General features: G+C 37.6%; 3 protein-coding genes, 3 long non-coding RNA genes and 1 pseudogene across 9 annotated transcripts; 3 read left to right on the plus strand and 4 right to left on the minus strand.

Annotated features, from left to right (window-relative positions):
* Nucleotides 1–10,617: 10,617 nt before the first annotated feature.
* On the minus strand, nucleotides 10,618–11,399 carry LOC147496469 (uncharacterized). The gene is made up of 2 exons (XR_015196591.1): nucleotides 11,350–11,399; nucleotides 10,618–11,067 (listed from the first exon to the last, which is right to left on the minus strand). It is a non-coding gene; the product is annotated as an uncharacterized LOC147496469 (long non-coding RNA).
* A 12,299-nt stretch (nucleotides 11,400–23,698) lies between these two features.
* LOC147496470 (uncharacterized) lies at nucleotides 23,699–25,949 on the minus strand. 2 transcript variants are annotated; one of them, XR_015196593.1, is made up of 3 exons: nucleotides 25,649–25,949; nucleotides 24,963–25,043; nucleotides 23,699–24,629 (listed from the first exon to the last, which is right to left on the minus strand). It is a non-coding gene; the product is annotated as an uncharacterized LOC147496470 (long non-coding RNA). The 2 variants fall into 2 exon arrangements; XR_015196592.1 differs by having other exon boundaries at nucleotides 23,699–25,043.
* Nucleotides 25,950–30,539: 4,590 nt separating this feature from the next.
* LOC147496471 (protein FAR1-RELATED SEQUENCE 5-like) lies at nucleotides 30,540–31,232 on the plus strand. Its single transcript, XM_086562585.1, has 2 exons — nucleotides 30,540–31,005; nucleotides 31,174–31,232. The coding sequence occupies exons 1-2, from the start codon at nucleotides 30,540–30,542 to the stop codon at nucleotides 31,230–31,232; spliced, it is 525 nt and encodes a 174-aa protein (XP_086418711.1).
* Nucleotides 31,233–33,007: 1,775 nt separating this feature from the next.
* LOC147496472 (uncharacterized) lies at nucleotides 33,008–39,431 on the minus strand. Of its 3 annotated transcripts, none has more exons than XR_015194793.1 (3): nucleotides 38,363–39,431; nucleotides 38,180–38,253; nucleotides 33,008–33,048 (listed from the first exon to the last, which is right to left on the minus strand). It is a non-coding gene; the product is annotated as an uncharacterized LOC147496472 (long non-coding RNA). The 3 variants fall into 3 exon arrangements; XR_015194794.1 differs by having other exon boundaries at nucleotides 33,014–33,095; XR_015194795.1 differs by lacking the exon at nucleotides 33,008–33,048 and adding an exon at nucleotides 37,637–37,887.
* A 1,710-nt stretch (nucleotides 39,432–41,141) lies between these two features.
* LOC147496473 (low affinity inorganic phosphate transporter 1 pseudogene) lies at nucleotides 41,142–42,674 on the plus strand (annotated as a pseudogene).
* Nucleotides 42,675–43,663: 989 nt separating this feature from the next.
* LOC147496474 (uncharacterized) lies at nucleotides 43,664–44,841 on the minus strand. Its single transcript, XM_086562462.1, has 3 exons — nucleotides 44,380–44,841; nucleotides 44,171–44,303; nucleotides 43,664–44,085 (listed from the first exon to the last, which is right to left on the minus strand). The coding sequence occupies exons 1-3, from the start codon at nucleotides 44,800–44,802 to the stop codon at nucleotides 44,027–44,029; spliced, it is 615 nt and encodes a 204-aa protein (XP_086418588.1). The 5' UTR covers nucleotides 44,803–44,841; the 3' UTR covers nucleotides 43,664–44,026.
* A 25,520-nt stretch (nucleotides 44,842–70,361) lies between these two features.
* LOC147496475 (uncharacterized) lies at nucleotides 70,362–71,428 on the plus strand. The gene is made up of 2 exons (XM_086562463.1): nucleotides 70,362–70,624; nucleotides 70,716–71,428. The coding sequence occupies exons 1-2, from the start codon at nucleotides 70,367–70,369 to the stop codon at nucleotides 71,064–71,066; spliced, it is 609 nt and encodes a 202-aa protein (XP_086418589.1). The 5' UTR covers nucleotides 70,362–70,366; the 3' UTR covers nucleotides 71,067–71,428.
* Nucleotides 71,429–72,089: the final 661 nt, after the last annotated feature.

Here is a 72,089-nt window from a genome sequence, read left to right on the forward strand (position 1 = left end):
TTTCAAACAAGGGTTGGATGAAAACAATGCCTTATTTGGATCTCTCTCCAGGAAACCACCCCGCAATTTAGAGGAACTCCTTGACAGGGTTGAAACTCATGCAGGGTGCATTGTCACCAAGTTCGGCATTTTTTTGAAAAAAATGAGTTTAAAACCCAAGATATTGGCAAGGCGTTTGGTTCCAGTTTAAAACCCGGGTTTTTTAAAAAAAAAACCCCGTTTTAAACTTAAAAAACGTTTAAAACCTGAGATTTTGAAAATCTCCCGTTTAAATTTTTTTTTTTAATCTAAAAGAAAACACGAAGAAGAAAAAGGGATTTTGGAGTTTACCTTTTTGAAGAGTGGGCGTTAGATTGACTTATTGAGACAGTTTTATTTTGTTTTGGACTATTAATAATTAATTATAAATTTTAAAGTTATTAACTTATTTGTAGAACTTGATTATGCCATTATGGTTGGTAATTAATAGTATCTTATTTAGAGTCGGTTTTGGTAATGAATCTAAAACTTCTAGTATTTGGATGAGTAATGATAATTTGATACTTTCATGTATTTGAATTTTCTTTCATTTGTATTATTTTTATTTTTATTTTATGTGTCAATTCTTTTTCCACTCTTATAAAAAAATCAAATTATTTATCTATTATATTCTTTTATCATCGGTTTTACCGCTTTTTTACGATTGTATTATGCGATTATCGCTTTTAAACCCGCTTTTACCGCTTTTAAACCCGCTTTTTATGCCCCACATTTTTTTACGATTTTTTTCCCGAGACGTTCCGTTTAAAACACGAACTAAGTTTTTTTCAAATACACCGTTTTAAACCCGTACCGTACTTGGTGACAATGGCAGGGTGGGAAGAAGATGTCCTGAACAAACGTCAAGAAGCAAAGAAGATAAGTCAGGCAGCTCCTGGGCTTCCTCGAGAAGGGAATGAAAATTCTTCCCCTCAAAAATCAAAGAGAGACCATAATCATAATCGCCAAAGGGCCAAATCTCCATCAAAAGGACGAATGCCTAGAGGGCAATACCAAAATGTAGCCAGTAGTGCCGATGGGAAGCCACAGAAGAAGCCACGTGTGGAAGGAGCTGAAGAAGCTCTTCCCTCGATGGACAGGAACTTTGCCCCTCTGAACAAAATGCCAGATGAGGTTTTGGACTCGATAAAAATCAGAGCTACATCAAATGGCCAGCTCTGCTAAAACCAGGCTCCTTGGGTACCAGAGACCAAAAGGCCTACTGCAAGTTCCATAAGAGTAAGGGTCACAACACCAGAGCCTGCAGGACCCTGAAAATGAACCACAAGATCTGATTGAAAAGGGGTATCTGAAGCAGTTTGTGGCACACGAATAGGCAAATGCAATACAACCTGAGGAGATCAGCACGTCATTTCAAGATCCTCCAGGTGCTGGACCGCTTAATGGTCGACTCTAGATAAATATGATTTTCGGAAAAGCAAGTAAACGGAATAGATCACTGAAAAGGGTGTGCGATATCAAATGCGGATCGCCAAACAGATGAGGATCATGAACAGTGAGCTAACTACAGAAGCTCAGGATAACGCGGTACCCCACAAGGATCCGCTTATCCTCTTCACCGAGGCTGGCTGTTGCAGCATCCAGACCCCCCCCATAAGGATGCGCTTGTTTTGACACTTCCTTTTGGGGATTATGATTTGCATCGCATATTGGTTGATCTAGGCAGCTCAGCAAATGTGCTATACTACGCCGCATTCAAAAAGCTACAAATTCTCGACTCTGAAATGGTCGCCACCAACTCCAACCTGTATGGATTCAGTAGGGACAAAGCTCTGACAGTTGGAGAGATCTAACTACCCGTAGCTACTGGTCCGGTAACTCTCATTATAAACTTTGTCGTAGTAAAAGCTAACACACCCTATCATATGATCTTGGAAAGGACCTGGCTACACAGACTCTGAGCTGTTCCCAGCACCTATCACCAATGTTTGAAGTTCCTGCATAATGGGACAATAGAGACGATCAGAGGAGATTATATTGCTACCAAGGCATGCTATGTGCTGGCGACAAGACAGTCCCCACTCCCTTTTGAACCAATGGAGGTGGGGCGACCTGCCAAATAGCAATTACAGTTGGATCCACCTCTCTCGGACTTGGTTCCACGAGAGAGGGAGGACCCCCCCCCCCCCTCACTGGAGCCGTTAGAGGAAGTGGAAATTGTAGGTGGTAACTCGCCAAAAACCACTTTCATCGGCACCTTGATGAGTTTTGAAGAGCGCCAAGCTTTAATACATTTCCTCCGAGAGCACAGAGATGTGTTTGCTTGGTCATTTGAAGAAATACCAGGAATTGACCATCATGTGGCATGCCACCAGCTCAATGTCCGCAGTGATGCAGTAGTAGTCAAGCAGAAACCGAGAAGGATAGGTGATGACAGATCCAAGGCGGTAAAAGCTGAAGTTGAAAAACTAAAGGCATCTAATTTTGTCAAGGAAATCAATTTCTCCACCTGGATTTCTAATATTGTCCCAGTAAGAAAGAAGAATAAGTCGTGGAGAATCTGTATCGACTTCACGGATTTGAACCGTGCATGTCCGAAGGACAACTACACCTTCTGCCATGAATTGACAAGTTGGTGGATGCGACGGCCGAACATGAACTGTTATCCTTCACAGATGGGTTGTCAGGCTACAACCAAATCCCTTTACATGAAGAGGACCACAAGCATGCCAGTTTCACAATCGAGGATGGCCTGTACTGCTATTAGGTCATGTCGTTCGGATTGAAAAATACAGGAGCCACATACCAGTGTTTGGTAAACAAGATGTTCGAAGGATTAATAGGAGACATTGTGGAGGTGTATGTGGACGATCTCCTGATCAAGAGTTTGAAACTAGGAGATCATCTCTCCTACTTGAAACGTGCATTTCATGTTCTTCGAAAGTATCGCATGAAGCTCAACCCTGCGAAATGTGCTTTCGCTGTATCATCAGGAAAGTTTTTAGGGTATCTGGTTACTAAGAGAGGGATTGAGGCGAACCCAGATCAGATCCGAGCGCTCATAGAGATGCCCTCACCTAAAAGTATGAAAAAGGTTCAAAAAGTTACAGGCAGGTTAGCAGGTTCATCTCCAAGAGTTCAGATAAGTGCAAACCCCTCTTTTAATTACTGCAAAAGAACACCTCCTTCGCATGGACGGAATAGTGCCAAAAGGTGTTTAATCAACTCAAAACATACCTGGGGGCACCACCGATCCTTTTGAAGCCTGTTGAGGGAGAAGTCCTAGGTCTCTATCTCTGTTCCTCTTACTACGACATCGCCCTTACGTACTAATACGCCGCGGGATGAAAAGAAGGTTGAGAAGCCTGTCTATTTCTTGAGCCGGACACTCCTACTAGCAGAAATAAGGTACCCTAAACTCGAAAGAGTCGCTTTAGCACTTGTTTTTACCGCAGAGAAATTACGATCATACTTCCAGTCCCACACCATCAGAGTGATCACAGAGTACCAACTGCAATCAATTCTGGAATGACCGAACATGTCAGGAAGGCTAGCTAAATGGTTTGTGCAACTGTCAGAATATGATATTATTTATGTTCCCAGGATCTCAAAGAAAGGTCAGGCACTAGCATAATTCTTGGGAGATTTCCCAATGACCTACACAGGGTACGATTCAATAACCCCCAGTTCTGATGATGGCATCCTACCTAAATCTCCAAACTCCCATCCATACCCATGGGAGTCGAGCTCCGGATGGCGGCTGTTTGTGGATGGATCTTCAAATGACAGAGGTGCAGGAGTTAGAGCTGTGTTAGTTACTCCAGACAATATACGACTAGAGAAATCTATCCGACTAGGTTAGAACGCCTCTAACAATGAGGCAGAGTATGAGGCGACACTTGCTGGCCTCACAATGGCCCTCGACCTGGGCCTAACACAACTTACAGTTTTTAGTGACTCACAACTGGTTGTGTTTCAAGTTGATGGAGGGTATGAGGCCAGGGACGAATGAATGACCAAATACCTAGAATTGGTAAGGGGTCTTCAAGAAAAGTTTGAGAAGATTCAGTTCTATCAGCTACCTCGATCCGAAAATTCACACGCAGACGCTTTAGCATATGTTGCTTCGATGTTGGGCAACAGCGAGTCACGTTTCATCCCTATAGATTTCCAGAAGAAATCTAGCATTCAGATCCCAGTTACAACAGTTTGTGTTGTTCCATCCATTACTTCAAGTTGGATGGATCCATATAAGTCTTATCTCAAAGATGTAAAACTCGTTGAGGATAAGAATGTAGCAAGGCGTCTGCTTGTAAAGATACAAAGATTCACCCTCGTAGGAGACGATTTGTACAACAAGTCCTTTCTGGGACCTCATCTCAGATGTCTCTCCCCACATCTCGTTGAATAGCTTATGCGAGAAGTACATGAAGGAATTTGTGGAAACCATGCTGGGGGCAGAACACTAGCTCTCAAGATCCTAAGACAAGGATACTTTTGGCCTTATATGCAAAAAGATGCACAGGTTTTTGCCCGTAAATGTGAAAAATGTCAACGGTATGCTCCTCTAATCCATGTTCCAGCAACATAATTACACCCATTGGCCAGTCAATGGCCATTTGCACAGTGGGGAACTAATATCATAGGACCCCTACCACCTGCTCCAGGCAATGTCCGATTCCTACTAGTTGCGACAGATTACTTCACCAAGTGGATAGAAGCAGTCCCCTTTGTCTTCATTCGGGAACATGATGTCAGAAAGTTCATTTGGAACAACATAGTCTGCAGGTTTGGCATACCCAAAGTTATCATCTCAGATAATAGGCAATAGTTTGCTGGTGGATTGGTTGCTGAACTCTGTGAAGAATTTCATGTTACCCATCTGTTCTCTACTCCAAGATACCCACAAGGCAATGGCCAGGTTAAAGCGTTTAACAAGGTCATCTTGGATAACATGAAGCATAAATTAGACGACGCGAAAGGTTTATAGGTTGAGGAACTACCTAGGGTCCTATGGGCATATCGAACTATACCCAGACGGTCAATTGGTGAATCCCTATTTTCACTAACCTATAGAACTGAGGCTGTCATACCTCTAGAATTGGTAGCTCCCACTCAGAAGTCAGATGTTGTACACACTCTGGACAATGAAGAGTTGTTATGTTGAGAAATGGATCTCCTAGATGAAAAGCGAGAAGGTGCCGCGACTTCGCTTTAGCTACTAACCGCCAGATTCTCAAGAGATCATACGACAAGATGGTCGCATCCGATCTTTCAAATCTGAGATCTAGTTTTATCGCGAGATCCTAGAGCCCAAACCGAAGGACCATACATCATCAACAAGGTTGGTCGAACTAGTTTTTATTATCTATGCATTTGTTGAAGGGACGCGTTCTTGTGAAACCATGGAACGCCAGCGCACCTTCATAAAGTATTATCGAAATTATTATTCTATGCTTTTTAATGAATTGTTCACTCCTCTCCAATTCATCAATAAAGTGTTTCACATTGTCATCAAATTTATTCCTTGCGTTTGTTCTTTATTTATGATCCACAATGGACTAAGCCTTTAGGGAACTATTTTCTCACTATCTGTTCAAGAATATTGCATGCCAATTTGCTTTAGAACCAATGATATTGAGCATGGGAAAGTTAAACTGTATGCCAGCTCCTTTATTACGCAACTGGAACTGTATGCCAGTTCCTTCAAAATGCAATTATCCTCGATGGGTTAAACCTTTAGGAAATTCGACCACACTAATCGCTCAAGAAAGCAGTATGCCGGTTTGACGGGAACAAGAGATAGTGTTCTCGAGCCCTGAATCAGTGCCGCCTCCTCGTGCTCTCAAAATATCAATATAGGAGTTGCTAGGAAGATCCGGGTTGGATCTAGATCCTAGCACGCAAATCACGAGCCTGGAATAGTATCGGCATGATAAGCGCTGAGGAAAACTCCACCACTGCTGTTCTGGCGATAACCTATTTATTTTTTAAAAATAAATAGAACTTATCGTTATTAAACACAGTGTTGTGCTCATGGCACCTAGTTCCTTTGGCAAAGACATAAATTCTATTGTGATCGAACTTCTACTTACAGTTAACTTGAATGGCTCCCATGATATCCTAATCAGATTCTAGTTATGCCTAATTTTAATCTGTTTAGTCTACTAGGGTTACCTATTGTTGTTCCGAACGAACTTTGGGGGCATTAGGGGTAGAGTATGTATAGTAACACATGTCATATAACATAAAGTGAAGATAGTGTATACATAAACTAGAAGAGCTGCAGAACTTCGATAAATAGTAAATGATGCATAAAAAAATAGAAGAGTCAGAGCTCGATAAGTAAATTGTATGTGAGCTACATAGCTCAATATTACAGATCTATAGAGTAATTATTGAAAATAATTGTTTATGAGAATGATCAACTGAAAAACTTATGAAGCATAGAATCAAACTTTGGTTCACTATCAGTGTTTGTTGTTGCACCATCGTCAGGAACTCTGGATTCACTCTCAAGAACAAACTGTGTGGTTGGATTAGCTGGAATGGTCGAAGGCTGAACAGATCACTCACCTAAAACTGGAACTGGCAAAAAAGGAAGCTGAACGGGAGGCATGTCATCATCAGTATCTTCTTCAAAGGATGAGGAGGCATCAGGCATAAGTTCTTCCTGGATAGTTGAGATACTGGTGTCTAGATCAGGAAACAAGATGAAAGGGTTGGTCACTCGCCCCTGAGCATCCAGCTGAGAGACATACCCAGTAGCCTCAATAACTTCCTCAAACTTAACTTGTCTGGCAGCATCGAAGGACTCTCGAAAAACATCAAGTACTCTCAGAGCAAAGCGAATGAAATTTTCAGCTGACCTCTTCTTCACTTCCTTCACCACTTGAGAATAGAACTCAGAGGTCTCCACCAGGAGGTCATCAGCCTTCTTATTAGAGTGAAGACGTTTCTCTTTTAGAGCCTTCTCATAGCCTGACATGACCTCATTTGTATGGCCAATGGCTTGCCCAAGGGTCCTCATGTCGGTGTTCCTACGGTTAAGTTCCCCTTAGACTTGGTCATGTTTTTCTTGCAGGGTAGTGAAGTGGGCACGCAGTTCCAAGAACTTCACTTTCCAAGTGGCAGCATCAGCAGCTCCTTTTTGGGCTTTCTCCAGAGAGTTCTGAAGGTTGGAAATAGTGTCCCTTATATTCTTGAAGCCATTATTAGATTTCTTCTCTTTAAGCTAGAGAGCTGGTCAACTCGAGCTACAGACTTTGCAATTCTTATTATCAATCCTCCTCTTCCGTCCAGATGCTCACCAGTAGCCATGGCATCAGTGGATGAATCAGAGGAGGCTGCAAAAATGGGTTCTTTCATAGCCAAAAAATTATTCACTAACTGGAAAATAATATAGGATGTGTAAGAAGCACAATCAGAGAAATCAAACACTGGACAGAGAAGAAAGTCTTATCTTTGCAAGGTGAACAACAGATCGGCAAAAGGACAGGTCTAGGGTCCCAGCTATGTTGGCTTCCAGCTTTGTCAATCAGAAGACGCTATGACTTCTAGAACTCCAAGCGATATCAACATCCTTAACAGAGTGCTTGTTGGTAACAGGTAGTTCATCAGTTCGCCCCCAATGCCTCATCTCCACAATCATCTCCCTCTCAGGAGAATCTGGAGATCTTGGCAAAAAGGGCAGGTCGTCACCCACCTCCCTCCTATCACTGGATCGAGGAGGAGGGAGAGCGACAGTTACAGTAGTGGTTTCAGCAATACCCTTCCCCTTGTGATTATCGTGGAGGGAGGGTCAATCGATCGAAGGACATTATCACCAGGTTTGTTCAGAACCGGTAGAAGGAACTGAACCGGTGGGGTACAACTACATCCTTACAAGACTTAACAGTGGGGAATACTAGCGGAACTTTAAAAGTGTATCTTCACTAACAGAGAGAGAAGGTGAAACTTCGTTTTCTTACCAGAGGGGGCAACATCAGAAGCGGTATCAGACCACTTCAATTTTGAACGGTTGGACACAAGCACTACCCTTTTAAAATTGCTGGCCACAAGCAGTTCATGAGGCAATTTAGGGCCCCTCCCGCTAGTGATCACACAATCATCACTAACAACAGGCTCCTGAACTGAACCCGACGTCATAGCATCACTAGAAACGGCCTCCAAACTCTTCTCTTTACGGTTTCCTCTTCTTCTAGTGATCAAAAAGGATTCATCCTGAACTGGAAGAGGAAGAAGTCTGACATCCTGATCAATAGGAGGAGGAAGTGTTGTGCACCCAAAATTCACAGTATTTATCCCAAAGGGGGAATAGCTAGGAACAAGTAGCAGCAGTTCTTCAGTAGACATGTTAAAATATTCAAAAAGATGGGTGGGATCACGAACTATCACCCAAGGCATCCTCTGTTCCTTGGGGATCTTCTTGATGATATCCACTGTAGCACCATCCGTTGCAGTCAATTGATTCCAGGGAGAAAAGTCATCTAAGGAATAATAGCAAAAGATATTCAGGCAAAAGACTCCTATAACAAGTTATAAAGTACCTGAGTAGGAAGACTTACTGGTTGGAACATGGGTGTGTTTTCTGGGAACAGGAATTCCCATTGGCTCACCATCAACATCAGAGGGGCGAACATCCCACGCATCACCCAGCACACGAAGGTGGTGATCAACCCAGCCTTCGTCACTCTGCTTCCCTTCAAAAAAGACGATTGGAGAATTCTTGTCTCTGGTCATGGGGTAATAGTACAACTAGTCTCGAATATGCCGGACCTCATAAAAGTAACCGAACACCCAGCAGTTTAGAGAAAACCCATGTCTCTTGGCAAGAAGGGCATAGTGCATAACAGTTATGTAAAATAAGGGTGCTGCCTGACCAAGAATAAGATTGAAATGAATCATACACTCTCTTAGCAATGGGTGGAGGGGAAGAGTGAGTCTGGCCTTAAGTTGACCAATGATGATGAGTGCCACCTCCTTGTAGGCTAACTCATCATGTAACCTCCCCCATTCCAGGCCGATATCTTTAGGAATGTGAAATTTCTCGCGAATCAGTTCTAGGGAGAAAAGATCTCCGAAGTTTACAAGTGACCAGTTGGGATTCATGATCAAGAAAGAGGAAAAGTTTCAAGCTTTGGTTAAACCCTAACGGGAGATCAAAATGTTTAGTATGCAGGAAAAGGTAGCAAAAGAGATAACGAAAGTTCTCTCACCAGGTCCTTTATATACAAATAAGATGGATGGTTAGGATGAGCCCAAACGGTGTGTCTTTTCGGGATGGAACTGCCATCATTACCTTTTTCGGGAAACGGCGTGTCTGTTCGAGCCGTCTTTTTAGGGACTTAATTAGTTGGGTACGTCAGCAGTTCTAACATACAATTTTGGAAAAGGATTCTCACACCAAAAGCAGTGTAACTTCAAGCGCCCACGTGCTAGCTGGCACGAGCGGGGGCATCTATAGGTGGGATTTCCGGTCATTGAAAAGATGACATGTGTATGGAAAATAACCTAAGACTATAGATGTCCAGAATGAGACGAGGACTATTGGATCAATTCTGTGAATAAGTGATCTCGTGCTAAGCACGAGTGTTTAGTGGACATGTGCCAGACACATGACTGACCATCTTCAAACATAACAGTTACCCCAGTTGTTAGGAATTGATATAGAATGTTCCTGAATAGAAGGAAACTAAAAATGGCGATCTTTGATGATAAAGAAGGAATTGTGATGACATATCTTAGGAGTTACCTTTTAGATATAATATTCTCATGCACGATGGGACATTATGATCAACAAGGAAACTTACTTCTCATAAGATATGGTTTAGATTCAGACTTCCATAAGAAGAGGAATCCTAATAGGAAGGCGGAGTCCAAAGATGGAAGGGAACTCACAAGCGGTTAGGGCGTTCCCTAACCCTAGGACTCTCGTAACCCTTCCTATATAAACCATAGTGATTCGCTCTTAGGAACTACGCAAAATATAGGGTTTGATTCTCCAATAGAACCAAGGAGATACGTAGAAACAAACCATCGACGGTTCAACCCTAAACTCACTATCATCTCATCCCTTCTCTATGGAGCAAAGGATTCCGTGTCACAAGGCACGAGGGAAGATAAGGGGATATTTGGAATTTCCCCTACAATTGCTATGAGGCTTCTTAGTCAAACATGCAAAGGCATCGACTTTTGGCGAGAGGAATTGGAGTGCCTTTAGTGCCGCACAAACCAAAAAGAGAATTCACTACACCATAACAGGCTATTTGCAACGGCAAAAAAGCGTTGCTAATCATTTTTGCAACGCTTTTTAAGCGTTGCAAATATGGCGTCGATAAAGTGTTGGAAATATTTGCAACGCTTAAAAAGCGTTGCAAATAGAAATTTCCAACGCTTAAAAAGCGTTGCAAACAGAAATTCAAAGCGTTGCAAACAGAAATTTCCAACGCTTAAAAAGCGTTGCAAACAGAAATTCAAAGCGTTGCAAACAGAAATTTCCAACGCTTAAAAAGCGTTGCAAACAGAAATTTCCATAATTTAAAATTCATTTGTAACGGTTATAAACCGTTGCTGATGGGTTGCTAATAAAAAAATAATAATTTCTCATATTTTGTAGCGAGACCAGCTAAACCTACAATAACCAATGAATACAAGAATCCAATGAATACAAAAATGGTTTAGACAAATATATATATAGCTACAAATATATTTATCAGCAGTCCAGGTCCCTTACCACCAGAAATTATCTGGTCGAGTACTTCGCTAATTGCAAATATCAAGCAGCGGTTTTCAAGTACGCCAAAAAAAGAAATTCTATTTTCACTAACAACAAGCGGTCATAATGCGAAAACCAAAATTCCAAGATTATAACAAGTATAGTTAACTATAGGTCGCATACAAAACCCTTAAAGCGTATCTTTATAAACGTCAGGATCTAAAGCTACTAATTACCACCAAGGCAGCAACTATTTATATCTGTATGGACACTGTTTGAAGCAATCAAGCCTAGCTTGCAGGTTCGATATGGCTACAGGTACAATAGTCTGCAAACCCCTCTTGACAAATCAATTCTTCAGTTGTGCGTCCCTGTTGAACAAAGAATGTTTATCGGTTCAATTCTATAGTGTGAGTCGGGATGCTAATATGATTATAGCAACAACATGATATATATTGAACGTGGCATCATTAACCACACCGCGACGCTAAACTAATCTATTCTTATTACCAGTGATACATGCTAGAAAGCAATCTAAAGGCTTCTCATTTCCATATTATGTTATTGAGAGCTTTAACATACCCTTCACAACTTCCTAAAACATGCATGTGGCAAGAGAAAGTCAAACTATAATGAGATGCACGAAAACTTACAGATTCAACTAAATCATCTGCGTCCGCACCAAATCGCGAACCGGTTCCAGCCCTCAGATCCTACTACCACACCTTGAGCAGTTGCGCGATCGAGGATGAACTTCGGCGTGGGATCACCATACCGATCCACTTCCTATATATAAAAGTGAGTCGCAAAGGCCAATAAAGCAAGTATGTAATAAGATAATTTCAATTACTACTAGGTTGCCCTCGATTCAAACCGCACTTGCAAATGGGAGTAATCTTGTAGTAGAAATAGAAGCATAGCCTTGACATGAAAATTCTATTGTGTGGAATTATATGTGCAATAAACCGAAACTTAGCTATGACTTTAACCTAAACCGGTCTATAAGTTCATTCCAAGAGTCGCTAAACCCCTGAACCGCCTTTTACACAATCGAGAAGTTAGACTACTAGTTACTTATTATGTATATTAGAACTATGCATGGAGTTTTGAGGTTCATGGCACAAGCAACAATAACAAACAAAACGCTAAGTGTACACAATGATATACATGAATTCTAACAGAGTAAAGATTTGTGTCTCTTCTTCACTTAATATCATACAATGATCGAAAGCGATATTAAAATGCGACTTCAAATGCACAAATATCTTATAAACCCCAAATATGTCCAATTTTGCATGCATTGTTAAGAAAATACGACACTCCACAAGACAATACTAGCTTGCTATCACAACCATAAAGACATGACACAAAGACAACCTTCTCTTGCTAATTCACTATCCCTGTTCACCATATTAATGCACTAGCTTGTTTACATCATTGAGTAAATGCATCCAAATGAGAAAAGAAACTCGAAGGACATGTTAATTGTTCAAATAACAACAAGAATATTAGAAACACAAAAAAGTGAAGCCCACTTCATCATATGTGTAGGCACAGTTAAGTAGTTGACAATAGACAGAAAGAGAACAAAGATGCTCCGAGATTTAACTGACCAATAAGAGGGTTCATATTATGGACTTCCTAGGCTATCATCCATCGAAGAAGTGTGGATTGTGTTTGTGTGTGTGCTGCTCACAATAAGTCATAGTGACTTGTGAACAAAACAGTTTCACAAGCATGCCCCAGCACGACAGCACCTATCTCACAAGCATTACGAATGTAAGTCCCCTGCCTTCCAAATTCGACAGATGGATTTTTTTTGTACTATATATTTCTTTTTTCAATGCATTGATCCTGCTAGCATAGCCTGCTTGATAATTATGACTTAATTTATTATTACTTCAGAGCTTTTTAATCGCTTTCGAAAGATAATTTACGATGTGATCTTCTCTTACATTCTGAGAACAAGTGGAAGAGGTTTGTTTGAAGTCATTCATAATAGGTTTCTCAGTTCATGATAAGGTCATTAAATCTAAATTAAATAACAAAGAAAAATGACCAACAACACCAAGGATCAACAAAAATGAGCCATGAACACAACGACGTGGATCAATCATATGCCATATCCCAACATTTACATAACACAGCCTTTTTCATTATCTTAAAAAAAGTCAATCGAGTAAGTCATGTATAAACAGAAACTTCTCTTGTGATTAACAACAAATAACCTCTATGTATAAGATAGTACACATTAACGCAAATCAACACACATGTTATCTAAAAGTAATTCATTCATTGATTTTTCCATTAAGAACCAAGTATGAAACAGAGCATTAGATGAAATTAAATCATATACATGAACACTACCCATGAACAATAGTACTAAAAAGGCAGCTAAAAAAGAGAGAGATGGTGAGAAATACTTACAATAGCACACAAAAAATCTTACATACTGATGCATATCATCTGCAAAAAATTTAAAATAAAATACTTGACGATCAACAATATATGAACAACGGCTTTACAAACCAATATTTCTTCCATATCAAAACAAGAAAACCAAAATATTACCTTGATGTTATCAAAATGTCCTCCACGAGATTCTTAAGCCCAGATTTAGCCATTCTTTCACCAAAACAAAGTTTACGTTTTCAAAATGAAGAACAACAACTAAGAAAAAACAAGACTAATAACACAATATCTCTTCAAGTCAATAAACATTACCTTGTAGTCAATATAATCATCATCACGTCCAAGTTCTTTGCTAGTCTTCATTTTTTGTTTTTAAGGATAGAAGAAAACTATGAGGATATTGAAAACTTTAATGATATCGATGGCGAGAATTTTGAAAAAAGATTATAATGGAAAAATGGACGAACAAAATGATAAACATGAAGTTGTGAATAAAAGACGTCTCCAATTAGAAGAAAGAAGATACGGGTCATAAAGATGAACGAAAAGAAAATAAGAGATTGCCCACTACAAGATGAATAAGAGTTGATGAAGTAGAGAAACAAGAAGAAGTTAAAAAAGAAGTAGGAAGTAATGAGTATAGATACAAGGAAGATAAGAAGGTACCCAAAACGTTGATACAAGGTTAATGCGAGACCATTTTCTCATTAACCTGAAATATATATATATCAATCAATAGAAAAATGACTTAACCGAAATTCGAAAAAGAAAAAAAAAACTTAAACTTGCCTTTATCGAAATTATTTGGTACGATTCTTGTTCGAATTTTAAAGGTACCAAGTAGAAGCAATTGAGAGAGGTGAAGAAGAAGAAGAAGCCCATAGGAAATCAATGATCAATGCAAATCCAAGAAGAGCACCGGTTTTGAGGAAATGCTAATTGCTCTTCCCGGTTGTTCTAGCCATTTATATGTCTCTCGCAAATTGGCTCGTCCCTGTGTCACCGATGGCGCCGGACAACACCCAAAGAGCAAGAAAGTGGCACCCACGCAAAGACACCGGCACACACCCCACCCAAAGAAGAAACCGGCACACACACTCCACCTAGCGCAAGAATAAACCACACTCACACACACCATGCAACCACGGTATCGCATCACCGATCCACTTCATTACCAAATCACACCACCGCACACCACGTCCACCACCACACACCGCACTAACAAAGTCCCACACACCGCAAAACCACCAATCCACCACCATACACCGCAAACCCACCAGTTCACACCTTTGCACCACCACCATTCCACATAATTTTGTGGCATACGGCAAGGGCAAATCAAAGATATCATGAGCCTACCGTGTCTAACCGGCCAATAGATCGAGGAAAGCACTTTAACTATTTAATCATTAGTTAATTATAATCAAATGCTTTTAATTTGATATCAAGCTCAAGACCTCAAACGTATCTCCTCCGTTGTAGTCTCTATTGCATCATCACGGTAACCAAGAAGGGCAACTTAGATCTAACGAATTCAATACCGAGCATTCTCTCGCAGCAATCGACATGCGGTAATCACAAACCGAGCCACCAGATTTACTGGAGGAATAAAGAGAAAGAAGAGAACCAATACCAGACTCGAGACAAATACATTAGCATCCAACAAAGGCACATTCCGAAGTTGCTCACTACTTCTTTACTAAGAATGTAGAAACACTGAACTAATTTCCAACAAGTGAATTAAGCACTAAAAAAGTGATAGCATCATTAATTCATCATTCCATCACATGTACTGACTACAAAAGTTCCCCGATGCAAACATCATTTCCTGTAAGACTAGGGGAATCAATTGGGAATCTGATGTCCAATGTCAAAGGTCGTTAAAATACCATATTACCAAATAATCACATTGAACCACATCATTCTACAATACCTCTTTTCCAATAAAATTTCTTCTCTACTCTCAAGTATCAAGACTTAACAAAAGTTTTAGGCCAAATCGAGAACAATATACTACAACCCGATGAATTAACGACACTCAAAAGACTTCAAGAAGGAATTCACCTCTATGCTTCCGTTTTCATCTTCTTGTTCAAAGACTCAACCGACGAGAACATACAACACCCCTCAATACATACCACATATTCAAGCCTCAACTCATTTACAAAGAGAAATGGGCGTGAAATTCATCGAAGTGTAGTAACTCAAACAATCACTAAATTTACTTAAATATAAAATAATCTAGCTTGAAAACAGCGAAAAAGTGAAAAACTCGCCTGAACAATGCCGGTATGATCTCTGATATTAACAAATGTAACACCACCATGAATTCTATGATCTCGAAACAGTGAATTGCAAAACCCAAAATCAACTAATAAAAAAATAACCAAATGGAACGACCATTGTTTTCAATTTCGTGAGAAATTGAGAGAACCAAAGATTTAGGGATTGAGGAGTCGCGAAAATTAGGGATCGACCATTCTTCTTTCTTTGATTGAAGAGTCGCGAAAATTAGGGATCTTGAGATAATGCTTGCGGTGAGAGAGAGAGAGAGGAGAAAAAAAAATTATGTTTTATATTTCGATATTTTTGGTTCGATATTTTTGGTTTCCCTCCTCGCTTTCTTGAAAATTTTAAGTTTGTAACACTTCTCCAACGCTTTTAAGCGTTGGCAATTAATTCCGGAAATTCACCCAAATAAAGCAACGCTTTACAACATTACCAACGCTTATTTAACGTTGGAAACTTACTAACGCTAAATAAGCGTTGCAAATCAAAAAAGGTGCGTGTTGCAAATATCCTATTATGGTGTAGTGATTAGATTGGAGCCAAAAAGATTGCATGACTTGGTTTATGTTAGGATGAATCTCCATATGCAGAAGACTAGTGCTAAAAAGATGGAAGATCATCTAAAACCGATTCAACTAGATGAGATTATAGCTTTTCCAGATTACCCGACTCTTGTAGTTGGAAATGATGTAGAGAATATTGTTGATGGTAGTGATATATCTGATGATGTGGAAGATGTAGATGTCGATTATGGTGGTAATGAGGCTCATGTTGAAGCAGACGCAAATAATGGAAATGTGGATGATGAAGAATTTCATCGTTTAATTAATGTATTTGAATGAGACATCTTTATTTAGGTTTTTTTTTTTTGTTTTTTGGACTACTGATCGTTTAATGAATGTACCTTGTTTAGTTTGTGTTTTGGTACCCCTGTTTCATAGATTGAGCTAGTGCCCCAATTTGACTGGAGGACTTGAACATTTACCCCATAATATGATCCTGGGGAATGCTAAGATATATCGGAAGTGTTTTGTTAAAGTAGTAATAGAATGGCTTTGCATCATCGTGCAGTTAATATCTCCCAAGTTTCTTGTCAAAACTACTACTACTACAAATCAAGTAAAAATGAGTATGTAGAGCTTGCAACTTGTTGGACCGGATCACCGCTTTATAAAATTAGCGTTAGATTTTCACTTCTTAGTTCATTATTATACTCCAATCTTTAACATCTACCACAATGGCGGTAAATACAGAAGGTCCCTAAATCCACGATAACACAAGAAAATAATACATCAAGCAAAACCAAGGTTGATTACAATATCACGAAACCAATCTGCATTCTCTAACAAAAATTTCAAATAAACCAAGAAAAAAGTCGATACAGATTTTACAAGGATTTCAAAAATATATGTAAGGGAAAAGTCAAAATCAAATGGTAGAAGAAAATGACTAAAAGAAAAAGTTTACAAAAAACGATCAACTCCTTATTATTATTTTTTTGCTCATTCTTTTTCCAATCCTATATAAAATCAATCTCCTTATCTATAGTATTTTTTTTTTTTTATTGTTTCTTCTTACCGTTTCTTTTTAATGATTATTATCGTTTTAAACATGTTTTTATGCCTTGCATCTTTTTACATTTTTTGCCAAGATGTTCCGTTTAAAACACAAACTAAGTATTTTTCAAGTACACCATTTTAAACCCAGATCGCATTTGGTGATAGTTTTATGTAAAGCGGTGTCATGTCTCATATATATAATCCATCAACTACAATAAGCTACAAATGATATTGACATATTTGGTATGATAGACACAAGTAGATTATTTTTCATAAGATAGATATTTACCACAAGATGTGTTAACACATGTTTATTATCATAATACCCATCCTTTTCAATGAAAAATATTTCTACTAAATGCTATAACAACATAATGAGACCAACATGAGTTTTAATTCATGTATTCACCAATCATTCAATTCTATAATGCCCGAAATTCCCCTATACCATCCGAAGGTTTGGTTTAAAATATCGTTGTGGGCTACAACCATATTCAAACGTTAACATCTTGACAACCGAATATAGCGATTCTGAAATGAGATAAACAACATAATTAACTATTATATCTCTAATGACCGGTTTATATGTGTCTCAATAAGAATTTCTCTTTCTTATAAACATTCTCAATGCTAGCACTCATAAAATTAAATCATCTAAACAAAGAAAAATTAATACATATATGTCTTACTTTACCCTAAAGAAAATACACATCTTTATTAACATCGCTATTTTGATATCTACAAGACACCAATATCTTGTCGAATTTCTCATGTCATTTATAAAGCGTTTGAATAAACTCATTCAAAGATGTATATCTTAAGCTCATCACACGGCCACTACTACTTGATCTTGTAGTTCCTCAAGTTGATCAATATAATTTTTCTTCATCAAGATTACCGTTTTAGGAAAAGTTTTTTAGAAAACCATTTGATAAATAAAATTGTCTCTTGAACTAGAGTCTTTAGAATTCTAAAAAGAAATTCTAGTTACATGAGCAAAGTTCAAAAATAGTATAAATCTTTTCTGTGAGTAAAACCCATTGGCTATTTATATTAGCCTTGTATTTTGCAATACAACTATCACGTTTTAGTTTCCTCTTGAAGATTCAACTTCAACCTATATATCCCCCAAGAGATAGATTAACTACCTCCCTTTAATGATTGTGTAAATCAAGAGTTCAGTTTAGAAGAGTTGTATCCTTAAAAAAAATGACACTTCTCATAAATAGACAACATCCTTATAAGTTAATGAATCTTCCTTTAAAAAAACATGTAAACGTCATCACCAGGAATGGTGGATGTACTCACTGATAGTCTTTAAAATTTCTTGTTTAGAAATTATGGGATTCTATTTCTATAGTTCATTATAAACATTCAACCACTAAATACCAATTTCATAAAAACACAATCTCATTAAATTAGCATATAAGACATTTAATAATAGTGTGGTATCGACAAGATTGTTATCACTCATGACTGTCTTGAAAACAAACATCACTATTATGAGTTTAACTAATGAACATCTACTAGATAGTTCTATGTCTTAAAAATATTTCTTTTATTCATTCATTCAATATCCTTGGCAAGGCATCCCCACATTTTGAAGCATTTTTAGATAGACCCAAGACATTTCCATACTTTGTAGGTTGATTGTCTTTCAGTTATCTTGTGAAGTAAACTATGGTAAAAGCGATTATTCGGACATATGTAGGAACTGTTATGGTTGCATCGAATGATTTACAAACCCCTTAAAACCAATGCAAATGGAAAAAATGGTTCTCCGCGATTTGGTATAGAATTCTTACCTTAGATCGGTGCGCGATTTCTCACGAGAATCAAGATCTCTAGCAATTAGCAACCTCTTAATCTTACATTGCATTTCTATCCTTAGAATGGGCGTTGTGTGGGCAACGATCTTCCGACCCTTCTTTCTCTTTTGGTCTCTCTCACTTTTTAGTTTAGAACCGAATTTAGGAACTAACTTTTCTTGAGCAAAACACGAGTATTTGGCCGAGAAAGAGATATTTCTTTATATAGGCTACTAACAGGAACCATGAGGAGAAATTAAGGTTAGGTCTCTAGCGGGCTTGGGCTTCCCATATTAACACCGAACACCGCGACCCAGTATGTCAACAAATGACTTATTCCACTAAAAGGCCATTGTTGCACTACTTTAGTCCCCAATCCCAATTATGTTTATGGGCTCCATATTATATGCTTGTTGATCTCCCGTGTTTAAGATATCGAATGCGTTGATTAAGTCAAGTTATCGACACCCTACATTAATCGACTTCTTATGTCCTTGAGTAGTACCACTCGACCTCATTGTCATGTCGGATTAAATCCACTGCGGGGTTTACATGACAATCTTTATGAAACTCTCAGGAGACATCATCATCCGACTTCTGCGGGTCACAGTTCCTTCTATAATCAACAACACGGCTTACATACAATGTCATTACCCGATCTATCGAGGTTTGTTGATTCACAAATGAATCTCGCTCATTGATGATTTAAAGCAATGTACAATGCACATAAGTGTCGTTATTATATCCGGATTAAGAGGACAAGCATCCATAATAGGAGGTGTTTGTTCTCTTATATATAGTCAATTATAAAGAGAAACCTCATTTGGTCCCCGCTCAATACAAAGTGTACCGGTGTAATCTTGTAGTTAAGATAGACTGGTGACTTCGAGTTACATTAGTACATTTTGTGTGTATTGACGAGACCAAGCGAGGTCGCTTTCTTTATCGACTATATAAGAGAACAAACACCTCAAGTATTATGGATGCTTGTCCTTTAATCGGATATAATAACGCACTTACGCATCAGCATTGCTTTAAATCATCAATGAGTGAAATTCATTTGTGAATCAACAAACTTCGATAGATCGGGTAAATGACATTGTATGTAAGGTGTGTTGTTGATTATAGAAGGAACTCCGACCCGCAGAAGCCGGGTTGATGATGTCCCTTTGAAGAGCTCGCCAGGATTGTCATGTAAACCTTCGGATGGATTTAATCCGACATGACAACAATGAAGTTGAGTGGTACTACTTCAAGGATAAGAAGTTGATTAATGTAGTTGTTAAGAACTTGACTTAATCAACGCATTCGATATCTTAAACACCTTAGAGATCAACAAGCATATAATATGGAGCCCATAAATGTAATTTGGGATTGACGATTGACGAAGTGCAACAATGGCCTTTAGTGGAATAAGTAATTTGTTGACAGACTTGGGCCGACGATCGGGCGGCTATGGGAATCCCAAGCCCGTCGAGACCTAACCTTTAATTTCTCCTCATGGTCTGTTAGCCAGCCTATATAAAGAAATATCTCTTTCCTCGCCAAAATACTCGTGTTTTGCTCAAGAAAAGTTAGTTCCTAAATCTCGGTTCTAAACTAAGAGAGGAGAGAGGCCAAAAGAGAAAGAAGTGGGTCGAAGATCGCTGCCCAATAACGCCCATTCTAAAGATAGAATTACAAATGAAGATCAAGAGGTTGTCGATTCGTAGAGCTTGAATTCTCAAAGAAATCACACCGATCTAAGGTAAGAATTCTATACCAAATCGTGAGAACCATTTATTCCATCACTGTGATTGGTTTTTTATGGGTTTGTAAATCATTCGATGCAAACCATAATCTGCCTCCTACATATGCCTAACATTGTTTTACCATAGTTTACTTCACAAGATAACCGGAAAGACACCCACCTACAAAGTATGAAAATATCTTGGGCCTATCTAAAAATGCTTCAAATGTGGGATGCCTTGCCAAGGCTATCAGAATGAATCTAAAAGAAATATTTTAAGACATAGAACTATCTAGTAGATGTTCATTGGTTAAACTCATATTAGTGATGTTTGTTTTCGATAGTCATGAGTGATAACAATCTTACTGATACCACACTATTATTGAATGTCTTATATGCTAATTTAATTGAGATTGTGTTTTCTATGAAATTGGCATTTAGTGGTTGAATGTTTATAATGAACTACAAAAGAAATTTTAAAGACTATTAGTGAGTACATCCACCATTCATGGTGATGACGTTTACATGTTTTTTAAAGGAAGATTCATTAACTTATAAGGATGTTGTCTATTTATGAGAAGTGTCATTTTTTTTAAGGATACAACTCTTCTTAACTCAACTCTTGAATTACCGAATCATTAAAGAGAGGTAGTTCATCTACCTCTTGGGTGATATATAGGTTTGAAGTTGATCTTCAAAAGGAAACTAAAACGTGATAGTTGTATTGCAAAATACAAGGCTAATATAAATAGCCAATGGGTTTTACTCACAGAAAAGATTTATACTATTTTTGAACTTTGATCATGTAACTAGAATTTCTTATTTAGAATTCTAAAGACTCTAGTTCAAGATAGGTCTGGATCTACAATTTTATTTATCAAATGGTTTTCTAAAAAGACTTTTCCTAAAACAGTAATCTTGATGAAGAAAATTATATTGATCAACTTGAGGAACTACAATATCAAGTAGTATTGGCTAGGTGATGAGCTTAAGGTATACACTTTAGTTAAATATTTGAATGAGTTTATTCAAACACTTATAAATGACATGAGAAATTTTGACAAGATATTGGTGTCTTTGGATATCAAAATAGCGATATTAATAGAGATGTGTGTACTTTCTTTAGGGTAAAATAAGACATATATGTGTTAATTTCTCTTTGTTTAGATGATTTAATTTTATGAGTGCTAGCATTGAGAATGTTTATGAGACGAAGAAATTCTATTGAGACACATATAAACCGGCCATTAGAGATATAATAGTTAATTATGTTGTTTATCTCATTTCAGAATCGCTATATTCAAATTGTCAAGATGTTAAGGTTTGAATATGGTTGTAGCCACAACGCATTTCTTTAAACCAAACCGCCCGGATGGTATAGGAGAATTTCGGCATTATAGAATTGAATGATTGGTGAATATATGAATTAAAACTCATGTTGGGTCTCATTATGTTGTTATAAAGACTTAGTAGAAATATTTTTCATTGAAAATGATGGGTATTATGATAATAAACATCCGTTAACACATCTTGTGGTAAATATCTATTTTATGAAAAAAATAATCTACTTGTGTCTCTCATACCAAATATGTCAATATCATTTGTAGCTTATTGTAGTTGATGGATTATATATATGAGACATGACACTAACACCTTACATAAAACCTCAAACAAAGTACACGATGGGGGGACGAAGAAGCTAGGCGATGGCGGGGGGTTTAGAACCGTCCAAGTAGTTTTTTTTGTTTTTTCTTTTTTTTCTATTATGGGAAGGCAAAGTGTTCCACGGTATTTTCTTGTAGTGGAGGACGGGAGGACTCTTTTTTTTTTTTCCTTAAACCGACCTAAGTCTAAATCAACAACCTAAATTGAAACAAATAGCGCACAAATCACGAGTTTGAGACTTTTCGAGTATAGTTTTGTATTTTGGTTTAGCAGTTATTTAATATATAATATATATATATATATATATATATATATATATATATATATATATATATATATATATTTTTTTTTTTTTTTTTTTTTTTATAGTAGTTGTTTTGTTTTGTTTTCTCTTTCTTGAAAAGTAGGAATGTAAAAAAGAGTTGACCCATCATCTAGTAGGGTACCGGTTTTCACCACCCAGCCAAACCCGCACCGATCCGAAAAACAGGACCCGCTCCGCCCGATACCCGTTTTTATGCGGTCGGGCTATGAGTATAAGTTCTATGCTCAAATCCGACCCGTTAAAGCGCCCCAGACTGTTAAAAGTCGCTGACCAAGACAATTCAATACTCTAACTCTAATATTTTTGTATTCTATTTATACTTTCTTTTAATTTTTGTAGAAATTTGGGAGATATGAACACAAACTTATGAGTTCAACATCAATTTCAAATATTTAAATTTGAACATTGGGCATATATCAAAAGTTCAAATTCAACTTTTGAATTTTGGAGAAGATGAATCATTCATCCTTGTATTAATTTCTAATTCTTTTAGTTTATATTTTATTATTTTGTACCATAGATCCTCGTTCCCATCTTCATTTTATCATACTATGAAAAATAATCAATTTACAAATAGTAAATCACGATAAACAAATTTCAAATTTACAGATATAGTTTTGGATTCAAGTTCAAGTTTTTTTATTTTTGTTTATTTTTTATTGATTGATTATATTTTTTTTCTATGTTGTGAATTGAAAATATATTACTTTGCGAGAATTAGAAAGTTTTTTGGGTGAAATTGGGTTAAAATGTTAATTTCCACCCGACCCGGATGACCCGCCAAAACCCGCCCAGAATCGACCCAACAGTAGGGTGATGGTACTAAGATATAACACTTCAACCCGCCCCCCCGCTTCCATCGGGGACCACTTGGATTTGATCCCCAAGACCCAAGGCGACCCATCCATCACTATTTGACCCGCAGATTGACCCTACCCCTTATTACCCCCTACCTGAAAAGTGACACAACAAGACAAACCACTAGTGTCACTTTTGAATAATGTGACCCGAAAAATTAAAATATTTGTGTCACTTTTCCTAGAAGCAACACGTCAACCCTCGTTCCATATAAAAGTGACACATTAAACTTCTGGGTGTCACTTTTTGGTACCGAGTGACACGAGACCTAAAAAAAAGTAACACAAAAAGCCATTCTTTTAGTAGTGATACACCAACTTTGAGATCAACTTATAAAAGTTAAAAGAATGTAATCAAAGTTATTAAGTTGTACATCATCGAAGAAAACAACTTTGGATCCAAATTACAATAATATTATATGTTGCCCATTTGCATTGTACGCTTAAATTGGTGACATGTCTAGTCTTGAGATCCAACGCCCTGCATTGAAAACTGGCAACTATCCTTCATTCTTATCAAAATTGGGTGCAGGACATTTGGTCAATTTTACAGGTAGAAAAGTGGTCTGGAGTATAAATGTTGTCTTGGTGCACACTCAAATTACTCATTCCTTGTGTATTCTTTTGGTTTGGTCGCATGTAGAAGTACGCCTTTTGGAGCTAGATTGTTCACATACTTTTGCCCAGTCTCGAACCTTGATGCCTTGATGTTGGGCCAATCTTGCAGGTAGAAAAGTGGTACGTTGTGTAGAACCCTTCATCATGTTAGGTGCGTTGAACACCATTTAATCATGACTTGTTGGTCAAGGAACCTCACCTTTCAGAGTATATATATACACTACATAAAAGTTGCACTAAACTATTATGAAAATAGAACCTAAGCATATTTATTGCTGACTCTGCCCGTTATTTACACTATTTACATGGTGAAGCGGAATTCTAAATGAGTATGTCGGAATGAGAACAAAAGACGACAAACCAATACAAAGAAATGCATAAAGAAGAAAATGGAAAGAATAAAAAATTAGAAATTTGCAACAATTCTACTAAACAACTAATATCATAGCATACATAGCAACTACGAATTGCAATGTGTCTATAAAATCCAAATTTCAAATACACCTTTTTGTTCTCAAACAGACCAAATGCAGATTCTACTAATGTGGTATGTATGAAACTCACAACTGAGTTCCCACTTGGTATTCCTCATGTGTCAAACAGCTGGGATTGGTGGTAGTGCCGAACACACAATCTTTGGACTATTCCACGTTAAATTATCCTTTTTGGCACTACCACAAAAAATTGGTGATTGTGAATAAATAACCTTTATATATATAATAAAAAAAAATATCTAGCAAAAAGGATAGGAAACATTAAAAAATTTCAATATTTATTTGAGACATGACTATATTTAATATGGACTTCTTATTAGTGTCTTTATACTGCTTCACTAATTCAATTTTAACCCTAAAAAATATTTTCCTTATGGTTACATGAAATCCAACATCAGAAGCATAATGAATCCTTAAAAATAAAATGCATGTTAGAAAAAAAAAAAAAAAAAAAAAAAAAATAAAAAATTTTTTAATAAGAATGGCCATGACAAAGTAGTAGAGTTGTACCTTCAGTTTGGTTTATACGCCGGTGACAGCGATTTCTATACCTGTCGCCGCCGTTCATTCTCAGGGATCCATTGCTGATGTCTACGAAGCCGTTCAGCACTTGGCATTATATGTTATCCAGATTATGTGGAAAATCATAGCGCCATAAAACCAGAAAAAAGAAAAAAGAAAAAGATTTAAGAAACTAATGAGAAGAAAATCAGAAAATTCGGAGATCGATGTTACCCAAACATTGATAAATTCCAGAATCGAAAACCGGTGAGAAGACATAAACATAAAATAAGCATTTAATCAAAAACTTCCTAATTAAATAAAGGAGGAATGAAAACGACAAAAAAAAATGGAAGAGATTACACATCTTCAAGCAATAATGATTACCGACATGTTTGTGCATTAATTGGATCGATCAATAATGGAAAATAAGATAAATACATAACAATCTGCTTCCAACTCTATGAATAAAAACCCAATGACGGAGGAAACCCATATGTAGAAGATTAGGCAATAATTGGGTATGGGTATTTCCTTTTGCCATAAGCAAACACTAAAAGCAAAAACAATTGATTACAAAAAAGCAAGCCGTTTTTGTTCAACAGCACTATCTCAAGAGCATGTATGTTCAAAGTAGCGAAATCGAATTAAAAAATAGATAACTTAATTTAAGAGAAATGGGTATAACACCATACCATTGCGCTCGAAACGGGAAGTTGTGAATCACAATTGATGAAATAGAAGTGCTCTGAAATCAGAAGGATACTTGAAATGTAAAATTCACAGTTGACTCTCTCCTCTTTGCGTTTCAGAACTCCAAGCGCGACAGGAAAGGGACTGGCTGGATTATTTTGGAGAACAGAAGCAGATCGATTTTTCAGATGGTCGTATATGGGAAGAAGGAGATCGGATGGTCATAATTATTTGTTAGGGATAAGAAGAGTCGGGATGTTTGGTGCATAACTACTTTTCTTACAAATTACCAGAATGCCCCAACGTTTAAAGGGCATTAGGAGTTTGAGTGGTGAAAGTTTTCGGAATCCTTTTTGAAAAAAGGTTTGGTCTAAGTTATTTTTTCAAAAAATTGGGTATAGGACACAGACGCAAATTTCTTAAGTTCAGAGGAAATAACAAACTTTTTTTTTGTTTTTCCTCCATAAAAACTGAAATTTGACATCTGTCTCAAATTTCAGACTGACTTTTACAATTTTGACCTCTTTTATTAGTCCCAACTAAAGAAGCCAACTACCAACAAAAAAAAACTACGGACTAAATTAGTTACCAAAAGAGCAGTGGGTTAATCAAAATAACTAAAAATCATCTGAAATTTACAAAATTCCAATTAAAAGTGAGATGAATTTCTGGAGAGACCAAAACAATGTTGAAAACATCAAATTCAAAAGCGGAAATGTTGATTACAACTAATTTCAATACAACTTTAACAATTTAAAATGATCTCCTCGATAATTTTGAATAAGATGTTTAAGCTTTGTTTGATGTAATTCAAATTGTGAAATTGTGAAAGGACAAATGGTTTTTTTTATAAGACAATTGTATTATTTGATTGCAGTACATTTTAGAGCAATACACATGCACCCTTGCTTGATGAGTGGCCTCGATTGACACACACACCTACAGCCTGCGCACATTAGATTTTCATATTATTTATTTGTGGAAGAAATTGACAGTTACAAATGAAAGGGTAAAAAGGAGAAATAAGAAGTTTTAAAAACTAGAAAATTGGGTATAAGTACACAGACACAAATTTCTTAAGTTCAGAGGAAATAGCAAACTTTTTTTTTTGTTTTTCCTCCATAAGAACTGAAATTTGACATCTGTGATTGACTTTTACAATTTTGACCTCTTTTATTAGTCCCAACTAAAGAAGCCAACTACCAACAAAAAAAAAAACTACGAACTAAATAAGTTACCAAAAGAGTAGTGGGTTAATCAAAATAACTAAAATTCATCTGAAATCTACAAAATTCCAATTAAAAGTGAGATGAATTTCTAGAGAGACCAAAATAATGTGGAAAACATCAACTTCAAAAACGGAAAAAATATATGTTGATTACAACTAATTTCAATATAGCTTTAACAATTTAAAATGCATCTCTGATAATTTTGAATAGCATGTTTAAGCTTTGTTTGATGTAATTCAAATTGTGAAATTGTGAAATGACAAATGGTTTTTTTTTATAAGACAATTGTATTATTTGATTGCAGTACATCTTGGAGCAATATACACGCACCCTTGCCTGATGAGTGGCATCGATTGACACACACACACCTATAGTCTGTGCACATTAGATTTTTGTATTATTTATTTGTGGAAAAAATTGGCAGTTACAAATGAAAGGGTAAAAAGGAGAAATAAGAAGTTTTAAAAACAGTTAATACACCCAAAAAGTGACGTGTTGCTTAAAATTGGAGTAGAATCAAAAGATAATATTGGTCTTTCTCTAGACAAAAAGCACACTAAAGAAAGTGTCTAGAGCCCAATTTCTAGTTTTAAAAACAGTTAATACACCCAAAAAGTGACATGTTGTTAAAATTGGAGTAGAATCAAAAGATAATATTGGTTTTTCTCTAGACAAAAAACACACTAAAGAAAGTGTCTAGAGCCCAATTTCTAAGTTTTTTTTCCGGGCATCTAATTAAAAGCCGGGACTTTCTAATTATATAGTAGAATAGATAGATAGATAGAATATATATATATATATATATATATATATATATATATATATATATATATAGCTTCGGCTCCTAAAAGGACCTTAAATAAGTACCAAATCTAAAACACCCACAACTTCACCTACAAAATGATTTAACCCCTAATCTTTTGTGCATATGATCTACTAACCATAAAAAACATCTCTACAAAAATTCAACTCGTTTGATATCCTCTAACTTAGATAAAATTGTTTTCCACTTTTGAATATATATATATAAAGGTCCGAAAATGTCTAGTTTTTGCATTCATCTTTTGCCAGTGTTAAAAATTGTCAAACGAGTTGAATTTTTGTAGAGATGTTCTTTATAGTTAGCAGATCATATGCACAAAATATTAGGGTTTAAATCATTTTGTAGGTGAAGTTGTGGGTTTTTTAGATTTGGTACTTATTTAAGGTCCTTTTTAGAGGCCTTCTTCAGATATATATATATATATAGATATATAGTTTTGGTCTAGTCAGGACTTCCTGGATAAAAAATCTTCCGGACTAAATAAATTCACGTGATTTTTTTTCTCTCCTTTCTCTCCACTTTTTTCTCCAATCCCACTCTTTCTCTCTCCTCTCTCTCTACTTTATTGATTTTCTTTGACCCCACACACACTTTCTCTCTCTCTCTCCTCTCTCCACTTTATCAAACAATTTCACGTACTTTTTTTCTCTCTCCTTTCTCTCCACTTTTTTCTTCAACCCCACATTTTCTCTTTTCTCTCTCTTTACTTTATTGATTTTCTTTGACCCCACACACTCTCTTTCTCTCTCTTCTCTCCACTTTATCAAACAATTTCACGTGCCTTTTTCTTCTCTCCACTTTATCAAACAATTTCACGTGCCTTTTTCATTCTCCTCAATTTTTTCTCTCACGCCTCTCTCCTCTCAATATTTTAATTTCTTTTTCCACATTTCCCAACTTCCGACCCCACCTTCATACTTTCACCTCAATATCACCACCACACTTTTTTTTTTTTTTTTTTAAGAGTGTTCCAACGTGGAACAAAATAGTCAACACTATACTATTGCTTTTCAAAGATCGATTACACAAGTAAGCTCAATTTTTTCCTTGTTTTTTTTTTCTCAAATTTTTATTATTAAATGTTAATTAATTATATTCCGTTTTTAACATATTGGGTGGTATGCTCAATTTATATGCATTTAATTTCTTAAGAATTATTATTAAATGCCAACTAATTATAATGCTGCTCATATTTTGAAATTGATATGTGTAGCATCTATTGAATGGATATGGCGTTTGAACATTTGGACTCAGATGAAGAAGAACAGTCTGATATGGTTTATATGCCTGGAGTAAAAGAAGATTGCAAACCGAAAATAGGACAAGAATTTCACTCTTTGGATGAAGCTTATGAATTTTACAACACTTACGCAAAAGTGGCTGGATTTAGTATACAAAGTAATTCTACCGAAGGATAAAGAAGGCAATGAAATAACTAGGAAGGAAGAATCTTGTTGTTTCAAAGAAGGGAACCTAAACGAAAAAATAAGAGAGAAAATAAAAGACGACGGGGATTGTTCGTGAGGGTTGCAAGGCAAAATTGTCGGGTTTGAAGAATAAATTGAAGTCCAAGTTACAAATCGACCAATTTATCGAGGTCCACAACCACTCACTTTCAACCCCTCATAAAGTACATCTGTTGAGATCTCACCGTATGATCTGATACAAAAAAGTCATTGTCTAATCTTTTATCATCTGCTAATATACCTATAAACCAACAAATTAGTATTCTTTCAATGGAAGCGGGTGGAATAGAAAATATTGGTTGTACAGAAAAAGACCTTAGAAATTTTGTTAGAGATTCAAAGAGCTTAGTAGATGGGCATGATGCAGAGATATTGATGGAATATTTTTGTCGAGCAAGAAAAAAAATTCTTCATTTTCTTTTAAAAATGAGATCGACGAAGAAAATAGGTTAACTCATTGTTTCTGGGCTGATGCAAAGGCAATAAGGGCGTACAAGCTTTACGATGATGTAGTAGTGTTTGATACAACCTACAAAACCAATAAATATGGTATGATATTTGCACCATTTGTAGGGGTGAATAAACATAGTCAGACTGTAATATTTGGTTGTACATTCCTGTGTGACGAGAGGACAGAATCATTCATTTGGCTACTCCAAAAATGGATGGAAGTAATGTCAGTTGGCCCTCCCAAAATGATTATCACCGATCAAGACCCTGCTATGTCAAAAAGCTATTGCTCAAAGCTCTTCCAAATACATATCACCGATATCTTGCATTTGGCATATTCTCAACAAGTTTTCTGAAAAATTAGATGCAATCATTTATAGAGATCACTATATTTAGCGTTTCAAAATGCATTTGGAATACGTGAGAGTCCAGGGAAGAGTTTGAGGCAATGTGGCAAGAAACAATAGGGAAGAGCGAACTAAAGGATAACACTTGGTTAGCTGCATTGTATGATATGCGGTCCAGGTGGGTTCCGTCATTTGTGAAACACATTTTCGCTGCCGGCATGTCAAGTAGTCAACGGGCGGAAAGTTCACATGCATTTTTCAAGAGGTATGTCTCTAAAAAAATTCTTTAAATGAATTTGTTCTGCGCCGATTTAATAGGGCACTTGAATACCAAATCATAAAAGAATTGCAAGCTGATCATGTTGATAGCAATGAGCGACCCGTGATGAAAACCCCAATTTCTATGGAGAAGCAGATGGCAGATATTTATACATTGTCTATTTTTCTTAGATTTCAGAATGAGTTGTGGGAGAGTTTGGAGTATTTTATTGAAAGTTCAATTAGAAAATGAAAAGCGGTTGTCTACATGGTGAAAAGGCCATGTGCAAGAGATTCTAGACCGGAAAATTGTATATGATATGGCTCTAAATTTTGCTACATGTACCTGCAAGAAATTTGAATTTGAAGGAATTCCTTGTAGACACATTTTGGCTTACTTGAAAGTTAGACAAATTGTTTACTTGCCGGATGTTTATATACTGAGTAGATGGAGGAAAGACACAAAATTGGAAGAAATAATATCAGATAGTGGGAAAGAGGTGAAAGAAAATAGTAACAATGACTTTATGTTGTTGAGGCACACAAAATTATCTCATCTTACTTCAAGGGTACTTGATGACGCTGTAGCTTGTGGAGAGGCAAGTGAAGTATATGAAGAGCATTTGAAAGTGGTACATGAAAAGATTAAGGAAGTGCTGGTTATTAAAGGAGTTGGAATTTCTCCAACAGAAAAAACGCATCGACATGTGACTTTGAATGAGCCAAATCCTGTTAAAGCAAAAAGTAGTGGAAAACATAGATTACAAGGGGGAAAAGAGAAGGCAGGTTCAAGCAAGTCAACTAAGGCGTTGTAATGGATGTGGACTTACTGGGCAATCACATGACAAAAGAAACTGTTCGAAGTTGATTGGTAATTTTCGATTGCTTACTATTTTTATTTAATAAGTACTCTTTTATTTTTATTTGTACTGAGCTTAATATTGGATGTTATAGGTTCAACTGACACTCAAAGTCCGGCTGATGGTGGTGGTAACTCATCAGCCTCTACATAAGTTGAACGCTTGCCTTGAGTGGACCATATAGTGAACTCGGTGGCTATCCATTTGTGAAATGGAGTTGGTAGTTTTTTCTTCAAGAAATTAAATGGGGTTAAGAACTAGAATTAGCAATCGTTCTTTAGTATATGAATTGAGGTGTTTCTATTTTATTTTTTTTAAAGCTAATGAATTTTTAAACTTCTAACTTTTAATGACCTTCACTAGTTCTCGGTACAAGTTTGTTAAAGAATTTGATTCAAGTTTCCAACCAAAGGACTATTCATCTGCTTTCCTTGAATTGTTCCAATCGTTTTACGACATAAGTTTCGACAAAGACAAAATTGGTGTCACAAAAAGTTCCACACCAAGAGTACAGTTGTAGTCCCACACCTTTTCCCTCCAAATCGATGAAATCCATACAATACACCTAGCTTAGCAACCCCAAAACCCGAGAGGAGACAACTCAAGCAACATAACTTATAAAGTTATAAGGAGTTTGTCCGATACGCAATCGGTTGGTACAATATACAGTCCCAAATCCTAAAAAATCTGCCCTTTGAAGTACATTAAGATAAAACCCATCAATATGAAACAAAGAAGCCATACCTTAGGCAAAACGAAAACATAGACAAGCAAAGCAAAATAGACAAACTCTTCTAAATTGAGTGAATATTGTAATACTGAGCCGGGGTTCTATACTAATCTAATGAAGAGGCCATCCCAGTTAGACAAGAAGTGGGTGAGAATTGTTGGAGAAATTGGGCAAAACACCATAATAAACAAATGTGCTTCAAGTTTTTTTCGTCATATATCGATGTTGAACGTAACTCAATACTAAACTCGAAGTTACTTGGAACTTATATCGATGCCTTATAATTTTGTTGTATTACACCGATCTAATATCCGAATCGCAATATGGTCATTTCAGGTTAATTTTCAGATGTGCCTTCAAGAATGGCATGCATTTCACCCCTTTGTCTACCATTCTTGTCAATTTTCATTTTCCCACGTGAACTTTCAAGCCTTCAAAGTCACACCATGCACTTATGGAATAAATGATCATTTCTCCCAAAGTACATTCATAGTTCTCAAAATTACCGTAGTCACATTTCGTAATCCTATTATCTATACCAAAACATACAAAAGCAACTTAACCAAATCCCTTCTAGTGCTCTTGTTCCAGAAATGTCCGTGCACATACCGCCAAACATAAAATATCCGAGGATCCCGAAGTTCTCGAGGTCCAAGAAGTTGCCAATACACATTTTCGTGAATTCAAAAGGAGAATTCATTGACCCCCAACGCTTGTGTGCCCTTTGTAACAAGTCCTTTTCCAAAGATTCCCAGAAAGACACATAGTTCATAAAAAGGAATTCTGAATAAACAAATAGCAAAAGTATCCAAAAACAAGAAGGTAGGTTTCAACATTCAAATAATAAAAATGCCAACATAAAATAAGAGCAACAAAAGTGGAGAATTTGTGGAAAGTACTTATATAAATTATTATTAAATGCTTGAGCTAATTTTCATTGAAGAGGGATCCATATATCAAAAAGATTCAAATATAAGATTTTACAAAATTGATTTCAAGATGTCCCGTGGATTTTGCTTCACCGAAAGGTTCTTCAAAATCAAATATTTCTACGCCCATCACAGATGGAGGGTCGCCCATGGCGTCAAACTCAAATACCATCGCGATGCAAAAAGTATCGATGAGTAGAACGGTATGCAAAATATTTCACCGACAGATATGTAGCTTTTACAATGTTAATGCCACTTCCATAAAAGGAGCTTACCATTCCATTGAGGATCAAGTATTGTCTTCGCCATCCTAAAATAAGATAATTAAAAGCTTGTGAATGCAAAGGCACATATGGGCTACAACAAAGCACTTATTAATCAAAAACATTAAAAAATAAAAGAACAATCTCTATTAGTAAAATACACCATAATTAACCCGACCTTTTAAATTAGACCAAATTTTTTTCTACCACCTAATAATTCCCTAATTAAATACAAAAAAAATATTATTCAATGTCTTTAAAAAGGACTATTTTGTCATTTAATTTTTATTTCTATTTATACCCTTCAATTACAACACACGCACAAAGGAGTTTTATGTAAATTCGTGGCAAAACCAAATCCACTTATATATTGACATGTACGCGGTGTTGCCTTGCCATTAATACCCACTTAAATATCATTAATATCCACTTAACTACCATTAATAGTGAGTTCTTTCAACTTCCCCTCCTTTCTTGATGAACTCTTTCCAGTACTGGTTTTTGCTTGATGCTTCCAATTCCGGTTAGAAAAGACGAGAGAGAGAGTGCAAAGGAAGTAAACCATTTATTATTTTCTTCTCACTAACCCAAAATCTACCCCACTCTTCCAACTCCCTAATCTCTCTGTTGCTGAAAGAAACCCAACTACTTCTCATGTACACGACTATTAATTCTCCATCACCATCTTGCGTTCTCAATTCAGTTTTTGCTTCTCAACTAAGATTTTTAGTGCTGCTCTGTGTTTGAATCATCAAGAATGGCACCTGCTGAACTTGGCAAAGAAGAGGGAGTTGCTAAGGTTATTTTCGTAGATTTACTCCTCCATATTAGTATAGATCCATGATTTTTCCATGAGGTCGGGTTTCTTTGACAAATGATGATAGGGTACTAGACTCAATTGGGAAGAAATGCATTTTGAATGTGGCCTGGTGGACTAGCATACAGACGCGCGCATGACAAGATACGTCCTTGTAAACTGATAGCGCGCGATAATATGAGCATAGCTATATGTATTCTTTGGTCGACCAAAATAATTCGTTTTTCTTATCCCCTCCCCCACCCATCAACATTGCACCTGTTGAACTTGGCAAAGAAGAGGGAGTTGCTAAGGTTAAAGTCATTAACAAGACTAATGTGGTACCCAATAAGCAACTAGGAAAGAAAGAATGTCATTTGCTCACATTTGATCTTCCCTATGTGACCTTTTACTATAACCAAAAGTTGTTACTTTACAAGGGTGCTGATTTTGAAGATGCGGTGGCTTAAATTGAAGGAAGGATTAGGGGTTGTTTTGAAGAATTTTATCCCTTGGCGTGAAAATTAGGGAAAGATGAGGAGGGAGTATTGAGGGTGGAATATGAGGATGAGAATCTTGGGGGTGGAGGTCGCAGAGGGCGGTTGCCGCGATGTATCGATATAGCCGAACCGGCAAAGGAGGATGCTTCTTAAGCATATTGCAAGAGATCATTCCCCGCACCAATGTCATGAACTTAGAGGGACTTCATCGGCCATTGTTGGCGTCGGCAGTCGATCCTATAATTTATAGCTAAAGTAAGAGATCTCCTGAAGTAATTCATAATAGCATAATCACATAGTAAAACGTGGTTTGTGCTTGGTCTCAATTAATTAGTGAGAGTTAGAAAATTCACTCGGTATGTTTACGCTTATTTGTAGAATTTGCAAATAGAGAATCGACGTTTGAAACTTTGAATGCAAGATAGGCGGTGTGTGCATTAAAATCTACACATAAGTGTCGACATTGGTTGATACCGTGGGATATATTCAACAACCACCACTACAAGTTGGTCTATGTACCAATCGAAGTTTGTGTAGTGTTACTAACTGTAAGGAAGCTAGGATACTTAGTATTATTACTTGTATATGTAAGGTTTCCAAAAGGGTTTGCACCGCTAATCTACACATGACTCATACATATGCTATATACCCAACCCATGATGCGGATGAGTTGTTTATCTACACAATGAAGTTTCGGGTCACAATATATAATTATATATATGGGTTGTCCCATATAACCCCCGCCGTTGATAAAGTATGACTCGACACCAACCTAGAGGTGTGTGCTACATTGAAATGAGTAAAATATTTCTCATGTGTACAAGAGATTTAATCATGTTTATTTAGAAGCCAACTCTTATGAATGACATAATCAGTCGAAATCTTCAAGTTTCAACCTACACAAAGGGCTCTATATACAAGAATCTCTTCCAAGAATCTTGAACTTCCCTCTTAATAGATTGTACCCCGTGTATCTCGCTTCTACAAATCTAGGTTGAGAATATGCACCATTTGCTCTTCATTTGAACATCAAGAGCTTCCGGAACTTCTAGGCGATGAAAACATTCCCCGCCCATATTAACTTCGGTTTCTCCCAATTAATTGTATTGACGGATGCGAACCAAGATTCTATATAGAATTTACTCAACATTATACATGGAACAAGTCCTTAAGCCAATCGCACCCAATAAGAAGCCACCTAAAAGTCATTATCGCGGCAATTGCAAATTGTCTTTTAATTTTGGTATGATCCTATATGCTTTATTTTTCATCAAATTTAAAAGCTATCATTGCAAATACTAACAGTTGTCTTTTTAATCATGACCAAGCAATGTCAAAAAGCGGGGAAGAACTCACGATTCTAAGGACATTGTATGTCCCGGGGCTATTTCACTAGGGTACCTTGAGGTTAGTAAAAACATTTGAAGACATTGTATTTGTCCCTGGCTATGTCACGATTCTAAGGACATTGTATGTGTTGTTTTTAAAATTTTTGCCAAGTGCTTATATTGTAATAATTGGTTTGGAGACACCGGTTGTTAATTATCGCTTAAACAATATTTATGTTGTAACCTCCTCGTCTATCTCTTTTGCACTTAGACATGAAGTGATGCCGAAGTTGTTGACTATTTGAAACACATGTAACCTTCGGGATATCCCCATGTCACTTGGTCGTGTTTAGCATGAAATTTTTCTTGATATGCTCTTGGTTCGGGCTTTTTGACCTTTTCGAATGTAGAGACCTTCACTATGACAAGAAATGATCTCTTTATACAATCGTGGTGGAATGTCTCAATCTCTCGTGGTGGTCCGGGCGACCGGTAGATGTTGTTAAGGCACCATGATAATAGGATATCATTATGGCATCATTTCATTGTAGTTAAGTTTATGATTGATGGGTTGATTGAATCGTGAAAAATTCCAAACCGCATAGCACTCCTGTGGTATGACAAACTCCAAAGACAAGTCCGGAAAGATAGTTATGTAGTTTGTCCATAAGTTATTGTATTTGAGTAATCAATTTGCTTTTGCATTATTGGTGGTCAACTTTCATTTTAATCAATATGAATTATGAATTACAAATTAGCAACTCATATGCTAAACCGATCTCATTTAAAACAAAGCTTGCATTGCCAATAAAAAAAAAATGAATTAGCAATAATTAGTTCATTTGTGTACTATTTTCATATGTAAATTTGGTTCAATGTTTGTAGTTGCCTCCATTTTTCGCAGGTTGTTGTGGCAACACTCATGACATGGTTGACCGCTCATTTTTGGGAAGGTGGTGTTTACTCTAAAGCTATTGATGGATTTGAACCGCCACCGCAGTTTGGTATTTCAAGATCGTAGTTGCCTACCCATGTGCACTCGGTTCAACTACCTAACTAAATCATGATTTCCACATGAATAGGTGCTTCCCAAGGCGTTCTCATCAAGGGTAGAAATGCTCTTGAAAAAGCACACAAAGCAAGAAACTCAGATCTAATATCCGTTAATAAACATTCAAAACTGTTATATGTAACTTTTTATATCTTCTATTTTGTCTTTGATTCTAAACACATTCTATTGACTAAATGCATAGAAAGATGATTCATTGGATTTCAACACTCACGGCTCCGTGAAATGTGTTGTGTTTGAGAAGACCTGGAACTTTTCATAGTAGAGAAGTCTTTGGTAGTTAGTGCGATGTTTGTTTTCGGACATGGCTATTCAAGCATTTTGGGACATGGTATGCTAATGCAAGAGGTAGTCTCTTTTCTAGCCCGAAGTACCGTGTTATGTCATTTTACGCCAAAGCCCCGTGTACTTTTTCTTTCTTTTAGACCTGTTTTTTCCCCCTCGTTAGAGTTTTGTGGTTTTTTGAATTGGTGTGGATCTGAGATCCTCTCTCCTCCTTTTCGCCTTATATCGGATACATCATAATAAAGAGTGTGCTCACCCAAATTATGTTTACACTTTTCAGCAAGTTTTGTTTAACATCGCGTGCATAGCACGTGTATAAATACTTTATTATGTTCAAATGGATTCTTGAGCATAAGGTGTAAGATTATAATAGCACGTGTATGTTTACACTTTTCGGCAAGTTTTGTTTAACATCGCGTGCATAGCACGTGCATCTTGCTAGTAAATAAATAAAGATGGTCGCTATCGTAAGTAAACCATACATATGGCCCATTTCTAAGGAGAATATGTGGCTATCAAATTACAAACTTTAACAATTACCATTCAATCTTGATTAAACATCTACTGTCAGAAACGATATATGTTAAACTGTTTTAGAGTTATCGGGATTTACTTATCCATATGCCACACCATACTCTTCTGCTTAAACGAGCCAGGTTACCAAAAAACTAATGTTACTTCATCCTCAGTACCTCTTGTACAAATAAAGTAGATCCACACCAACTCCATGAGTGGATTTTTAAAAATACATCTAATAGCAGCCCAAAGGCCTTATTCCAAAAGTGCAAGGCCGTGGAGTCACTTAACCGCATTCTATGAAACATTGGAAAGCAACCCTACCATTATCACTAAGTAATTCCAGGCATTCAATTTTCCATCACTTCCTGAAGAGAGAAGAGAGTTCAAACCTACCAAATGTGCAGGGATTAAGGACAACCCTTGTTACTGCAATTCAACTTTGTATTTAATTGAATCAGTACTAGCTTTAACCTAATACCCCACAAGACAGGGTAAGAGAAAGAATGCAAAATGAGGTAATGATATCTTCCGAAAGGTGTGCTTGTAGTTAACAAGAACATTATTCACTTCATTTTATATTCAAAACTTAATGAATGGCCTACATGCAAAAGCTGGTTTATCCTAAAAATACCAATTATTGTTTCTTGTTGTTCACAAATAGATATGAGATAAAAATAATACCCATTGGTCCTAAGCAGTCTCCTTTGAGCTGCCGTCCCACAAATGGAAAGCAACGACAACAAACTCAAATACCTCTGCATGCACTAAAAGTATCAGTGAGTAGAACGGTATGCAAAATATTTCACTGAGAGATATGTAGCTTTTACAATGTTAATGCAACTTCCATAAAAAAAAGGAACTTACCATTCCATTGAGGATCAAGTTTCTGGAACTTGATAGAACTGGTTTTTGTTTTACCGTTGCAGGTAAAGATTAAGTATGGGTCTGAGAAACCAGTCGAATCGACAGCTGCTAAGCTATCACCTTCAATCAAAGCAATGGTTAACAACCAACCTTCCCCTGTGCTTTTACTCCATGATCAGTACTTGTTTTTAATAATGTGACAAGAAAAGAAATCTGTTACTAAAATGTCTTTAAAGCACGGGATCCAAAGGACGTTGATGGGCATTTTCGAAGGTAAGATGCATATTTAATAGTGAAAGATTTGCAATTACAAGAGAATCAGTAACAGGCAAAGCAGTAACAGACAAAGCTAGAAGGTCACTACTAGCAAATAAAAGATCTCTCATAGATATGAACCAGAGTCTCATAGATAAGAAATTCCTCGGCGCGGAAGCTCAAATAGTTTCTGGAACGCCGTATTTGTTTCAGGCGACGACATGTTGATCTAAATTGAACATCATTTTCAAAGATAAATGAATCTAAGGTTCGAAACGTACATAAGATGACAAGAATAGTCACCGAAAGAATCAGCTGATGCATACCTTCTTACCAACCTCCTTCTCCACCTTTGTCAAGTACTCTTTCATAGCCTTGTTACCTTTTGTATTATTCATGAAAATTTTCAAATGCAGTTTAGACTGGCATGCTTGAGCTAATTTTCCTTGAAGAGGGATCCATATATCAGCAAGATCCGATATATAAGATTTTACAAAATTGATTTCGGCATGTCAGATCAGGGATATTTGAGAGACCGAGGAGAGAGGGAGATTGAGTTGCTGGGATTGAAGGAGAAAGGGAAGAAAGAGTGAAATGATAGAGAAAAGTCTAAACTATTTATTTAATGTGAGAGAGTGTGCCTACTGCCTGGTGAGAAGTTGCTTCCTCTAACAATTAGATCTTTTATCCATAGAATAAAGTATTATGGGCATATCTATTTCTTCATATTTTGGCTTATATGAAGTCTCGTTCTTTGCTACAGCTGATAAAAATCGTTGTTTTGTACGATACATATGTAGAAAGCCCATTTTATTTTTTCTTTCATAGTATTTACTAGCAGATTGATAAACTCATAAAAGTAGGAGAAATAGTGTGTAGGGTCGGAAGGGAGAAAAAAGTAGAGAGAAAGGAGAGAGAAAAAAAATCACGTGATATTGTTTGATAAAGTGGAGATAGAAAGAGAAGAAAGTGGGGTTGGGAGAAAAAGTAGAGGAAAAGTTATATATAAAAAAAAATCACGTGAATTTGTTTTAATTCGTAAGATTTTTTATCCTAAGTTCTTACTTAACAAAACTCTATATATATATATATATATATATATATATATATATATATATATAAAGATATAGAGATTTGTTTTAGACTCGGAAACGGAAAAAAATTCGCGCTATATTATCGAAGTCCCAGTTGTTCGCAACTGTCTTTTTAGTGAACCTCTCTTTCATTGGATGTCTCTCAAATATCTATCTCTTTTAGTCTCGTTGTGCTCTCTCGCTGTTGCCTTGCTGCTGCCGTAAGTACGCCTTCCCTTTCCTCTTAACCTCTCTCTTTCGCCTTCTTGTCGTAGTTTCTTATATATTTGTTTTACTTTCAAGTTTATGTATGCAAAAGATTCTAAGAATTGATGTTGTATACTTGTGTCATGGTAGGTAGTAAAGTAGTATTCAGGATTTCAGGTATTGTGTCATGGTACAGTTTTTAAGGTCCCTTTTAAGATTGGTTTGTTTTTCTCAGGAGAAAAAAGTTGGTGACTTGTTGTATTCTGTGTGATCAAATTTGAAAGTCTTTGTCAATTGTATAGTTCTGTCCTTTCATGCATAAACTATAATACTTTTTGACCTTTGAATGTGCATCTAAATTCAATGACATACCCAGTTATCCACCCAGGTTAAATTGTTCAATAATCCTCTTAACGAAATAAGGTGTGATGATGTTGAACATGATGTATCAGGTATGAATGTATGATGTTGTTGTTTTCAGTTTACCAACCTTCTTAACATACTTCCATAGTTCCATCTTCATAGGCTGCTCCTAGCTTTAATCCCTCCTTGTTCATTGTGTCTGCAAAATACCTGCCTAACCGGAGACGCCAAATTTGTCTGTTTCTTTGTGTTCGTGTACTACAAGACCTTCTACGAGTGTTTTTTTAGTCAAATTACAAAGATGGAAATCTTCAGACCCATAGTTGTAGCCTTGTAGGGCCTTCATGACCTGGACAAAATCAACCATCATATCAAGTTTCTCTGATCCTAAAGGCTAAAGTTGAGGATGGACCTTTAAGACCAGTTTCTACTTTTGAGTTTTGAACACCCTTATACTGTCTGTTTTGTTTATTAAATTTTTGATGCATTAGTTGAGTTCTCACCTTCTGTTAATCTTTTCAGGTGCATTCCTAGTTGCGCGTACTAAGGAATCTTGAAGCAGGAACAAAGTAAGAAAACAGATAGTAGCAACTCATGGCTGGTTTAACCGTGCTTAATAAACTTGATACGGCAAAGACTCAATGGTATCATTTCACAGCAATTATTATAGCTGGTATGGGCTTCTTCACTGATTCATATGATCTCTTCTGCATCTCGCTCGTGACCAAACTGCTAGGTCGCCTATACTACCACGTTGATGGTGCTTCCAAGCCTGGTACATTGCCACCCAATGTATCCGCAGCAGTCAATGGCGTTGCACTCTGTGGCTCCCTTTGCTGGCCAACTCTTCTTTGGTTGGCTTGGTGATAAGATGGGCCGTAAAGCGTGTTTATGGTATGACTCTCATGCTCATGGTTCTCTGTTCTATTGCTTCGGGACTTTCCTTTGGTCACGATGCAAAATCTGTAATGGCCACTCTATGCTTCTTCCGGTTCTGGCTTGGCTTTGGTATTGGTGGTGACTACCCGCTGTCTGCAACTATTATGTCTGAGTATGCTAATAAGAAGACTCGTGGTGCCTTCATTGCTGCTGTCTTTGCAATGCAAGGTTTTGGGATTTTAGCCGGTGGTCTTTTTGCAATTATTGTGTCCACTATATTCCAAAGCTTGTACAAGGCTCCTCCATACCAAGTTGACCCGCTTGCCTCAACTATCCCCCAAGCTGACTATGTCTGGCGCATAATTCTCATGTTCGGTGCATTGCCAGCAGCTTTAACATACTATTGGCGTTTGAAAATGCCTGAAACTGCCCGTTACACTGCTCTTGTTGCAAAGAACGCGAAGCAGGCTGCTGCAGACATGTCAAAGGTCTTGCAGGTTGAAGTTGATGCAGAACAGGAAAAGGTTGAGCAGTTGACAGAAATGACTTCCAATTCATTTGGTTTGTTCAGTAAGAAGTTTCTTAAAGCCCACGGGAAACATTTGCTTGCAACCACTAGTACATGGTTCTTGCTGGATATTGCATATTACAGTCAAAATTTGTTCCAGAAGGATATCTTTACTGCAGTTGGGTGGATTCCTCCTGCAAAGACGATGAATGCAATTCAAGAGGTCCATAAAATTGCTACCGCACAGACCGTCATCGCTCTCTGCAGTACTGTGCCCGGATACTGGTTTACAGTGCTTTCAATCGATTACATTGGAAGGTTTGCCATTCAAGTAATTGGTTTCTCCATGATGACAATCTTCATGTTTGCTCTTGCTATCCCATACCACCACTGGACCCTTAGAGAGAACCGTGTTGGATTTGTTGTTCTGTACGCTCTTACCTTCTTCTTCGCTAATTTTGGTCCAAATGCCACCACGTTTATCGTACCAGCAGAAATCTTTCCAGCTAGGCTTCGTTCAACTTGTCACGGTATCTCGGCAGCCGCAGGGAAAGCTGGTGCAATTGTGGGTGCATTTGGATTCTTGTATTTAGCACAGAACCAGGATAAATCAAAGGCAGATGCAGGGTATCCAGCAGGCATTGGGGTCAAGAACTCTTTACTCATTCTTGGCGGGATCAACTTAGCAGGTTTATTAATGACAATGTTAGTGCCGGAGTCAAAAGGAAAATCACTTGAGGAGATCTCGAAGGAAAACGAAAAGGAAGAAGTAGAAGTAACGGAAGGGCAGAACGGAACCCTTCCTCCCATTTAGGCTTCTGTGTGTGTGTGTGTTTATATGGGCTACATTTTTCACTTTAGAGTTTGAATTTGTTTATGTTTGCATTTGCGGTATTATTGAGTTTAGTTATTGTGAATTAGACTTCTAATATTTTGGGACTAAACATGGAAGAATCGCCTACATTGTGAGCCTCTGCCACGGAATAAACCATGGAAGCTAGTCTATTTGAGTAGATAGCTTATGCCATCGTTTGTGTTTCAAAATCAAACCCCGACATCTCAACCCATCTCTAACTGAAGATGGTGACTAAACCATTACTTCTTTGATTTAGTTTCAAGACAGACCAGAGTCGTTCCACATAAATTAACTATCTCTGACCTTTAACCATTAAAATTAGGATTTTTTAGTATTACCTTCCTACTAGATGAGCCAATTAGGACTGAGTACACACAAAAAAAAAGTAGATGGGGAAATTAGGATCTCCCCTGAGTACAAAAAAAAAAAAAAAAAAAAAAAAAAAAAAAAACTAAATCAAAGAAGTAATGGTTTAGTCACCATCTAGTTGGGGGAGACCCTAACTAAAAAAAAAAAAAAAAATAAATCACTAAGGGTGTGTTTGTTAACTGGCAAACTTCTAGTGGGAAAATATAAGATTTGCCAGTGTTTTCCCACTATAAATTTGCCAGACAAATCTATAGTGGGAAAATTTTAGTTTGCCAGTGTTTGTTTGCAAAAATTTATAGTGGGAAAATATAAGATTTGTCAGTTTTGCCAGTGTTTGTTTACATGGTTTTTCTCCAGTGGCAAATGATATTTCAATTTTTTTGAGATATTTTTTTTGGTTTTCAAACTCAATGAAGTATAACAAAAAATTAAATAAAATACAAATTAAATAAAATAAAATACAATACAACTCAACTTTAATAGTATCCATAGGATGCCTTCTTAAACAACCATCGCAAAGATAGCAATAGCAAAGCAAAGACACCACCACCACTCCACCACACCCACCACACCACCTAATTGCACACACTACACACACTACCACACACACCAACCCACTACACGCACACAAAGACTCAACAAGAACACACAATAAAATATCCAAAAGTAACATCAATGTCACTTAACAATAATATATCGGGTCCACCACTTAACAACAATCCCACAAAACATATAGTTCAAACATAGAAAAAAACCAAAAACAAGGTTGAATCAACGCCCAAATTTTGTTCTAGCCTCCTAAACAACCATGAAGCCTTGATATCCTCTTTAAGGCCCAAGAAGACCTTAATAAGCCTATCATTCTCGACCAGCAAGTCAAGCGACCTTAAGAAAAGCTCAGGATTCATATCAGGAAGAGACTGCAAAGCATCCTTCAACAAATCTATTTGGTCTACTTCTTCTTCTTGTGGTTCTGGTTTGAGGGCCTCGGCAATTTTTGCCACCGCTTCAGTTAACACCTTAAACGAAGGGGGTTCAGGTATATCCTCAAAGAATCGAGACTTCCTAGTCTTCTTAGAAGTAGGTGTAGTGCTTCTAGGACCACTCTCAGTTTGAGAAGTATCCCTACTAGTATCTGAGGGAGCACCAAAAGCTTAGGACTCACTAGCATCAGAATCGTCACCCCCATCTCCTTTGGTTTGCCTAGAATCATCTAAACAAGAAGTTGAAACAAAAAGTTAATTTCAAAACTAGTTAGACACACAAAATTCAACTCTATTTACATCTAATCAATTTACCTCCATCCACCATGTCATCATCGAACCCACTATTGCCCCCTTCTCCAGTTGCATAATCATTTCCAAAAATGAGACAACATTTGTCATAGTAAGGAAATGATTTCTGCCTGAGAGTGTTTGCCAACGGATGAGCCTAAATCCCACAATATACCAATTAATATGGCATCCAAAACCAAATCCTATAAAAAAAAATGAGATTATTTTATTACCTTTACATAACTCTCCCATGCATTCTCATCTACATCAATTCTCTTGGTCTCTTTGTTGAAAGACAAACCAAACCCACTAACATCAACTGCATGTTTCGCAACTTGCCAAGCAAGTCTCATTGTTTTCAACCTCGACCTGACATTGTCTGAAACACAATTCATTCCAAGTCGCGTATTGATCTCATCAGCAGTACGCTTCAAGCTCTCTTTCCTCCACCCATTATCTACCCTCTTGCCCCCAGTAGCTAACTCCTCTAACAACACCTCTACCAAGATGGCTTCCATGTTGGGATACCATCTAATTTGGGGCGATCTTGTTTTCACAACTTTTTTCTGTTTTCCAGCCATACCTAGTTTGAAGCAATGACCAACAAAGAACATAGCATAGTAACATATCAAGGTAACAAATAAGAAAGATTGCATGTGAATAAAACATTATAATTAGTTGAAACATAATAGTGTCTATTACAAAAACAATCTAATAAAATCATAAGTCTACTACAAAAACATCACTCATAAAATCATAATATCTATTATATCACTCGTTATCTGCCCACATTGCAATTGACAACTCATCCCTAAAATTAGTCCACCCAATGCTTGGCTGCATATCAATATTCATATTTGGAGCATTCAGAGAGTTGTCAGCCTCTTCCTCATCATCAGTGAGCTCCTCATCACTCAATGTATTATCAGGATCTTCTTCTTTTCAAAGAAGTTGTGCAATGCACAACATGCAAGGATAACCTTTGTGTGTGTTTTGACATCGTGGAAAACTGCATGCCTTAGATAGGCAAATCGCTTCTTCAAGAGACCGATTGTCCTTTCAACAACAGTACGCAAAGATGAATGACGAAAATTATATTGTTCTTTATGATTTTGAGGTTGAACTTCACCGATCTCTCTAAGATGGTACCGTACACCACGGTAAGGCGTGAGGAACCCTGGCACTAAAGCAAATCCAGCATCCGCAAGATAGTACTTGCCATTTGGAACAGTAAGCTTATGCCCAGGACGAGCCACATCACTTCTCAACAACCGTCCATCGTGTGCCGATCCCTCCCACCCTGCTAGCACGTATGTGAATCTCATGTCAAATGTGCAAGCTACTAACACATTTTGGGTCACGACACCTTTCCGGTTACGATACCTAGCCTGTTGTGCTAGTGGTAAATTGATTGGAAAGTGTGTACCATCAACCGCACCCATAACATCCTAACATAAAAAACTTCATAAATATTTATTGAACTATTAAACATTGAAATCAGAATGATCCTATCCATTTTCTAAAAAGTTGGCTGACCTTGAAATAACAATGCCAATGATGTGTATTGGTACACTCGCGAGGGGAGTTATCAGTGGTAGCATTTGTTACTAACTCTCTGAATAAACAAAGGATTGCATCAAACACAAGATGGAAATAACGGTGAACTGTTTCTCCTGAACGGAAGAATTGAAATGTTTCATTCCGATTGCGCATGTCATGCCCAACAGTGTTGAGAAATAGGGCAACTTGCTTTTCCAATGTAACATGTCTGCTTTCACGTAGACCATGACCATGCAAACGAGTGCACAAGCGACGAAACATTGATCGCCTCATCCTTAATTGCTCGTGGCAAAATCTGTCAGTGCTTGTATACATCCTACCCAATACAGTTCTCCGCACTTGATCCCAATTCCTACGAGGACCTCTAATAAGAGCGGGGGGAGCCCTACGCCTAGGCCTATACCTCCCAATATACATTCTCCTATACCACCATATCATCATTATATATGCACTTATAACTATAAGTAGAAATGCCACTAACCTACGCTGACATTCGGTAATCATTCTACAATATCTCAAAAAGAAAAGAAAAAATTAATAAAGTATACAAATTCATGTACTCAATTAACGAAACATACAAATTGATACAAACATACATGCATGAACAATGTGGAGGAAATATTATAGAAATCGCAAAAAGAATATGTCCTAACATTATTTATACGAAAAATGAGACTAATCTTACATTCCTGAACATTTAAGTTTTCACTATTAAGTTCTTGTTGTTCATCGCCTTCTCCTTAATCTAATCTAAAATGAATGTAGAGTTGGTCGTTAAGGCAAATGGCTTTGTTTTGTTTCTACTTTTAAGAGTAGCTCTTTAAACTTTTAAAAGTCTTGAAATGGGGATTGAGGGGCTGCCTATTATGACCTTTCTTGCTCTTGGGTAGGAATTTTCTGCGTCTGGCGCTCTAAGGATAATAAGAAAGAATCTTAATCAGATATGTCCAAATTTTTTGTTATAACTTAATGCCTAAGGCAGAGACTTCATCTGATTACATAACTTTTATGAATGAACATCTGCACTGAGACTATACTTTCGTAAGACCATAACCATATCTTCAAAATGGAAGAAGTGACGCTATTCGGAAGAGAGCCTAGTCCTTTTACTTACAGAGTGATATGGGCATTAAAACTGAAGGGTATAGATTACACATACACAAATGAGGATTTTACAAACAAGAGTGCCTTGCTTTTGAAGTATAACCCAATTTATTAGAAAGTTCCAGTTCTTGTTCATGGTGGAAAAGCAATTGCAGAGTCTGTTGTTATACTTGAATACATTGATGAGACATGGCCGAAAAAATCCACTCACGCCAAAAGATTCCTATGAGAGATCATTCAAACCGATTTTGGGCCAAGTACTTCGACGATAAGGTAATACTGTTGATCGTTGATTTTTTTTTAATGGAAAATTACAACCATTCTACTAATCAAATTGGTCTTCTAAATAGCTGAGTTTGATTCTAACTATTTATTAGAGATATTAAATTCTATTCCCACATATTGCCCAAACTATAGTAATGGATTAATGGCTTAGTTTGCCTACCCCAGAAGCCATAGCATTGACATCCAACATCTCTGGTAATTTTTAGTTCAGGATCAATTACAAGTATCTAAATAATTATTTGGCAGTAAGTCGAACTGAGCATAAAATTTACTGAATTTGCAGTGGCAACTGGAGTATTACAAGTTGCAACAACAGAAAAGAGTAAAGAAGGATGCTGATAAAAAATGTAACTGGTCGTTCTCTTCTAGATATAATTTATTTTCATTGACTGTGGAATATTGGGGCTTGACTGAAGGCAGCTAGACTATGAGTTTGGACAAAAGAAGAGTCTGAAAATGTTTACTTGAAGCAGCAATGAAAAAAAAAAAAGGGATAAATGCATGTAACAGTAGAAAACAAGAACTTAAATAGTGAAAAAAGAGATTGAGATAAGAGAGATAAGAGATGAGAGATGAGAGATGAGAGATGAGAGATGAGAGCGAGAGAGTATACCTGAAAAGAGAGCGAGTTGATGAGAGGCGGCAGTGAGAGAGAGAGAAGAGAGATGAGTGGGAAAGTTGTTTCTATTGGCAGTGAGAAAGAGAGAAGAGAGATCGAGAGGGAGAGTTGTTTTTATTTTCCTATCATAGTGGAAAAATACCGGGTGACTAATTCAACTTTGGGGGGAGGTGTTTTCTATTTTCCCACTTCTAGTGGGATAATTTGATTTGCCGGCTAATTCCAAATAGTGTTTGCCAGGGCCCTTAAATACACCCAAACACTGGCAAATGGTGCTTCTAGTGGGAAAATACAATTAGCCACCCCCATTTACCAGTTAACAAACACACCCTAATATTCCAGTGTTTGTTTAGTGGCAAATGGGGGTGACAAATAAAATTTTCCCACTAGATGCACTATTTGCCAGTGTTTGGATGCATTTAAGGGTAGTGGCAAACACTATTTGTTATTTGCCGGCAAATTAAATTTTCCCACTAGAAGTGGGAAAATAGAATCCAGCTCCCCCCCTAAACTCTTTTGCCACCCCTTATTTTCCCACTAGGGCAATAAAAATTTGCCACCATCTCTTCTCTCTCTCTTTCACAGCCGCAACACTTCGCTCTCCATCTCTCAAGCTCGAACTCAAAAGGTAATTTGTCGCTCTCCTCTCATCTCTCTCTCTTCATCTGCTCTCCTCTCTCACTTCTCTCTTCATCTCTCTATCTCCTTCATTAAAATTTTCTGTCCTCTCAATGCTTTTTTTATTGGTAACTTTCGAAAATTGAAGAAGATTGAAGAAATTAAGGCCAGTACAAATTTGATTGCTTTAGATATGTTGGTTTTTTTAGAACTATGTTGGACTGTTGTGTTGTGTGAATCATTGTAGAGTTGTGGTAGTGAATGTCAACAAATTTTTGATTGAATATACAAGTTCTTTAATTCGACTCTTTAGTTTAACCCGACCACATCAATTGTTTGATCGCCACTTCAAACTTCAAAGTCTATTTGGAAATTAAAACTCCTCACATCAGTTGGTTACTCCTCACTTCAAACTTGAAGTTTGATCGCCACTTCACTTCAAACTTCAGTTGGTTACTCCTCACTTCAAACTTGAAGTTTGATCGCCACTTCACTTCAAACTTCAGTTGGTTACTCCTCACTTCAAACTTGAAGTTTGATCGCCACTCCACTTCAAACTTTAGTTGGTTACTCCTCACATCATTAAATATTTGGTTGGAGATAGTTATTCATCTTTTTAGTCTTTAACGTAACAAGAAAAATAAGTGTATGAACTGAAATTTTTTGACTTTACCGATCAGGAAGAACAAGTGTTTTGGTCGTAAATTTTACTTTCAGTTTGCTCTGGCTAGTATCCAACACAGCTTGACATATAAACACCGCTAGGAATCTGGGGTTTTTTAGTTTTATTAAATGTGTGGAGTTCAAAGATTACTATGTTTTTAGTTTTATGAAAAGTGGAGTTCAGTGTACTATGTTACAATCGAAAGGTTTCTTTTGATCGAAACTTGAAAGTTTCTTGATCCATTCATACACAAAAGCAAGTCCGGTCGCTGGTTCCAACGCCTAACCCTTCACTTTTGAGAGTGTGTGTCGACTATTTAATCAATACATCCAGTTTTCAACCGCCTCCCTTACTCCGACTTATGATAACTACCGAGTGTACTTATTACAACAGTTAGTTTTAACTCTTTACAAATATGACTAACCCGCAACATATATTCTAAGAAAATATTCTACTCACGAGTATATATTATACACATTCAAGATGTAATCAGTAATTCAAGATAATGTGCTCAAACTTAATCATATTTATGGCTCATTATCATTGTTGTTAGTAATGGCTCATTTGAGTCATTTCCCAAACTAGCTATAACTAGAATCATTAAGCTTGAAAGTATCTTGTCATTGGTCCAAATTACATTCTCAATCATCTCAACATCGCTAGCAGGAAAAAATAAATTCTGAATTAGAAACACTATCACATCGCCAGTTGAAATATGTAAACTTTGAACACAACATCTTCCTTCTCAATCATCTCAAACACACTTTTATAGTTGATCATTGCATTTAATAAAACTAAATATAAAAAACCTAGTTGATCATTGCGTTATATTTTAGTTTATTTATTTCCTAATGGATATTTTAGTTTGACTTTACTGATTGGATGATGATTGAGTATGCTTTAGTTGATCATCAAATGGTATGTGTACTTTTTTTTATTGTTATTATAATTTTGAGTGCCGTTCAGTTATTGTTAGTAGATAAGAATGCTTATGATTCAAAGTTTCTGATGTCGCGTGGAGGGTTTAACTTATAGGGCATATGTTTATAAATCTTGCAATTAATTATGTTGCTTTAGATATGTTGGTTTTTATTCGATTTTAAGGCTCGATAGTTGAAATTATGAACTTGGGTATTTGTATTTACATCTGTTTTGGTAACTGTTATGAACTGTTTTGGGTATTTGTATTTGTATTCGATTTTATTCCACAATACATCTCCCATTGATGGCCTATCAACACCATAATCCCATTGATCGTTGTATTCTTTTTTGGAATGACCATGCAACCGAGAAGGGGTAATACCGGTTCGATGATATGGAAACAGATTCGAGGTTAGCTGATTTTGAAGTAAATAGAGTTGATTTTTGTGCATCTAACTTGTTATGAAATTAACTTTATGTTTCTATAACTTGTTTAGATAATATTGAGGAAACCCAAGGAAGTGGGGTGATGCACCCGGTTTCCGAGAGCTTAAGTCGATGGTGTCACTTTTCAAAACCGAGAGTGCTCGAATACCACTACACCTACTTGCCAAGAAATCTAGGAAGTCTCGGTTTCTTTGAGGATATACCAACCCCCTTCGCTTAAGGTGTTCACCGCTGCGGTAGTTGAATTAGCCAAGGCCTTGAAACCACCGAAACCTGCATTCAAGTAGTAGTTGCCCCAAAGCCAATAGAATTGTTGAAGGATGCTTTGCATTCTCTTCCGGATATGAATCCGAACTTTACCTAAGGTCACTTGACTTGTCGGGCAGTTGATTTGCCACTAATGGAGGTATTCTTGGGCCTTGAAGAGGATATCAAGGCTGCTTGGTTGTTTAGGAAGCTACACCAAGCGTGTCTTTGAGCGTAAGATGTTTCTAAGGTTTTATGTTGGCAAGTTGCAACTTTAATAAGTTTTTATTTATGTCCTACATGCATCTATTTGATTTGTAAGGCCAAGTGTGAGTTTAGTTTGATATTTTGTATTAAGGTACAAGTGTTGGATTATTGAATTTAATTCTCCTTACATGTTAGTGGTATGATTATATATGACATCTATTTTGGCACTTTCTCTTATTTTGGCGGTTTTACATTTCTCGACTTTGTTTCTAGTTCTTGTTTTCGACAACTACTTTATTTCACTTGAATTTGGCGGTCGGGCTTTAGTAGTTGTCAATTCTTCCGGTGGTGGGCGGTGGTGGCCGAAAGTGTTGAGTGTTGAGTGTCTTTGCGGTCTTGAGTCTTGAAGTGTACGCGTGTTGAGCAGAGAGTGCTTTGTGGTGGTAGTGGTGGTGGTGGTGCGTGTGTGCCGTCTTTGCCGGTGGCCGCGTGGCGTGGTGGTGGTGCCGATTGTTGAGATTGCAGAGTGCCGTGGTGTGGGTGGCTGTGGTGGTGGCTGTGGTGGTGGCTGTGTCCGATTGTTGAGACCGCAGAGTGTCGTGGTGCGTAGTGCGTGGTTGTGGCTGTGCAGAGGCCGAAAAGTCTTGAGTGTTGAGTGTTGAGTGTTGAGTGTTGAGTGTTGAGTGTCGCCGCGCGTGCGAGTGTGGTGTCAGCTTGTAATGCGCGTGTGTGTGTTGCAGTGTGTGTGTGGTGTGTTGCGGTGGTGCATTGCGTGTGTGTGTGGTGTGTTACGTGGTGTCATTTGTGTATTCCGTGCGGATCCCGACCAGATTTCTCCCCGATTTTGAACTTCCCTGAACAAAAAAAAGACAAAAAGTTCAAAATGAGTGCTCAAAGTTTTCTGCCTTTGAGTGAAAGTTGAAGTCGAAATTCAAATGGGAATATAAGAATCAACTCACAAAGACATAAAACCTACAATCAATGACACAAAAAATAAAAAACGTAATATTTTCTTGCACTTCCACAATTCTACTAGAAGTCCAGAACCAAGACTTGTGTAGAGTAGTAAATTGAATGATGCATGCCTTTTATTGAATTTATGCCCACTAAATTGAATGATGCGTTTGATTGAATTTACATGCAATAAAACTGAATAATGCATAATTATCATTGCAAAAATCATCATGGCACGATATCCGACCACGATCGCCAACTATAATCAGTGAAAATCCATTACTTGCATAAGAAATTCGTATATTATAGTTTTACTTTCATGATTTTTGGTTATGTGGTTGTGGATCACGATGTTGAGACTTGAGACCTAATGGCGAGACTATATATATAAAAGTGGAGCTTTTGTGTACACCATGTAGAAAACATGGGCATGCATGATGCTTGTAAGCCAATTAGCCAAGTTTATATTATAATTTATAACTATACAAGTATGTGATAAGTAAGAATTCCCTTTATTACGCCAGCGTGCTCTTACGATGATATTTTCTTTATGTTTCCCCATAAAAGAGTGACGACCGATCTTTATCATTTTGTCGGTGTGTTATTTAGCATTTTCTAATATGATGACAGAATGGGAAACCTCGTATTGTTACGTAGTACTCGAAGGAAAGAATCGCGAGTGTATACAAATTGGGATGACTCAGAAGCCTGTGAATGGTCATAGTAACGTAGATTACTATGGATGAAGTCCGTAGAAGAAGCTAAACAAAGATTGGTCACTCACCTTCAGCGAAGAGGTCTTCGAATCCATTATTCGTAGGTGCACACGACCTCCCCAAGTGCTAGCTTCTCACGCCCACATGCACCTCACATAGAAGTTCCATATGCACCCATCGAAGAGACCAATTTGACAAATTCACTACCTCCCCAAGTGCTAGCTTCTCACGCCCGCATGCACCTCACATAGAAGTTCCATATGCACCTCACATAGAAAATCTGAGAGGTCATGTAGGCCGAAAGCAACGCGATTAGGTCTACATCCGCTACTTGGTCATGGTGTTTTTAGTTATTTTAATTGCTGTAATGATCAAATTACTATTTGTCTTGTAGTTGTACTAATCTGATATGTCCGTGGAATCTTCTAATTAAATTTATGTTTATGTGGTTGTAAATCGACATTTGGACCAAGTTTGTTTTACTAATTATCCTAATGCACTTTCTTAACTTGTCATTGTTTTAAGTATATTAACTAAATTTGTATGCTTATTAATTAGATATGGCAATGCGATGGACAACCGAGATGGACAATGTTCTTATCGGTATATTCCATAACGAAGCTACTTCTAGGTCATAAGAATGAGAACGGATTTCTTCCAATATCAAAAGAGCGCAAGAGAAACACTCCAAAACACATTTACATTTGGTATCGACTTGACTATTAGTCATGTAACTCATGGAAGAAGACCTTACACGATGGATAGCACGCGATATTGCTAGTGTAACAATGCAACAGGGTTTGAATGGAGTTATGAAGAACGTAAGATCATAGCTAGCAACGAGGTTTGGGATCAAGCCATAGCACGTGATCCGTGTATGAGAAAGTATAGAAATAAAATTTATCCAAGGCACAATGACATTTTATATGTGTTTGGATAACAATGGTTGTTAAAGGGTATTGCACTTTGACTTTATTTTATGGTTGTTTCAAAGACACTATTACTATTAATGTTGAGTTGTATTGTTTTAATTATCTTTATTTTGTATTTTATTTTTAGTTTTTTTTTAGACTATTGAGTTTGAAAACAAAAAAATATATATTTCCAAAAAGTTGAAAAATTATTTGCCATAGGAAAAAAACCATGTAAACAAACACCGCAAAATTGGCAAATCCCATATTTTCCCACTATAAACTTTTTGGTGCAAACAAACACCGGAAACCTGGTTTCCCACTACAAATTAGCCCCGACAAAAATTCTAGTGGGAAAAGCTTTCTAATATTTTCCCACTTCAGTTGCCACTAAACAAACACAAATTTAAAACTTTTTTTTTTTGTGTACTGTCGGGAAAAACCCTAATTTCCCCATCTAGTTGGGGAAAATCCTAATTGACTAAGCTAGTAGGCGGTAATACTAGTTAACCCTTAAAATTAAAATGACCTCCTTTACACGAAAGGAGATGGATACCTTTTTATTGGATTGTCTAGAGTACGAGCGCGAAAAAATCAAGTTATCAAGTGTTTGTGCATCCAACCACCGCAACATTAACCCAATCGATGTCCCACCCTAACATTTTGGTGCATGCAACTCAACCTGCACTCCTAGTTTTTATCCTTTATTTAGAGACTCTTTTATTTCTAGAAAAAAAAAAAAATAATAAAATACTTAAAGAGTTATAGCCGTTAAGTTCAAGTTTAAAGAAATGAACTCTAATCTTCGTCTTCCCTTGTCTAAATAATCAGTAATTAAATCCACACACACACACATATATATCGATCATTAGCTACATCAGACACAAATTAATCGTAGTCGGGCAAGCGTGCAGCACAAGTACCACATGCACGTCAGATATACGGTAAGCATGCGTAACAGCGAGCTGTATGTATGGGAAGAGATGGGTCTAGCATGAGAAATAAGAGGCAGTCAAGTTAGCCAAGGAGACTGCCTGTGAACCACCTTAGGTTAGGACATCTAGAAGGAGAGTCGTCCCTTGGAAGGGTACAGGCAAGTCATCCTTTAGAAAATATATATAGAGAGAAGAAGGGATGGGTTAAGGCACGAAAATAATATCAGTGGCAGAAAGTCAGAAACTGCCTTTTCCAGATTTTTATCTTACATCATAACAAAGTAACTTTAAATCTTCTAGCTAGGCGCCCATAAAGGAATATATTCTTGTAGACTTGTGGTACATGTGGTGTGGACCAACACACTCGATCTGTGAATTGTTATGGTTCCTTCTGTTCTCACACTCTTGTGTCTCTGTGATTTGTAATTGTTCTATTCTCTTGCTGTAAAAATGTACTTGTTTTTTCTCTTTCCAATGCAGAGTTAACAGTCACCTGTTGCGGAGTGAAGCCAATGCCTTTTACATGGCAAGATTGCTCTCCTCCAATATGTTGCCATTGACTTCTTTCCGATTCTTTCAGCCAAAATCTTGGAAAAGCAATCTCAGTATTGAAACGTTATAACAAGTTTCTTCTTCACTTTATCAGGCATAAATGTCAATAATCCTCTTTTGGTTTGAGAGCGAATAAGAAAACAACATTCTCGGCCTATAGGGAACGTCAGTAGCCCCACTCCGCTATTTTTTATTTTTATTTTTATACTTATATGTTTTGCCCTAATAGTTATTCTACAACAGTAGTTATTCATTTAGTTTATAGATCACATATCCATGCATGCTAGAATATATTCCTTGTGGAGCTAGAGGATTGAGATGAAATTGACTATTTCATATCTAAATTACGAGAATTAAGCTATCCACAAAGGATATGATCTGCTTTTCTTCATTCTCATCTATAAATGGAGGTTCTAGTGAGAGCATTAATTGGTATAACATAACAGGTGCAAGTTTGCAAGATGTGAGCGAGAGAAGGGTCTTACATGAAGATTAGAATCTTGTTCGGTAGCCAAGGATGATTTGCCTATATCCTCCTGAAGGTGTCGTCTGTGTATGTTAGGCATTATCTTATTATGGAATCCTCATGTGGTTCATAGGCAGCCTCCTTGGCTAACCTGACTGTCTCTAATCTCTTTGCTAGACCCTTCTCTTGTTTTCCAGTCTACAAGTACGTGACCACGCAAGAATAACACGGTACTTTATTGTGCTTTACTAAAACATAGACAACTGAAAATTTGCACAACTACACACACACACATATATATATATATATATATATATATATATATATATATATATATATATACAGATTTTCTCTTAAACGGACATGTTCATGGACAACTTATATAGTGTCTTGACCAGCTTTTCAATTTACGCTTATTAACTTGTTCGTGGGCAGCTTATATACAAAACTATATAAACTGTGCAAGACACTATATAAGCTGCCGAAGACACATATAACATGGACAGTCCGTTAACCGACAGTCCGTTTAAGAGAAAGCCTGCATATATGTATACTTTACTTACTCAACATGCTAGCTTGTTACGATTTTAATTATGTAAATACCAGCTAACTCTTTTGGTTTGGATCCTACGATTCTCTGAGTAGTTTTTTAAAAATCGGTCGCTAGTTTCTATTGAACTGACACTGGTGAGAAGTAGGGTCATGTGGGCCCTATATACTTGTTGTGAGAAATGTCCACCTCAATGTCTTTTTAGCCTCAAAATGATTGCTAGAATCCTGCACATTCCCCTCAATTCAGTGCCAGAAGAGATAATAAGGGGAAGAGCCACATGGATCTTAGCTAGAGGCAATCCGGCCTTGCAGTTATTGGCTTATTGGCGCATCATTTAGAGACCGGCCACTTCAGCAACCATTTTACTGGGTAAGTGTCTTGCAGTGGTTGAAGATGTAGAGAGGCCTCTAGATAATCAACGGTGCAACATTTGGGTGGAGTCAGATAAGTCAGCAACAGTTATGGCATTCAGAACCAGATCCATCCCGGCCCTTACCAGCTGAGGGGTAGATGGGATGCTTGTCTGCATAAGGTCCAGTCCTATATTATTTCTCATATCTGGAGGGAGGGCAATATAATACTTTTTTTTTTTTTAATTTTTATGATAGGTAAATTTTATTGATTAGGGTGTAAATGAGATACAAATGTGAGAGAGAATCTCACTTACATGGTTTAAACAGTGGAAGACCATACATCTCCCAGGACGTAGTTCCCGTTCAAAGGAACACCTTAGTGAAAATATACCCCCATCACCCCATGGACGACCCAATTACAGACTCTCGACTAACTACAAACCAAAAGTTAGACAAGAAATCCCAATAACCTATAACTAGCAACTACGCCATTGCTAGCGATAGGATATGCTAGCTAAACCAGCAGTTGGTTTGTTTATAGTGGCAAGGCCCCATTGGTTACGAAAATGGGAATGCCCTATCACACTTTTGTAAGATTTGGCAGACCTTTTGTGCTTGTGCAGTGCAAGTTTGTAAGGGTTTTATACAAGAAAGATGAAGCACTAGTGTCTCACTTCTGGACCATGCATCGTCCAGGGTAGAGTAACCAACTCACTCTCCTCTATCTGCTGTTTACCCTGCCATGTTCCCATGTGCTCGCATAATGAATTTGTCTTGTTTACCTTTTTCTTTGTAAAGTCGATCTACTTGAGTGGTTCTGTTGTATGGATGAAGGGGTTAACAAAGTTATGGCAGAAGCTTTCTAATTGATGTCGTTTATGTCCTATGGGTTCACCGGGTTAAGAAATGGTATGGCTGCACTCACTAATGAATGTATGACATCACTATTGTGTTTGCCATTTCTCACCATTTATTTTGCCTTCGCCGATTATTATTTGTTATCAGATTAAGGTCATTGTTCAGACTGTGTGAGATGCATTCATACATTATACCAATGTCATACAGCGGAAGCTTACCTGTATTTGGCAAGAAGGAAAGGCAAGTACTTGCTAATGCAGAGCAAATTAAAGTATAAAGTAGTTGTATACTTCTATACCAGCTTTTAAGCAAGAATAGAATGCCCGTGTTTTACTATATGTTCCTTTAGGGAATCTCATTTATTTTGCTGGTGTTGGTTATTATATTAATCCATGGTGGTCTGTTGCCTCACACATGTAATATGTATGTTCTGTTTCCCTAACTTAAATAAATTTTGTGTAAAACATTATAATTTTAATCTAAATGAGCAATTTATATTAATATAAGAAATAGTGTTACATGATCCCAAGTCCAATCTAACCTTAACAGAATCTGTAGTATGTGGAATCAGCTGATTTCCTACATTTTAACCAACTAGATAGGTCTGCCAGTATACACCACCTGTTCTACAGTAGAATTCAATGTTGTGGCATACTTGGCAGCTTGATCCGCAGCAAAGTTAGCCTCTCCAAGTGTTAGAGTTGAGGCCCTAGGCCTCAAACTCCATGGAAGTTGAGATGTACCATAAGCAGTGACAGCTGCAACATACCTGAGTCGAGTCTGAATCGATGCATAAATCCTTTCATAGTTCCATCCCATGCTGATAGCCTCTTCAATGCTTTCGATGATTGCCAAAGACTCCAATGTTTCTGCAAAAAACCTGGAGAATCTCGCATTTACTATTTCTAAAAATTGCACCATATCCTGCAGGGCCAAGATTTCCATGAGAATTGAGAAGAAGTGAAGAACCATGCACATTTATCTTTATCACCCCTTCATCCAAATTTGTAAAAAAATTGTTTTTCTTCTTAAGGTCAATGAATGCAATTACTTGTATCTTAAGCCTCTTGTTTATTTATTTATTTTCCTGTTTCTACTTGTGAAGAGGAAGTGACTGTGACTCACTCAGGTGAGGAACAATGGTTCTTAACATCAATAATCCTTATTTTCTTTTAAGGCGTCAATACTGTATTGTGATTCTTTGGAGTGTAGATACTATCTACAATGGATCATGGATGTTTGAACTTGGAGTTCTATTCCTCCAGCAAAAATTTACGTTGCATGGGCTTGAAAACTAAGTTTCTAATTAGATGACTTCAGGAAAAAAAAACGAAAAACAAAATAAAAAATAGACTTCCGTGTTTAATTCCAATTTGAAAGGTAAGAGCCAAACTGCTCATGGAGATTTAGGTGCCATCAGGTATGGTTGATGTTCTGATTCTTAGGCGCAAACAGTAGCTTACGAGATAATGGGGCATGGGCTGTGGTTGGAGCATGCATACAGATCGATAATTGAGGGGTGACCAATACCACACATCATGAGATGGTGTTTGATAAAATTTAAAGCGCACTCTTTGTGGCATGCACGCGGTCAACTTAACCTTGGGCTGCTTCTCAAGTGATCTGAGTGCATATTTAGATGCTAATGAAAGTACAATCATAGTGATTAGTGACCAGTAATGCTACAACATTTTTCAAATTAGGGACCCTTATTTGCTGCTTTAATTCTTTCTCTTTCTATTTTGTTGATGAAGGTGATGGTTTAGCTATATGATTAAATGTGATGAATGTAGTTGTAAACAATGAAAAATAAATAGCAAATGCTAAGGTGTAAACCTACAAAAGCTTCCATGCATTACTCAATATAAGCTCCCTGCCACCAGATTTTGCCAATATATAGCCATCCAATAGGACCAATACTTTTCTACATTTATTTTCTCTATACATTTTGCTCGGTGGCAAGGTGCTCAATAGTAAAAATGAAGAGCAAGCCAATAATTTCTCAGCGTTTTTTACGATCTTTGCTTTGATAGACTGTTGTCATTTCTTCCATTCAAAAGACTAGTAAACCAAATATATGTAATTACATATATGGTATATATGTAATATGAATGTACTTAGCTTGTAGAAAACACCCTGGGGGATGAAAACGGGTCTAGCATGATAGACTAGAGACAGCCAAGTTAGCCAGGGAGATTGCCTATGAACCAAACAAGGATTCCATAAGGTATTGCATCATACAAAGAGCTTGAGGAGGACACAGGCAAGTCATCCTTGGCTACCAAACAGGACTCTAGTCTTCATGTAAGACCCTTCTCTCCCGAACATTTTGCAAATAACTTGCACCTACAATGTTATCCCAACTTAGAAGCTCTATTTATACAGAATGCACAGAATATAATCATGTTCCTGAGTTCCTCTGTATCGCACGCTTCTCATCAATTCAGTAGTCCACTTAAACTCAATCCTCTAACTCCATAAGGAATATATTCTAGCAAAGCATGGCGTATAGGGTTACGTACGTGGAGTACCAAGATAACCAAGATTGCTCTACAGTCTGGACCCAATGTTCCAAACTCAATAGTGAAAAAGTTTAACATGATATATGGTATATTAGCCGAATGGTACCACTGGTATGTATGAGGCTATGAGCAACTTGGGCGTTGAATAATCAGGCTTTTAGTTGGTTTAAAAGGGCAAATCCTGAAGACATTATTCATCTTACTTTATCGACATCAATCTCCTTTCAATTCTTATGGGTCAAATAGCTATCGTTTTCAAGTCGACCACGCAGAGCGAGCAAATGCAATCTCAACAATCCGTCTCTCAGTGCCTTTTAGTGCACATTAGGATATTTTTTCTCCTCCAATATTCAATGACTTCTGATTATTCTTTCTATTAAATTAATATAAAAGCAGTCTTCACTTCAGTAGGCATAAATTATCCCAATCAGTCTCTTTTAGTCCCCCAAGCAATGTTTTGAAAACCGAACCGGTAATCGAACCGATTTTTTGTTAAAATGGTTCAACCAGGTTCAACCATGGTTCGATTCGGTCGGACCGATTAATGTTTATTTAGCAAATTTTTTAATAATTATAATAATAAAATAAATAAATACATGTTTTAATTCAATATTAATTGATATTATATATCAAAATAAATTTCTTACACAAGAAATACATATTAGTATGTTGGTTTGGAGTTTGGATTATCTTGTTTAGGTGTTAGGTTCAACTCCCTATATTATCAATTTTTCAAAAAAAAAAAAAAAAATTTATATAAGGGTGATCCGGTTTAGAACTGAACCGGTTCGCCGGTTCAACTACGGTTTAAGCTTAGACCGAGAATCCAACCATAAACTCAAATTTTAACTGAACCGAACCGAAAATTTACCGGTTCTAGTCGGACCCCGGTTCAACCACCGGTCCGGTCCGGTTTTCTAAACACTGCCCCCAAGCGAATAAAGAGCAGGGAATTCTTACACCATATGGAATGGCCGATAGCCCCATATTGCCTCAATTGCTCGATCATTTATGGTTGTTCTTTCCTCTGTTTCTTTTTTCTAAAACTGAGATCACTCGCTGTGATCTTTTTGCTTTTCCATGATTAATTGATGTATCCATAATTCATAAGATTGAATTGGAGATGAATGCAGATAAATATAAATAAAGTAAATTGAATGTATGTGCATTTTGAGGACGTACACTACTTATTTTGGCATAAGCCTTTGGATCGAATAGCTAAATGCCAAGCTACTTAATCAACCCTAAGTTGCTTAACCACTGTACCATTTGGACACTATACTGAATCAAGATTTAAGCCAATATTTATTTGTTAGTTTATGGCACGTGGACTTGAATTTTGGAGGTTTCCAAATTCATATATTGGAAACAAGCAATAGTAAGCACGCATCGCTGTTCTCGCATGTTTTGGTTTTGTGAACTTATTCCTAATTGGTTCTCATCATCACACACGGTTTGGGTTTCTAGTTGGGAACTAATTCCTAATCTTTCTCCTCCCAAAACAAGGAATTAGGAATTAGGAATTGGTGTAACTTGTTTTTGTGATATGGTGTGATATGGTTTTCTCTTACAAACAGTCACTGGGGGACTGGAATAGATGATTGGATGAGACCGAGTTCGACTTGAGAGCGAACTGCCTACGTATCTTACTCTAGGTTGTATGGGGGAGAGTAGAATCAGGTCTGGTGTAGTTCATAGGAGAGGTATTTATAGAGATTGAGAGTGTATCCTTGCTCACCACGTGTAAAGGATGTCCCAAATGAGAGGTGGAGATTAGGATCATATGTGAGAACCGCCTCCTAGGTCCGGCCAAATGATGTGGAGTGGCACCAGAAAGTAGCTTGCGGCGCGACCAGTGGTGACGATCAAGATATGTGCAAGTACACCTTTAGTCATGATTGCTTCGGATAGGGAATCCGTGTCACTTTCGTGTAGTTCAAGCGATATCAAGGCCTCATGCCTCAGAAGCGTTCTACTAGCTCATGGATGCGACTGATCCATAGGTCGATGTGTCATTCCCACCATGTTAGGCGTCTTTGGATAGAGAATATCACTCCCCTACACGTACCCCCTCAAATGAGGGTTGTGAGAACGACCTGCCGAGAGAGAGATCGATAGCTTGCCAGAGTATATGTTAGAGGTGGAAATTTCCAACGACCTGTGAGGAATCACTACACCATAGTAGCATATTTGCAACACACACCTTTTTTTATTTGCAACGCTTATTTAGCGTTAGTAAGTTTCCAACGTTAAATAAGCGTTGGCAATGTTATAAAGCGTTGCTTTATTTGGGTGAATTTCCGGAATTAATTGCTAACACTCAAAAAGCGTTGGAGAAGTGTTACAAACTTAAAAATTTCGCAAAACGAAAAAAATCGAAATATAAAACACGATTTTTTTTTTCTCTCCTCTCTCTCTCACCGCCGCATTATTTTCGCACTCCTCAAAACCTAATTTTCAGATTCAGTAAACAGTCAATCAAAAAAAGAAAAAGAAGAAGAAGAAGAAAACAAGGAGTTTGGAAGTCCGTTTTGACACAATCCATTTCTTACAGTTTGAGGTAAAATATGGCAACAAGGCTTCTTCTTCTTCTTCCTTTCCTCAGAGGGATTTGTTGTTGGAAGCTTTGTTTTTTTTAACTTAATTTGTCTCATAGACTTCACTAATCAAATCAAGATGTCTTCTTTTAGTACTTGTCTTGGAATTTATTATGTCATATTGTCATTCTGTTTGATTTGATTGGTCGTTGATTTGTTGATCATTCTGTTTGATTGGTCGTTGATTTATTATGTCTTGGAATTTATTAAGAAGAAGAAGACGAAGAAGAAGCTCGGATTGATTTGTTGAAGAACACGCCATCGAATATAGCGAGATTAGAAGATGTGATTGATCAGTGTAAAGCTCGTCAAAAGTATTTAGCTCAAACTAAAAGTTCTTGTGATGGTGAAGATGTTCGTTGGTACTTTTGTAAACTTCCTCTAGCTTAAAATGGTCAGTTCTCAACACTTGAATTTGAATTTGAATTTGCATTTGTATTTATGTGTATTAATTGATGTTTTGCTAATATGTGTTTATTGATGTAGAGTTAGTCGCTTACCTAGAAACGGATGTAGTAGGGAAGGGTGAGTACTTTCGGTTCGGTATGAGGGATTCTCTTGCATTGGAGGCCTCATTCTTGCAGGTAATCATCATAAATCAGTTTGTTGTGAGTTGTGAATTGTGAATGATATTCTGTGTTTGTGTTTACTTATTTGTTAAAACTAGTTCATTCATATTGAGGTCGTTGCGGGGGAGAAGCCCTTAGTATTCTTAGTGGATAGAATGAAGCATTAATAATTAGTTGGAATCTTGTTCTATTTTAAGAAGGTTAATAATAGTTGACTGGATTTGCTCCATCCACTAAACCCACTCAACTGTTTTCAGTTCAAATTTCAAATTTCTTCCCCCCATAGGTAAGAATACATTTCAATAGGTACTTGGTAGTTGCGACATTTTAGTACTTGAACACATTTTCTACCCAACACTATCAAGTTGATAAATTCTACCCCCACACACCTCATACGACTAGAGTTCATGGTGTAGAAACAAGTCAAGAAGACATGTAAACTTTATATACATGCACAAGTAAAACAATAGGAAAGTGAAACTGAATTCATAGGCCCAGTTCCTCCAAGATGTTCAGGTGTGTCAGAAAATTTTCAGGTGTGGAATGAAAGACTTGTTAACAAGAGCTTCAGGTTGTCTTGAATGTACTCTGCAGTTGCAAAAGGAATGAGATTGTAAACGATCAATGTCACCACTGCACTTGATTACTTTAAAAGGTCTCAGATTCTTAGATCCAAGGAATTTTTCTATCTTTTGCGTTTTGTTGCTATGAAATGATATTTTCTCTCTAGTGAAGTAGACCGAGAAAACTGTTGATGGGCTAGAAGCTTGGAGTGAGTACATGACACAAAATGGTTTTCCATTTAGCATTGGTACTATATATATAGCATTAGTTCTTTCGTCATGCAAATGTTAATGCAATTCTTATTAAATCATTTTGTCATTGATAGATGTGGCTCAGATGAAGAATTTTAACTTGAAAAGCATGTGGAGAAGTCGAAATTGAACAATCGGGAACATTGTGAATGGTCATAACAATAAATGATGCTTTGACAGGTGGTACGCCTTACTCGCTCGTGGTATGATTTACGTGTTTGATGTTCGAGTATCGATTTATTAACAAAAATGTTCTTACATTCTGAGTAATGACAGAGGAACGCTTAACTTCTGGCGCCTTTCTTGTCGACCAACCACATATGCATGCATTTGTTGATCAATACCCATATGCATGAATTTGTTGTTTTGGCGGTCTTTTTTCTCTCTTCATGAACCTTACCAAATTGGGAAGAAAATAGACATTTTGAAGAGAATATCTTGAGACTATGTCCAAGATATTAGAGAAAACAAGACACATTTGTCTTTATTACTAAATTAATTCATTCATTAAAAACACACTACAAGTATAAATAGTCTTTAACAATTTAGAGATAAGGCTAGGTTTCAAACATGGGGAGAGCAACAATTTTTGCTTTTCTCGCTTGTTTTGTTGTGGTTTGTGGTGTTGATGCTTTGCTTTTGTCAAGTATAATACATCAATTTGGGACTGCATAAAGGAAATTGAATGTGCATTTAGTTCCTCATTCACATGATGATGTTGGTTGGTTAAAAACTGTTGATCAGTATTATGTTGGATCTCTTTTGTCACGGTTGGTAAAATAGGTACATTGTGGAGATTTGTTACATGAATTTTTTTAAATTTGGTTTTGTGTTTTTTGTGTAGGGTGCTTGTGTTAGGAATACATTGGATTCTTTGGTGGATTCGTTGGTTCGATCCTAATAGGAGGTTTATTTTTGTAGAAACAGAATTTAAGTAATGCTTTTCTTTGATTTGATTCTTGTTTATGTTACTGGTTCTTGATGCTGATAACTAGAACTTGAATTCGGTTTTTAGGCAATGGAGTATTGAACTATTATTCATATTACATAATTATTTACATTGAAATAGTTGTTAACAATTATAATTGAAGTTAATTAACAAAAAGATGTGCCCCATTACCACGAAATGTAGTATAGTTTGTTTCGTTATAAATTGCAAATCCATGAATGCTTCCTGAGTTCAGTTAGCTCAAACAAAAACTTGACATACTTCTCTTTCTTATCCTTCTCATCAATAGCAATCTCATAGAGTTGGCCACTATCGCCCAAGAATAAATAGAAAATAGAATTGAATATATATATATATATCAATGAGGTTTATGTCTAAGAATTGGGAAACCGATTAAAAGCTGTTGTATGCATGAAATAAATTTACAAACGTTGTTGTGGGCGGAAAGATAAGATAACATGATTGATGGATATCTCACCTTGATTTCTTGTACTAGAAGCAATGGCCATGTTTACCATGGATGTGTCCTCCGATTGTGATTGATGGTTGGGTCGAGGTGGCCAAGTTTTGTCCACAACTTAGACTACTTAGGTATATATTGGCGACAAACAAATCCGCGTGGTTTAAAGATGTTATTTGAACATGTTAAGATACACTCCTCGACATCTCATGTAAGCATTTGATGGGAAAAATACTGATTGTCTGACTATGACTATGTTCATTGAAACTCTTAAATGTCAAATATTGATGATACTATTGTTTACCTAGACTTCTTATATACAGTTTTTTGTCTCAAGAATTCACAATCTTCTCAGCTCATTATCTAAACTAGTGCAATTGCGGGTTCGGTTTGGATGTGTTGCAGGAACAGTCATCTTTGCCTTTTGATATCCTATTGACAACTTATGACATAGTTTTCTGACGAAGCAAACGGTGCTGCCTTATTCTCAGAGGATCCATACGATGCTGAACTGTTCTCTGACCATGTCTTCCTTTTTTCATTTGTCCTAGCTTGTAGATTTTCTTGGCATGGGAATGAAAATTCAGGAGAACTCTTCCGTGGTTGATTGATTGTTGAAATGATGTATTCTTGCTGTTCTGCTGAAATTCTATTGTCCCGATTAGAAAATTCTATTGCTTATTAGAAAAAAAGATTTGCTCATTCGCCTTTTTGTTCTTGCAATCCTCTTCCAACCCCGACTTACCTACTTGATTAAGGGAAGGAATGGTATCAATGCATCCGGGTTTTAGCCCCGTCTCATCTCGTTCTTCCATAATATCCGACCGGTTCCCATGTTCACGGGACTCGAGTATAGCAATTATTCCTCTGAACTTATCTTCCCATTCCCTTTGAGCATTTACCTCGATATGTTACTTATCCCATTGCTCTCCAAAATTGCCAACACCTTAGCAAGTAGCCTTCTCGGCTTTATTTCTTTGTTGAGATACCTATGTTAGTCGCTCCACTACCCTTTTAGCTAATTCATCAGCTCGCCTTGCGTTCTCGAGATGGATCTTTCTCGACAAGAATCGGGCCAAAGGAACTCTATAGTCATTGAAGTTGACTCCTCCATGACAATTTTCTTGTTATGATCAAGCTCCTATCAAACTTTTAGTCTTACCTTCTTATTGATGCCGTGAAATTACAGGGACCTATCATAAGTCGCTTTTGAATTTCACAAAACCTAGTTCTTCGTATCAAACTTTTAGTCTTACCTTCTTATCGATATTGACACCAGCATTTTCTTTCGGATCAAGATACCTTTATGCAAACATTACGAGTCACAGACATTGAGGACGAGGGATGGCAATGATGCCGCCATACAACCGAAGAACAAATGTAAGCTTTTGGATAGTAGGGTTGAAAATGGAGGAGCTGAAGTAGAACGATAATAACTTGTGAAGAAGATGAAGATGTGCTTCTCCAAATGTAAGCTAAGCTATGACCACCTTGTTTAATTCCTTGACTTTAAAATTTAGATGATTTTCAGTACATTCTATCTTATGCATGTCTTTTTGGTCATTGACTTATAGGAGCTCAAAGCTTTATGAGTTTGAAGGAAAAGGAGATAAATGGAAGGAACTATGTCCTGGTACCGTAAAGCTATTGAACCACAAAATAACTGGAAAAGTTCGATTGATTATGCAACTGTGGAATTCATAGTGAATACCTTACATCGGCTATTTCCATCGTTTGATTATAGGTACTAGCTTATTCTGTTTCCTTCAAATATGCAGGTCTTAAAAATGGATTTTGAGCATACGGATGACTAATAAAGACATCTATACATCATCTTTATGTTTATTTTCTATTTTTCTGGCCCCTAAATATTAGGATTTAACTGCTCTTAACTTAATATTGTAGGTGGTTGATTGACGAAATGCGTGAGAGTTTACCAAAGGCAAGTATGCCTAACGATATAAAATTTTCTATGTTATTCATCTACTTGACCATCTCAGGTTATTTGGGTTCTTGCTTTTCTGGTCTCTTTGTAATCTATGATTAGAGTGTCACAAATTAGGTGTTTTTTTATAATTATATCTATAGTTTACAAGCGGGTTTCTGATTGTTGATTTATGGTGAGTGAATTGTTATATTTCCAACTAGAGAAGGAACCAGCGTCTCACTAAAAACTTGAAAAGTCTTTTACTTGCGTTGTAACTTGTAAGGATCACCAAGATTAGTCATTTTCAATTGCCCGATGATCGAAGTTTGGTTAAGACTGTGAGGTACCTTATTATATGTGTTAATCTTTTTTTATATATATTTTTTATATTATATTATATTAAGGGTGTTTAATTTTGTGTATTATACCATTTTTTCAGATGAGAGAGAATATTTCTGCTGAGAGGGTGATAAGTTCAAATCATTTATCGACCAAGTCGAAAAGCCTACATAGTCAAGGTACTTTTCCCCTTTGTTTTTATTATTATGTCTACATTTGGGCATGATAGCTTCTCTAGTTTGATTTCAAAGGGCTAGCTTGCAATATAAAACAAAAAATGTATCATTGAATTAGTTACGATTTTGATGTACCTAGCATACTTGATTTTATTGTTACAATGCTCCCGCACCCGTTTGTCTTGAAGTACAAATGTAAGTAGGACTTTATTAAGCTTAGTAAAACACTATAATGTTTTGGCGTATGTATGACCACACTCGATATTGCTTATGAATATAATATGGAGAAAACACCGCTTTTTTCTTCCACTTATATGTTCTCTTTTGCTTTTGGGTTCGATTCGAATCCCAGGGAACAAATTGCAGATGCCGGCTTTGTTAGATATTGCCAACACCATTGTAGCTTCACAAATCACAAAACAATGATGGAATTACTCCATCCGATTTCATTACTTCATTACTTAGTAAGTTTGCACATCAAAATGGTGAACTGAAAGAATCGAAATCCAAGGGACTCAATGGCTTGGGGTAATTTTGGTTTTGTTTGTCATTCACATTATAAGAAGGGCGGTGGATGCTCAACCATGTCGGTTTTACTTTTTTTGATTATCTTTTTGAAATAGAAATAATTTTCAAGTTTTTCCCTCCTTAATTCAATAAATCTTCATTTAAATATGTGTTTCTAATGTAATTTAGGCTTGGGCCTATGGATATGGAAATAAAGCAGCGGAATATGAGAAATTATGAAATATGATATTTTTTTTTTATTAGCAACCCATCAGCAACGGTTTATAACCGTTACAAACGGATTTTAAAAAATTAACTAACAACTTTGCAACGGTTAAAAACCATTGGTAAAAATTTTAACAAATTACCAACGCTTAAAAAGCGTTGCAAAGGTTTTAAATATGTATATGCAATAGTTATAATAAGCGTTGGAAAGTTCTGCTTGCAACGCTTTTTAAGCGTTGGAAATTTCTGTTTGCAACGCTTTTTAAGCATTGCAAATATTTCCAACACTTTACCGACGCCATATTTGCAACGCTTAAAAAGCGTTGCGAAATTATTAGCAACGCTTTTTTGCCGTTGCAAATAGCCTGTTATGGTGTAGTGAATGGCTCATGTTAACCATGTGAGCTAGTGGGTGCTTAACGCTTTGACGCGTGTCGCGACGCGTGGCGATGATCCGAAAGCGATTCGCAGAAGAAAACGTGGCACCCCATTTTTTCGGGATGTGAAAAGACAGGACAGTTGGTTGAAAGTCGTGGGCAGCTAGGGCTAGGGTGTAATCATGATGCCTTGGAAATTGGAGGGGCGGTTGCTCAAAAATTTCACTTGCTCTGTTGAGACTTCATTTGGTCGCCGATGCGGTAGAGGCGAACTTCATTATCGCATCATCCTTCAGGTTAGTTATCTGCCATTTTTGAACCTCTTCTTCTTGTTTGGTGCTAAGCCTCTGTTCTAGGGTTGTTAGGATACCCTGTTAGATACTAGTAGCTAGACTTGTTAGGGTTAGAAGAGAAAATGTCGGACTCCGATGACACTCGATCTAATGAGGTTCGCGAAGTTTCTCTTGGCTGGGATGGCGAAGGTGATGAGAAAGATGAGTCTGTGTGTGAGATGGTTGAGAGTGATGATGAAGGCGAGGCGGCTGAGGGGGCTAGCAGTGAGGAAGATGTGGCTCGATATGCGTCTGTAGCTGCTAAAGCTAGCACTTTAGGTCGCGGTGAGGGGTCGTCGTCATCAAGCGGCCTGCCGCCTAGGGCTGTGGATAGACATGCTTTGAGGGCGTTCCCATATTTGAGAAAGAAATATGGGATAACCATAAGCGATCTGGAGATCCACGAGCCTGATCAGAACGCTCTGGTTTTTAGTGATAGGTACACCCCACCAAATCATAGGGTGATCATCTGTGAGGGACAGCTGAGGGCGCACATGACGATACCGTTCTCCAAGATGGTTTACGAGTTCCTGAACTATTGTGGCAAGGCGCCTGTTCAGTTTGTGGGTAACACGTGGCGATTATTTAAGGTTTTTGACCTCTTGAATGCCAGTGGTGAGTACCGAATCGAGGTCACTGATGTTATCGAGCACTACCTCGTAAAGCGATCTAGGTCGCTAAACTTTAGCCTGCAAACTCGAGCTACGCTGTCGGCGTTCTGGATGGTAAGAGTAACGAGTCGTGGGATAAACGACCGCTGCTCCTTGTAGGGCGCTATTGTGCTAGCGGGTTCAGTGTGGACCATAAAATATGCAACTTTACTGGTGGGTAGCAGCGCGTTGTCTGATTAGGTCAACTTGGTTTTGTTGAACTTATACTGAAACTGTTGTCTTGTTGCCTATGCAGATATCCGCCTGAAAAAAGAGTCAAGTCGACAGGTGATCGAGAAGTTTGCTAGGCTGTCGCGAGCTGAAAAACAGGCAAAGCTATCGGAAGTTGCGCATTTCTTTAAAGAGCGCGGAGGACCTGCCATCCGGGAAAAAAGAGAAGAGCAGAAGGCCCGAGCGCGGGGTAACGTGAGTGGGAATACGTCGAAGAAAGCTGTGATGGAGAAGCGTAAGAGCGATCGGTGACGCTGGAAGACAGCAACGAGGTCAGGGGGGGTGAAGCGACCGAAGGAATTCTTTGGGGCCTCGGGTCTGGTTCGAGCGGGAAGGGTCGAGAGGGCGCCATTTTGATGTGGATGACGCGTTCTCTTCGACATTCCGTGAGTATCGACTGCGGAAGGCTGCGCGAGGTGGTCGGTGACCGCGACCGGGTGGTGAAGTCTGGGGGGGAAGGGCGGCTCGCAGCTCGAGGGCGAGGCTGATGCCCAATTTCAGCGTCCTAGGTGAGGACGCCCCGGAGGTTGCCCCGGAGGTCGCCGACCAAGGTTGTTGGAGATTCCTTTGGCAAGATGAAGGGAAAGGTTGGTGCAAGAAAGACTGGTAAGGGGCACTCCAGTACTGGAAAAGACGAGCTGGAGCGCAACCTGATGTACATCGATGATGTAACTGGGAAGAAGCGCTATGTGAAGAGGTCGGACTGCAGCTACAAGTCCGCACCCATAGCTGCTTGCTTGTTGGAGGGGATGACCCTGGACGGTGATAGGAAGGACCTGGATGCTAAGGAGCTGGAGTCGAACCTGAGGGGGATGGACAAAGCGATGTGCCTGGTGAGTAACCCTTTCATTCTACTTGACTGTGTTGTTGTGTTACATGCTGTTTGTTTGGTAATAACATGATATGTTGTGTGATCTGTCGCAGCTGATCGCTGGGTACCAGAAGCTGAAGACGGCTGCGCAGATCGTTGAACTGGAGAAGGCGGACGTTGAGTCACTAAGGGACGAGCTGTCGAATCTGCGAGCGGTGCAAGAGGTGGAGAAGGCCGAATTGGATGCGCGGAGGCCTCAGCTCACTGCCCTGACTCTAGAGAAGACCTCTGCTGTGAACGAGTCGATCGAGTTAAAACATGAGGTGGAGGCGTTGAGGGGCCAACTAGCCGCGGCTAACACTTATGCTGAACGATGTAAGACTTTCACTCTGCAAGCAAAAGAGGCCTATCTCACCATCCGTGCTGAGGTGGAGGAACTGGAAAGGAAGATGGACGACCTGTAGGAGGAGCGGGAACGCCGGATTTCAGGCGAGCTCGAAGGCGAACTGCCTGAAGATGCCGCCCCTGTTCCGGCAGTCGTGTCACCCACCCTCACTGGTCTGATGAGTGAGCAGCTTCAGGGGTCCAGCAATCTCCATGTGGTTGGTGCTGAGGCAGTTGTGGCGTCTTCTGGTGATCCAAGCTCCGTCTCTGTTTTGAATGTTGCTCTCGGAGACGATTTAGGCGAAAATGTTTAGAACATTTGTTTATTGTACGCGGTTGTACTGGGCTTATGGCTGTAAACAATAGAGCTGGTTTCCTAGGTTGACCTGGGCAACTCGCTTTTCTTCTTTGTTATTGATTATGATACTTGATGTTTAACTGTGCTGGATTTCCTGAGTGGTCTCAGCAGCATGGTTAATCTGTGAACTGGGGCGTCCCTCTTGTCATTAGGTCGCTCCTTGTATGAATGTGAATCTTGTTGCTCTCTCCTTTTATACCTAGCCTTGTGTTTGAGAATAAAGTTTATATTTGTAAGCGTGTGCATCTTTGCCGCGAACTAAATGGTGCGGTGTCGCCATCTCTACGGAGAGCGGCGGCCTTACTACTGGAGCCGGCCCGAAGCTATAGTCGCGTCGTGGCGCGGTCGGGATAATGGGGGCGGTTGGGAGATATGAAATGATGGCTGCCGTTATGGGGCGTTTGGTGTCTCGATGCCATAATGGTGTGCCTTGGGAAGAGACATTTCGTGGGTATAAATATGACCGGTCTTGGGAGAGCAATGGCATTTGCTCTTATTGTTCTTCCTACTGCGGCTGCTCCCCTTCCCACTTTACTTGCGCTCTCACGCTTTCCGCTTTACTCGAATGCGTTTCTCTTTCCTTCGTTCAGATCATGAACGTAGAGGTTACTGGCCGCTCTGACCATCTCTGTTTTGTTTTCTGTGCCCAGATTTCAGTATGGCTCGGTGTTTCCCCTACGTCAGAGGAGAAAGGAGTGCAAGAGCGGGTTCCCCTCTGCTCATGGAGGAGATGGAGTTCCGTCCT

This window comes from Coptis chinensis, chromosome 5 (assembly GCF_015680905.1).
Source record: "Coptis chinensis isolate HL-2020 chromosome 5, ASM1568090v1, whole genome shotgun sequence".
Lineage (NCBI taxonomy): Eukaryota > Viridiplantae > Streptophyta > Magnoliopsida > Ranunculales > Ranunculaceae > Coptis > Coptis chinensis.

Excerpts from the sequence above, each read along its gene's own strand:
- LOC147496471 (XM_086562585.1), top strand. The coding sequence starts at position 30,540 with ATGGCTCTAAATTTTGCTACATGTACCTGCAAGAAATTTGAATTTGAA. Across the intron at positions 31,006-31,173 it reads AGGGGGAAAAGAGAAGGCAG|GTTCAACTGACACTCAAAGT; the intron begins GTTCAAGCAAGT and ends TGGATGTTATAG.
- LOC147496475 (XM_086562463.1), top strand. The coding sequence starts at position 70,367 with ATGAAGGGAAAGGTTGGTGCAAGAAAGACTGGTAAGGGGCACTCCAGT. Across the intron at positions 70,625-70,715 it reads TGGACAAAGCGATGTGCCTG|CTGATCGCTGGGTACCAGAA; the intron begins GTGAGTAACCCT and ends GATCTGTCGCAG.
- LOC147496474 (XM_086562462.1), bottom strand. The coding sequence starts at position 44,802 with ATGCAATCTTTCTTATTTGTTACCTTGATATGTTACTATGCTATGTTC. Across the intron at positions 44,304-44,379 it reads CATGGGAGAGTTATGTAAAG|GCTCATCCGTTGGCAAACAC; the intron begins GTAATAAAATAA and ends TGTGGGATTTAG. Across the intron at positions 44,086-44,170 it reads TGATGACATGGTGGATGGAG|ATGATTCTAGGCAAACCAAA; the intron begins GTAAATTGATTA and ends CTTCTTGTTTAG.